The 72089-nt window shown below is 43.5% G+C and overlaps 2 protein-coding genes and 1 pseudogene across 3 annotated transcripts in view; 1 reads left to right on the top strand and 2 right to left on the bottom strand.

The window, feature by feature from the left end:
- LOC120023627 (mitogen-activated protein kinase kinase kinase 7-like) overlaps positions 1 to 4581 on the bottom strand; it is a 17658-nt gene extending 13077 nt beyond the window's left edge. Inside the window, exons 1-8 of one of the 2 annotated variants that reach the window (XM_038967672.1) lie at positions 4331 to 4581; positions 4136 to 4227; positions 3621 to 3731; positions 3276 to 3341; positions 2997 to 3042; positions 2313 to 2451; positions 1916 to 2040; positions 1625 to 1753 (exon numbers count right to left, since the gene is read on the bottom strand). In XM_038967672.1, coding sequence (XP_038823600.1) covers positions 1625 to 1753; positions 1916 to 2040; positions 2313 to 2451; positions 2997 to 3042; positions 3276 to 3341; positions 3621 to 3731; positions 4136 to 4198 — 679 coding nt within the window. In that variant the 5' untranslated portion in view covers positions 4199 to 4227; positions 4331 to 4581. The other variant, XM_038967673.1, reaches the window with a different exon arrangement.
- Positions 4582 to 13467: 8886 nt separating this feature from the next.
- Positions 13468 to 38730, top strand: LOC120023145 (rab3 GTPase-activating protein non-catalytic subunit-like). The gene is made up of 34 exons (XM_038967140.1): positions 13468 to 13842; positions 14703 to 14785; positions 20112 to 20232; positions 20364 to 20445; positions 20680 to 20727; positions 20843 to 20918; positions 21010 to 21111; positions 21215 to 21314; positions 22635 to 22733; positions 22998 to 23146; positions 23305 to 23384; positions 23650 to 23739; positions 23936 to 24075; positions 24244 to 24433; positions 24592 to 24735; positions 24869 to 24951; positions 25057 to 25121; positions 25225 to 25315; positions 25417 to 25544; positions 29096 to 29309; positions 29793 to 29890; positions 30154 to 30259; positions 30570 to 30730; positions 30802 to 30976; positions 33365 to 33532; positions 33622 to 33728; positions 34044 to 34110; positions 34208 to 34278; positions 34648 to 34683; positions 34810 to 34884; positions 37203 to 37418; positions 37505 to 37807; positions 37946 to 38110; positions 38279 to 38730. Exons 1-34 carry the CDS (start codon positions 13734 to 13736, stop codon positions 38429 to 38431), a joined length of 4095 nt encoding a protein of 1364 aa, XP_038823068.1. The 5' UTR covers positions 13468 to 13733; the 3' UTR covers positions 38432 to 38730.
- Positions 38731 to 40890: 2160 nt separating this feature from the next.
- LOC120023329 lies at positions 40891 to 51688 on the bottom strand (annotated as a pseudogene).
- Positions 51689 to 72089: the final 20401 nt, after the last annotated feature.

Below are 72089 nucleotides of genomic sequence, written 5' to 3'. Positions count from 1 at the left end.
CAAGTTACAACGCTGCGTTTTGGTCGAATCCCTGCTCCTCCTCTTCGGATGAAGAGGAGGAGGAAGCCCGTTACAGTTAACGTTGAGACTGGTGTTTTGCGGGTACTATTTAATGAAGCTACCAGTTGAGGACTTGTGAGGCGTCTGCTTCTCAAACTAGACACTCTAATGTACTTGTCCTCTTGCTCAGTTGTGCACTGGGGCCTCCCACTCCTTTTTCTTTTTTGGTTAGAGCCAGCTAACCAGCTTTTCTGGTTAGAGCCAGCTACTCCCTTCTGTGAAGGTTTCTCCTGAAACTCGTTCTCCTGAAGCTCGTTTCTCCTGAAGCTCGTCAGTCTATTTTTGTTTTCAGAAATGAAGGCTATTCCATGCGAGAAATTGCCAAGAAACTGAAGATCTCGTACAACGCTGTGTACGAGCGTTGTACGAGATCTTCAGTTTCTTGGCAATTTCTCTCATGGAATAGCCTTCATTTCTGAAAACAAAAATAGACTGACGAGTTTCAGGAGAAAGTTATTTGTTTCTGGCCATTTTTTGCCTGTAATCTAACCCACAAATGCTGATGCTCCAGATACTCAACTAGTCTAAAGAAGGACAGTTTTGTTGCTTCTTTAAATCAGAACAGTTTTCAGCTGTGCTAACATAATTGCAAAAGGGTTTTCTAATCATCAATTAGCCTTTTAAAATGATACACTTGGATTAGCTAATGTGCCATTGGAACACAGGAGTGATGTTTGCTGATAATGGGCCTCTGTACACCTATGTAGATATTCCATTAAAAAAAATCTGCCGTTTCCAGCTACAATAGTCATTTACAACATTAACAATTTGATGTTACTTTAATGGACAACAAATTTGTGACCTCAAACTTTTCAACAGTAGTGTATATTCCACCTCACTACACAGAGTACCAGTCAAAAGTTTGGACACACCTACTCATTCAAGGGTTTTTCCTTTATTTTTACTATTTTCTACATTGTAGAATAGTAGTGAAGACATCAAATCTATGAAATAACACATATAGAATCATGTAGGAACCAAAAAAGTTCCCTTTAAAAAAAAAGTGATTTAAATTTTCCGGATTGACTGACCTTCATGTCTTAAAGTAATGACTGTCGATTCTATTTGCTTATTTGAGCTGTTCTTGCCATAATATGGACAAGGTCTTTTACCAAATAGGGCTATCTTCTGTATATCACCCCTACCTTGTCACAACACAACTGATTGGCTCAAACGCCTTAAGGAAAGAAATTCCACACCTGTTAATTGAAATGCATTCCAGGTGACTACCTCATGAAGCTGGTTGAGAGAATCCCAAGAGTGTGCAAAGCTGTCATCAAGGCAAAGGGTGGCTACTTTGATGAATCTCAAATATAAAATATATTTTGATTTAACACTTTATTTTTTATTTTTTTTGGTTACTACATGATTCCATATGTGTTATTTCATAGTTTTGATGTCTTTACTATTATTTTACAATGTAGAAAATTGTTAAAAAAAATAAAGGTGTAGGTGTGTCCAAACTTTTGACTGGTACTGTACATTTTTCTCTTTCGGATTTATTCCTCTGTGTGTATGTATGTATGTAACTTCACTAAGAGTCTATGGCTCTGTGACCTCTCACCTCTGTGCACGGCCCACATGATGCAGAAGGCCGATCCTCCGATCTCATCAAAGGGCTTCCTGCGAGTGATCACCTCCCACAGGATGATACCCCAGCTGAACACATCACACTTTTCACTGTAGTTACTGCCTGGACAACAGAGTCACAAAGATAAATATAGGTGAGTGAAGGAATACAGGTTAGACTGAGACCCTAGATTGTTCTATTGGTGACAGAGAATTGGTGCTCAGACCATTTTCGTCTTTCGCTTTTGAATGAAAGGAGGAAAGCTCCTTGCTATAGGATACATGCCTTCAAACACTTCTGGTGCCATCCAGGCTGCACTTCCTTTGTTGTTGGTCATGTGTGTCTGAATGTCACAGGCTGTCCCAAAGTCACAGATCTTCAACACTGTGCCCCCCTGTACAAGTAGCAGACTGAAACAAATGTCTATGGTTTAGGTTCAGAGTGCAACAACTTCATTAAATATGTAAGTACTGTAAACAGACTTGTGTTTATGAAATTCTGGTAACTTTCCCACAATTCCCCCATTTTCCAGAAATCCTGGTTGGAGGATTCCCAAAGTTCCTGCTTATTCCCCCGTACTTCCAGGAATATTTAGGAAAACTGTGAACATTTGGGAATGTTTCCAGAATTTTGCAACCCTAAAACAGACAGTTTAGGAACAGCACACACAAAAGGGTCATACTTGGGTGGTTTGAGGTCTCTGTGAATGAGGGCCTTGGGTTTCATGCCATGGAGATAGGAGACCCCCTGAGCACACTGCAGACACCAGCTCATAGCATGGGATGCACTGTACTGGGGCAGGGGCTCAGCTCCATGCAGCACTGGGAATGGACAGACACAACACAGTCAATTGTTTGATTTATTTATGACACTTTTTTGGGGCCAATTTTGGTCTTCAATAAAGGGCAAAAAAAAAGTTCCCTACCTTCTCCCCCTTCCACTTGCCTCCTCCATTTTTGTAGTACTGCTTTTATCAGTTGGTTGTAATTTTGGACAGAGTAAACATTTCCATATATGTTTGTGAGCTGCACATGTGGCATAACTACACCGTATATTTGAATTTAACCATATTATTTATTGGAATATTTGTTCTGTCTTTTCTGGAGGATAAAACTGAAATTGCAACCAGCTTTGTATGGCTTGTTTTGGAAAGGGCGATATTTTCAAAGAGCGTCCATTTTCATTTAACTGAAAGTGAGAGGTTGTAATCTGGATAAATGGAAAAAGGCCATTTTTGAACAAGGGATGAGCCATTCTTACTGACACCCCTATGTATTATTGTTGGATCTGATTTTAATAGCTAACATTTCGATGGCCATAATAAATAGATATGCCGACAGTGGAGAGTTAAAGAGTAATTTCTTACCATTGTATAAAGAGCCACCTTCAGCGTATTCCATAACAAGACAGACCTGTATGTGAATGTTACAATCATTGTGATCAAAAGGGGGAAAACACTTACAGTAGGCATACTGTATGGGATTGCAAATCTGGTGTCAAATTAATATAGATGAAAAAGTGTAGAACTAATAAATGAATAATAACTAATAATAATAACAACTAATAAAGGAATAATGACACTACAGTATATTGTTGAACACCAGGCAAATCATACTAAGAAGACAACTTTCCTGAATGTACTTACTGGATTATGACATGAACCATAGAGCTTGACAATATTTGGGTGATTTACTCTGGAAAGCTGGCGGAGCTGGATGAAGAAGAGACATGGATAAGTGAAATGGATCTCACCATCTAAACATATATATATATACATATACATATACATATACATACATATATAGTTTCATTTCCATTGGATATCATTTGACTGCTGCTACCTAATATAAAATGTGTCAATAAATGTTAGTGTTTTTTTTAAAGGATGGACATTATTGTGATAACAAGAAACTCATTTCAACAATACACTATACCCAAAACCAGGCTTACACACAAAAAAAGGTATTTTCAGGCAAGGATGTTCCTGTACCTCTACTACAAAAGCTTTCCTCTCAGATTCACTCTCTATGGTCTTGATGGCCACATCTTTGCCTTTCCATTTGGCCTTGAAGACAACTCCAAATGTTCCTCTGCCAACAACCTGGAGAAACAAATGTCACACATCCATAAAACACTGCAACTCTAGTCCAGTAGCATGTTTTCAAGGAAGACCTTGCGTTTTCATTTATGTCCCTTCTGAGAGTCTTGGACAGACAGGCTCCCCTCTAGGCTATAATTTGACATGTTTCTGAGTGGTGGTCTGTCTCGTTCTTTTCTGTATAATCTACAAATCATTCTAGATACTGTAGCTGGTGTTTTGAAATATGTATCTTGGCTCCATAGTTGAAATGGGCATTCACAAGTTACATGGATGAACACAAAACTCTACTTCTCTACTATTCAACTAGGCTAGCTAGTGTGATTTCTCTCACCCCTGCCTGTCTTAATTTTCTCACTCATTGAAGGCTGATGGTTTGGTATGTATAGCTATCATACGACACTTACCTCTTCAACTTCTATATCCTCATATTCTATCTCTTCAAATGGATATCCAGGTGTCTCAAGCATCTTGACGGCTTTAGACTCCTTAGAATAAGCTAGAAAACAACATATTGTATTAGCGTACTGTCTATCGTTAAAACCTTGTTATTTCATGTCACAACCCCTCCGTAATCGTTTCCATTCGCTGTTGAAACATACATCAGAACAGGAAGTATGAGTTGGTTGTCCGTTCCTAGACGAGCCGCTGTTTCGAACACTCAGGACGAAGAGTTACATTTTATTAAAAACGATAAACTATGAACAGCTGTTTATCAGCGTTATGTCTGAGTAAGTTTGTTACATCCTACGTGGAAAACCCAATGGAGTGAAGAGCAAATTAGTACGAGTTTTATAGGTTTAATGTCAGAGAAGAGTCCAAACAAATGCCGTTTGTTCCATGGTTTGCGCAGTGAAATGTTCGCAGCCTTGGGGTGCATTCAAGAACAGTAAACTCTTACATATTAACAACAGTCGGTGCGGGACTCTCAAAATCCATTCCAGGCTCAACCCCAGATTGAAAAGAGGAGAACCTGCAACAAAGGTCTGATAGATATCACAGATTATTATTGTAGGAGTGAGCGTATTTGTTGGGTTGTCAACCTTTGCTGATCTTAAACAAAGCTCACTTTTATTGTTGCATCTGCCTTCCTGGGCGATAGAGGGCGACATACACGAGAGCGCCTCTGTATACGTGCCTGTTTTTTTAATGGTTAGTGATGTGTCAAAGTACATGTCATACCGCTGAGAAGTGACCAAGAATAAGCAAGACCTAGCAATAAATAACGACGTGACCTCGGCGATTTCGATTCAAAATAAAAGTTCCGGGAAATTACGATATAAAATTATACAAATGGTCGGAATTCGTAACATTTTATTAGGAAATGTTAGCATACTTCAAATTGATCAAAAAAGGTCAATAGTTAATGGCTTTCAAAGTACATATAATATTATAACATTGACAATATACTTAACAGCATTAAAATGAATAATTACTAGATAGTTATTATGGTAACAAAAGTAATACAAATCATTAATTAAAATTGTATTTGACCCTTATTTTATCAGAACACATTCTCATTTACAGCAATGGCCTGGGGAATAGTTACAGGGTGAGAGGAGGGTGGGTGGGGGTGAATGAACCAATTGGAAACTGGGGAGGATTAGGTGGCCATGATGTTATGAGGGCCAAATAAACAAAAATTATGTATAATGCTACTGTTAATAATAATAGCAATAACAATATTAATATAAAAATAATTATATATATTATTAGTTATTATATTATATTTAAATCACATTGTTAATTAACCCATTTGTATTGCACAATGTTATGTACGCTTTTCATATTGGACATAGTGCATTTGGAAAGTATTCAAACCCCTTCCCTTTTTCCAAATTTTGTTGCGTTACAGCCTTATTCTAAAAATGGATTTCATTTTTTTCTCATCAATCTACACACAATACCCCATAATGACAAAGCAAAAACAGGGTTTTAGACATTTTTGCAAATGTATTAAAAATAAAACACAGAAATACCTTATTTACATAAGTATTCAGACCCTTTGCTATGTGACTCGAAATTGAGCTCAGGTGCATCCTGTTTCCATTGATCATCCTTAAAGTGTTTCTACAAGTTGATTGGAGTCCACCTGTGGTAAATTCAATTGATTGGGCATGATTAGGAAAGGCACACACCTGTCTATATAAGGTCCATCCGCCCCAATTCAGATGATATAATTTTCATAGTCATGGCATGCTTGTGTAAGAGCTATTGAAGATTGAAAGCACAAAATACTTTAAAACGACAAAATATTTTTTTAAACGAATTCTGTGGATTTTTGTCCATCCTCCCCTGATTCAGAAAACATAATTTTCATAGTCATGGCATGCTTTATGTAAGAGCTACTAAAGATGAAATAAAAACAAGAAATATATTACGATATTGTAACGGCAGTCTAAGTCGTCCTCCTCATCGGACGAGGAGAGGCGAGAAGGATCGGAGGACCAATGTACAGCGTGGTAAGTTTCCATGATTTAATAACAAGAAAACTAGACAAAATACAAAACAACAAACGTACTAACCGTCACAGTCCCGTGTGGCACAAACACTGACACAGGAAACAACCACCCACAAATCCCCAACACAAAACAAGCCACCTATATATGATTCTCAGTCAGGGACAACGATTGACAGCTGCCTCTGATTGAGAACCATATTAGGCCGAACACAGAAACAGACAAACTAGACACACAACATAGAATGCCCACCCAGCTCACGTCCTGACCAACACTAAAACAAGCAAAACACATAAGAACTATGGTCAGGACGTGACAGATATTTCACACAAAAATAAGCCATGGACTTGAAGATTGAGTCATTGAAGATTGAAAGCAAAACAAATACAAAATACAGTCAAATAACTAAAAGCTGTGGGTTTTCGCTACATCGAAAATCTCTTCACAGCTATTTTTCTATCTGTATAGCACAGCGGTCAATTTTTTGGTCCTTAAATGAAACTAGTATACATTCTTATTTATCACAATTTTCTTTAACCAATTTTGGTCTTTAATGCAGGGCCGACAGACAAGTTCCTTACTTTCTCCCCCTTCCCCTTGCCTCTTCCATTTTTGTGGTAATGCTGCAATTCCCATATATTAGCTACATGTGTGACATAACTCCAACACTAATTTTTATAATATAATTTACAAAGATTATACCAATATAAAACATTTTTTTGATCAATTATTATATTTGAGTTTAACCATAATATTTGTTGTAATATTTGTTCTGTCTTTTCTGGTGGATTACACTGAAATTGCAACCAACTTTCTATGGCTTGTTTAAAAAATAGTGATATTTTGGAGATTATTTCATTTTCAAATAACCGAAAGATAGAGGTTGTAATCTGAATAAAGGGAAAAGGCCATTCTTGAACATGCGATGAGCCATTCTTACTAATCTGCTATAGAACCAATTCGGATTTAAGTATAGCTTTTCTTGACTGAAGCCTTTAGTGAGAGGTCTAATGCTTTAATATTTAATCATATCTGTCCTCCAAATTCATAATCATTATATAAATAGGCTTGATTAATTTTGTCTGGCTTGCCATTCCAAATATAATTGAATATATTTTGCTCATATCATTTAAAAAACAAGTCGTTAGGTGTAGGCAGGGCCTTAAGCAAAACAAAAGGTTAGTAAAGTGATCTAGATCCTCTATGAGGCTATGGAGGGATCCAAATGGTGGATTTAGACGAAACTGGAATCATCAACGTACAATGACACCTTTGTTTTTAAGCCCTGGATTTCTAGCTCCTTGATTTTAATAGCAAACATTTCGATGGCCTTAATAATGAATAGATGTGCCGATAGTTGACAACCTTGTTTTACTCCTCTTCACAGTTAAATACTTTCTGAGAAGTAGACATAATTTAATATTTTACACCTAGGGTTACTATACATGACTTTAACCCATTGTATAAAAGATTCTCCAATATTGACATATTTCAGGCATTTCCCAGATTTTTCATAAGGTTCTGTTGTTTCCAGTACTTGTCTTATATTATCTCCAATGTATCGTCGATGTAAAAAACCTGTCTGATTACGATTAAAAATATCCAACAATACCTTTTTTAATTCTATGCGCTATGCATTTTGCTAGAATTTTTGTGTCACAACACTGAAGTGTAAGGGACCTCTGTTTTTTTTTAAAAATGGACTGGATCTTGATATTTAGCACTGTCACGCCCTGACCGTAGAGAGCTTTTTATGTCTCTATTTTGGTTTGGTCAGGGTGTGATTTGGGTGGGCATTCTATGTTCCTTTTTCTAGGATTTGTATTTCTGTGTGTTTGGCCGGGTGTGGTTCTCAATCAGAGGCAGCTGTCTATCGTTGTCTCTGATTTGAGAACCATACTTAGGTTGCCTTTTCCCACCTGTATTTGTAGGAAGTTGTCTATGTGTAATTGCCTGTCAGCACTCATTTTTGTATAGCTTCACGGTTCGTTTGTTTAGTGTTCGTTTTTTGTAATAAAGAAGTATGTACGCATCCCACGCTGCGCCTTGGTCTCCTCCCTTTGACGGCCGTGACAGAACTACCCACCACCAAAGGACCAAGCAGCGTGGCAGAGAGGACTGGACATGGGAGGACATCCTGGACGGCAAGGGATCCTACACATGGGAGGAGATCCTGGCTGGAAGGGATCGCCTCCCATGGGAACAGGTGGAGGCAGCCAGGAGAGCGGAGGCAGCAGGAAAAGGGAACCAGCATAATGAGGGAACACGGCTGGCAAGGAAGCCCGAGAGGCAGCCCCCCCCCCCCAAAAAAATTGGGGGGCACACGGGGAGTGTGGCTGAGTCAGGTTGGAGACCTGAGCCAACTCCCCGTGCTTACCGTGGCGAGCATGTGACTGGTCAGGCCCCGTGCTATGGGGTGATACGCACTGTGTCTCGGCTGAGCATTCACAGGCCGGTGTGCTCGGTTCCAGCGTCCCGCATTTGCCGGGTGGAAGTGGGCATCCAGCCAGAACGGGTGGTGCCAGCTCTGCGCTCGAGACCGCCAGTGCGCCTCCACGGCCCAGTGTATCCGGTGCCTCGGCCAAGGAAGAGGCCTCCTGTATGTCTCCCCAGCCTGGTGAGTCCTGTGCCTGCTCCTAGAGCCAGGTCTCCTGTGTGTCTCCCCAGCCAGGTGAGTCCTGTGCCTGCGCCCAGCCCGGAGCCTCCTGTGCCTGCGCCCAACCCGGCGCCTCCTGTGCCTCCAGCCCGGTGCCTCCAGAGACGGCCTCCAGCCCGGTGCCTCCAGAGACGGCCTCCAGCCCGGTGCCTCCAGAGACGGCCTCCAGCCCGGTGCCTCCAGAGACGGCCTCCAGCCCGGTGCCTCCAGAGACGGCCTCCAGCCCGGTGCCTCCAGAGACGCCCTACAGCCCGGAGCCTCCAGCGACGCCCTCCAGTCCGGGGACCGCTGCGAGGGTCCCCAGTCCGGGGTCGGCGGCGAGGGTCCCCGCTCTAGAGGCGCCACCTAAGTGGGCCAAGCCAGAGGTGGAGCGGGGTCTACGTCCCGCACCAGAGCCGCCACCGCGGATAAATGCCCACCCAGACCCTCCCCTATAGGTTCAGGTTTTGCGGCCGGAGTCCGCACCTTTGGGGGGGGGGGGGGGTACTGTCACGCCCTGACCGTAGAGAGCTTTTTATGTCTCTATTTTGGTTTGGTTTGGGTGGGCATTCTATGTTCCTTTTTCTAGGATTTGTATTTCTGTGTTTTTGGCCGGGTGTGGTTCTCAATCAGAGGCAGCTGTCTATCGTTGTCTCTGATTGAGAACCATACTTAGGTTGCCTTTTCCCACCTGTATTTGTGGGTAGTTGTCTATGTGTAGTTGCCTGTCAGCACTCATTTATGTATAGCTTCACGGTTCGTTTGTTATTTTGTTAGTTTGTTTAGTGTTCGTTTTTTGTAATAAAGAAGTATGTACGCATGCCACGCTGCGCCTTGGTCTCCTCCCTTTGACGGCCGTGACAAGCACCTGGGTTTTGTTTCAGTAATAGTAAAATCAGACCTTCTTCTTGCTTATCTGATAATCTACAATTTTTATAGGAGTGGTTAAAACATGCTACAGTAATAATGCTCCTCTGAGTACATCAAAAAAGGTTTGATATACCTCAACTGGTATGTCATCCAGCCCTCGCGTTTTCCCGGAATATTCAGACCCCTTTACTTTTTTCACATTTTGCTACGTTACAGCCTTATTAAAAAATGTATTACAATGTTTTTTCCCTCATCAATCTACACACAATACCCTATAATGACAAAGACAAAACAGGTTTTTAGAAAGTGTTGCTTATTAAAAAAACTTAAATATCACATTTACATAAGTATTCAGAACCTTTACTCAGTACTTTGTTGAAGCATCTTTGGCAGTGATTACAGCCTTGAGTGGGGAGAAACTCCCCACTCTTCTTCTCTGCAGATCCTCTCAAGCTCTGTCAGGTTGGATGGGGAGCATCGCCGCACAGCTATTTTCAGGTCTCTCCAGAGATGTTTGATGGGTTCAAGTCCGGGCTCTGGCTCGGCCACTCGAGGACATGAAGAGACCTGTCCCGAAGCCACTCATGCGTTGTCTTGGCTGTGTGCTTAGGGTTGTTGTCCTGTTGGAAGGTGAACCTTCGCCCTAGTCTGAGGTCCTGTGTGCTCTGGAGCAGGTTTACATCAAGGATCTCTCTGTACTTTGCTCTGTTCATCTTTCCCTCAATCCTGACTAGTCTCCCAGTCCCTGCTGCTGAAAAACATCCCCACAGCATGATGATGCCAACACCATGCTTCATCTTAAGGATGGTGCAGGGTTTCCTCCAGATGTGACTCTTGGCATTCAGGCCAAAGAGTTCAGTCTTGGTTTCATCATATCAGAGAATCTTTTTTCTCATGGTCTTTGAGTCCTTTAGGTGCCTTTTTTGCAAACTCCAAGTGGGCTGTCATGTGCCTTTTACTGAGGAGTGGCTTCCATCTGGTCACTCTACCATAAACGCCTGATTTGTAGAGTGCTGCAAAGATGGTTGTCCTTCTGGAAGGTTCTCCCATCTCCACAGAGGAACTCTAGAGCTCTGTCATAGTGACCATCGGGTACTTGGTCATCTCCCTGACCAAGGCCCTTCTCTCCGATTGCTCAGTTTGGCCGGATGGCCAGCTCTAGGAAGAGTCTTGGTGGTTCCAAACTTATTCCATGTAAGAATGGAGGCCCCTGCGTTCTTGGGGACCTTCAATGCTGCAGAAATGTTTTGGTACCCTTCCCTAGATCTGTTTCTCGACACAATCCTGTCTCAGAGCTCTATGGACAATTGCTTTGACCTCATCGCTTGGTTTTTGCTCTGAAATGCACTGTCAACTGTATATAGACCTTATATAGACAGGTGTGTGCCTTTCCAAATCATGTCCATTCAATATAATTTACCACAGGTGGACTCCAATCAATTTATAGAAACATCTCAAGGATGATCAATGGAAACAGGATGCACCTAAGCTCAATTTCAGCATCTCTACTCCAAAATTATATCTAGAATCAGCTTCCTATTTCGCAACAAAGCCTCCTTCACTCATGCCGCCAAACATACCCTCGTAAAACTGACTATCCTACCGATCCTTGACTTCGGCGATGTAATTTACAAAATAGCGCCCAACACTCTACTCAGCAAACTGGATGTAGTCTATCACAGTGCCACCCGTTTTATCACCAAAGCCCCATATAATACCCACCACTGCGACCTGTATGCTCTCGTTGGCTGGCCCTCACTACATATCCGTCGCCAAACCCACTGGCTCCAGGTCATCTATAAGTCTTTGCTAGGTAAAGCCCCGCCTTATCTCAGCTCACTGGTCACCATAGCAACACCCACCCATAGCACGCGCTCCAGCAGGTATATTTCACTGGTCATCCCCAAAGCCAACATCTCCTTCGGCCGCCTTTCCTTCCAGTTCTCTGCTGCCAATGACTGGAACGAATTGCAAAAATCTCTGAAGCTGGAGTCTTATATCTCCCTCTCTAACTTTAAGCATCAGCTGTCAAAGCACCTTACTGATCACTGTACCTGTACACAGCCAATCTATAAATAGCACACCCAACTACCTCATCCCCATATTATTACTTACACTCTTGCTCTTTTGCACCCCAGTATCTCTACCTGCACATAATCATCTGCACATCTATCACTCCAGTATTAATACTATATTGTAATTATTTTCACCTCTATGGCCTATTTCTTGCCTACCTCCCTACTCTTCTACATTTGCACAAACTGTATATAGATTTTTCTATTTTTCTATTTTTTTTGTGTTATTGACTGTACGTTTGTTTGTGTAACTCTGTATTGTTGTTTTTGTCTCACTGCTTCGCTTTATCTTGGCCAGGTCGCAGTTGTAAATGATAACTTGTTTTCAACTGGCCTACCTGGTTAAATAAAGGTGAAATAAAGAAATAGAGTCTCATAACGAAGGGTCTGAGTACTTATTTCTGTTTTTTATTTTTAATAAATTTGCAAACATTTCTAAAAAGCTGTTTTCGCGTTGTCATTATATGGTATTGTCTGTAGATGGCTGAGGATTTGTTTTTTAAATCAATTTTAGAATAAGGCTGTAACATAACAAAATGTGGAAAAAGTCAAGGGGTCTGAATACATCTGAAGGCACTATCAATAGGCTATAATACAGAGACCTACATATATCACACACATCCAACTCTCTTATACCTTCCCAGTCATTGCAGGTATCTAACTGTATGTTACAACACAATACAATGCAACAGAGCAACACACAATATATCCAGAGTTAAATATGCAAAATGTACTGCATTTCAACTGATTTGCCACTCTTTAATGGCCACAAAATGATCAGCGATAAGTGAATTGTTGTGCTTAACGTTTGCTTAAAGTTTTGAAAAATGAGCCATTTTGATGATCTGTTTAGGTTTCTGTGCTTAGACTTGTGAAAATGTACCACATACTTGAGGAAATTGCTCCAAATTCATAAAACAAAACGGTAAAATGTATATCTTTTAATCATGTTTATTTCCTTCCTTATTTCCTTTCCTTCCTATCTTATGAAAACTGCACTTCAATTGAAAAGTTCTCCATTGTGGCACATGTATTTGTGTAAATATAACGTATCGGTCTTATATGAAAAAAACGATTCTGATTGGGCTCCTGAGTAGAATGGATCACCCTTTTTAATTTAACGCAATGTACAGGAAATTGTGTACGGTGCCAAAGGCCTATGTATGTCCAATATGAAAAACATACTGCTTTAAAGCGGATCCCGCAGTATGCTGCAAATACTGCGTCCAAAAAACACTGTTTTTTTACTACAGTAATTTTGCAGTGTAACTGCAGTTAGAGTGCAGTATAACTGCAGTAAACTGCAAATATTCTGCAATTACTGCTTCCAAAATACCACAGTTGACTGCAGTTACTACACTTCTACTGCAGTTTCAAAACTTCTATCTTTTTTTGTAAAATAATAAATTATAGGAGAAGGCATACACACACAACAAAACATTGTTGACCATTTAGGCTTCAAAAGAAGAAGAAAAAATCACAAAATATCTTATAGAAATACTTTAAATTATTATTTGTATGATAACGTGTACAAAATGTATTATGATAATTGTGCACATTTTCCATCATTTTTTACCTAATTATCAATTTACAAAGCATACAGGACGGGACTCTTATTCTGAAGTAGCCTATTCCAAAAATCCGTGACCCGAAAGTGTTAAGTTATTCTTGCTTGTTTCACAACGGTATGTGTAGTCACCAAAACACTTCAAGTAAAGAGTGGAAACGGTGCAAATAGTAACGAAAACCAATGACGGCAACAGCCTGTACACTTCATTTTCTACCGATATTCCTGGGAACGTTACAGATATCAACACAACATATCGCCGAGGACGTCTTGTTTATTGTATAGATTAGCAAAAACTTAATCGTACTGCAACGTTGTTTCCCCCCCTGTTGGACTGTAGCTGCTAGCTAGCCTAGCTGGCTAAATCCCTGTATCCGTTCTGGTCGGGACTGCATCGAAATGTCCTGCTGCCTGTTCGAGTACTGTCGGGTCCAAGAACTCAAAGCAGTCCGGGAGTTCTTGTTCCAGAGCCAGCAAAACAACAATTCCTCGGCGGACAAGAAAGGAGGTAGCTGACGTTTAGCTCTGGGAGAGAGAAGTTACTGTTTATGACCATCTTGTGTGCTTGCTTTTCAAAAAGAGACAGCAAACGTTAATGTTTTAGCTATGGGCGAAGTCACCTATCATCTCGTGTCTGCAGAGTTTGCCAGCTCTCGAAGTCGCACTTTTTGTTCGTGTTCTAGATGTTAGAAATGCCAGGGGCACGGAATGTAAACAATGCATCTCTTTAAATCCTTGGCCTGTCACATAATGAATAATATAATTAGAGATTATAGCAGTTGAAATGCGCAAGGTGTAGTGAAGGTGAGCCGGATAGTTGCTTCGCTCTGCAGTGACAGCGGGAGGCAGACAGGGATGGAAAGAAAGAGGGGGGAGGAGGGGAGTTTTGCCCTTTGCCGTATGCTATGAGTCATCCTAGGAGGGCATCTGAACAGATTACCGCATGATACTGGACAAAAGAAGACACACACACACACACACAATCCACATGCATGCTCTTAACCCTGAGCCATTGTGCATGCATGTTTCAGTCAGACCATAGCAACAGGCGTCTCCTTGGCTGTCATTAGGAGTTCTGTCAATAGCTCTCCTCCCACTCACTGATATTTATAGCATCTCCAACTTCATCCATTTTCTCTCTTGGGTCAAGGGAATTCTCTTGTCCTTCATGCTCTTCTCTCTCTCCGCTTTCTCTGTTAGTGTAACCCAGCCAGTTCGAAATATGTTTTACAAGTGTGTGTGTGTGTGTGTGTATCATCACCTGGTCTGAATAAATGTTCAACTTTATAGCCTTTATAGCCTTTAAAACTGACAATTGATTATGGATTGCACCTTCAAATAATTTGTGATTGCCTTTCTCCCCCCCAGAGAATGAGCTGGCCTGGGACAACTCCAACTGGGGGTCATGGGATAACCCTGAGGCCAAAGAAGTTGGAAGTGGGGACACCACGGTCAGTTTGTCTGTCTCTTACACTCTTGTTCTCTGTAGTGGCGATTCCCTATGAAAAGCCACTGGCACAGGAGAGAGCTGTCCATAACATGTCCTCAAATCAGGTTTCCAAACGTTAATCTTTTTGGGTGAAGTTCCAATTTATTGTGCATATAAAATATACATAGCTTAAACACATTCCTATACTAAAGGTGCAGAGATGCATTTTATAAGCTGTATCTGTGATACGGTAAGAACTGTACGTGCTCTCCTCTCACCTGTGCTAACCCTTCCTGGTCACCTGTGCTAACCCTTCCTGGTCACCTGTGCTAACCCTTCCTGGTCACCTGTGCTAACCCTTCCTGGTCACCTGTGTTAACCCTTCCAGGTCACCTGTGCTAACCCTTCCTGGTCACCTGTGCTAACCCTTCCTGGTCACCTGTGCTAACCCTTCCTGGTCACCTGTGCTAACCCTTCCTGGTCACCTGTGCTAACCCTTCCTGGTCACCTGTGCTAACCCTTCCTGGTCACCTGTGCTAACCCTTCCTGGTCACCTGTGCTAACCCTTCCAGGTCACCCGTGCTAACCCTTCCAGGTCACCCGTGCTAACCCTTCCAGGTCACCCGTGCTAACCCTTCCAGGTCACCTGTGCTACCTACAGTCCAATCAGAAAGTATTCAGACCCCTTGACTTTTTCCACATTGTTACGTTACAGCCTTATTCTAAAATTGATGAAATCGTTTCCCCCCCATTAATCTACACACAATACCCCATAATGACAAAGTAAAAACATAGATATCACATTTACTAAAGTATTCAGACCCTTTACTCAGTACTTTGTTGAAGCACCTTTGGCAGTGACCATAGGGTTCTTGGTCACCTCTCTGACCAAGGCCCTTCTCCCCCAATTTCTCAGTTTGGCCAGGCGGCCAGCTCTAGGAAGAGTCTTGGTGGTTCCAAACTTCTTCCATGTAAGAATGATGGAGGCCACTGCATTCTTGGGGACCTTCAATGCTGCAGAACTGTTTTGGTACCCTTCCCCAGATTTTTTGCCTCGACACTAACCTGTCTCGAGCTCTACGGACAATTCCTTCGACCTTATGGCTTGGTTTTTGCTCTGACAAGCACTGTCAACTGTATATAGACCTTATATAGACAGGTGTGTGCCTTTCCAAATCATGTCCAATCAATTGAATTTACCACAGGTAGACTCCAATGAAGTTGTAAAAACATCTCAAGGATGATCAATGGAAACAGGTTGCACCTGAGCTCAATTTTGAGTCTCATAACAAATGGTATGAATACTTATGTAAATATGTTTTTTATAAAAACATTATATACATTTGCAAACATTTCTAAAAACCTGTTTTCGCTTTGTCATTGTGGGGTATTGTGTGTACATTGATGAGGAACATTTTGTATTTAATTCATTTTAGAATAAAGCTGTAATGTAACAAAATGTGGAAAAAGTCAAAGGGTCTGAGTACTTTCTGAATGTACTGTATATACACACACACACAGCTACCTGACCCATGGCCCCAACATATAGTGCCCTCTAGTGTACAAAACAAGTAAAAATAACCGTTGTCAGACAACATACAGTTGAAGTCGGGAGTTTACACACACTTAGGTTGGAGTCATTAAAACTCGTTTTTCAACCACTCCACAAATGTGTTGTTAACAAACTATAGTTTTGTACATGACACAAGTAATTTTTCCAAGAATTGTTTACAGACAGATTGTTTTACTTATAATTCATTGTATCACAATTCCAGTGGGTCAGAAGTTTACATACACTAAGTTGACTGTGCCTTTAAACAGCTTGGAAGATTCCAGAAAATGATGTCATGGCTTTAGAAGCTTTTGATAGGCTAATTGACATCATTTGAGTCAATTGGAGGTTTACCTTTTGATGTATTTCAAAGCCTACCTTCAAACTCAGTGCCTCTTTTCTTGACATCATGGGAAAATCAAAAGAAGTCAGGTCTGGTTCATCCTTGGAAGCAATTTCCAGACGCCTGAAGGTACCACGTTCATCTGTACAAACAATAGTACGCAAGTATAAACACCATGGGACCACGCAGCCGTCATACCGCTCAGGAAGGAGGCGCGTTCTGTCTCCTAGAGATGAATGTACTTTGGTGTGAAAGTGCAAATCAATCCCAGAACAATAGCAAAGGACCTTGTGAAGATGCTGGAGGAAACAGGTACAAAAGTATCTATATCCACAGTAAAATGAGTCCTATATCGACATAACCTGAAAGGCTGCTCAGCAAGGAAGAAGCCACTGCTCCAAAACTGCTTAAAAAAGCCAGACTATGGTTTGCAACTGCACATGGAGAAAAGTCCTCTAGTCAGATTAAACAAAAATGGAACTGTTTGGCCATAATGACCATTGTTATGTTTGGAGGATAAAGGGGGAGGCTTGCAAGCAGAAGAACACCATCCCAACCGTGAAGCGCTGGGGTGGCAGCATCATGTTGTGGGGGTGCTTTGCTGCAGGAGGGACTGGTGCACTTCACAAAATAGATGGCATCATGAGGAAGGAAAATTATGTGGATATATTGAAGCAACATCTCAAGACATCAGTCAGGAAGTTATATCTTGGTCGCAAATGGGTCTTCCAAATGGACAATGACCCCAAGCATACTTCCAAAGTTGTGGCAAAATGGCCTAAGGACAACAAAGTTAAGGTATTGGAGTGGCCGTCACAAAGCCATGACCTCAATCCTATAGAATTTTTTTGGCCAGAACTGAAAAAGTGTGTGCGAGCAAGGAGGCCTACAAACCTGACACAGTTACACCAGCTCTGTCAGGAGGAATGGGCCAAAATTCACCCAACTTATTATGAGAAGCTTGTGGAAGGCTACCCAAAACGTTTGACCCAATTTAAACAATTTAAAGGCAATGCTACTAAATACTAATTGAGTGTATGTAAACTTCTGACCCACTGGGAATGTGATTAAAGAAATAAAAGCTGAAATAAATCATTCTCTCTACTATTATTCTGACATTTCACTTTCTTAAAATAAAGTGGTGATTCTAACTGACCTAAGACAGGGAATTTTTACTAGGTTAAAATGTCAGGAATTGTGAAAATTGTGAGTTTAAATGTATGTTGCTAAGGTGTATGTAAACTTCCGACTTCAACTGTATACGCAACACAAACAGGCCACAACGTCTCCAACACTCTCCTTCTGTCCAGCTCTCTCCCAGTAGTCTTTCTTATAAAATAACGTCAGGGTTGTTCTGGATCAAAAAGGGCAATGGCCTTGGTCTGCCAGGCGGCGCAGCTAAATTGTAGGGAAGATTTTATAAGCCCCCATCTTGGCAGTGTAGAGACAGTTTAGCAGTTTTAAAGCAAATTTCCTGCAATTCTACACACTGCCATGGAACTGAGAGAAAATGTTGCAGTTTTAAAGCCAATTTCCTGCAATTCTATGCATTTTGCAACGGATAAGGCTGTGTTCATTTACTCAAACATAATAACAAAAGCAATACTACTAAATGTATTGTTTTGGGCATTTTATATTTTCCCTGCCTGTCTAGATTTTATTTTGGTGATTGTTAGTTCTCGAAGATTATACACTGCTCAAAAAAATAAAGGGAACACTTAAACAACACAATGTAACTCCTTCCTATGCTTCCTGGCTGATGTTTTGGTCACTTTTGAATGCTGGCGGTGCTTTCACTCTAGTGGTAGCATGAGACGGAGTCTACAACCCACACAAGTGGCTCAGGTAGTGCAGCTCATCCAGGATGGCACATCAATGCGAGCTGTGGCAAGAAGGTTTGCTGTGTCTGTCAGCGTAGTGTCCAGAGCATGGAGGCGCTACCAGGAGACAGGCCAGTACATCAGGAGACGTGGAGGAGGCCGTAGGAGGGCAACAACCCAGCAGCAGGACCGCTACCTCCGCCTTTGAGCAGGAGGGGCACTGCCTGAGCCCTGCAAAATGACCTCCAGCAGGCCACAAATGTGCATGTGTCTGCTCAAACGGTCAGAAACAGACTCCATGAGGGTGGTATGAGGGCCCGACGTCCACAGGTGGGGGTTGTGCTTACAGCCCAACACCGTGCAGGACGTTTGGCATTTGCCAGAGAACACCAAGATTGGCAAATTCGCCACTGGCGCCCTGTGCTCTTCACAGATGAAAGCAGGTTCACACTGAGCACATGTGACAGACGTGACAGAGTCTGGAGACGCCGTGGATAACGTTCTGCTGCCTGCAACATCCTCCAGCATGACCGGTTTGGCGGTGGGTCAGTCATGGTGTGGGGTGGCATTTCTTTGGGGGGCCGCACAGCCCTCCATGTGCTCGCCAGAGGTAGCCTGACTGCCATTAGGTACCGAGATGAGATCCTCAGACCCCTTGTGAGACCATATGCTGGTGCGGTTGGCCCTGGGTTCCTCCTAATGCAAGACAATGCTAGACCTCATGTGGCTGGAGTGTGTCAGCAGTTCTTGCAAGAGGAAGGCATTGATGCTATGGACTGGCCCGCCCGTTCCCCAGACCTGAATCCAATTGAGCACATCTGGGACATCATGTCTCGCTCCATCCACCAACGCCACGTTGCACCACAGACTGTCCAGGAGTTGGCGGATGCTTTAGTCCAGGTCTGGGAGGAGATGCCTCAGGAGACCATCCGCCACCTCATCAGGAGCATGCCCAGGCGGTGTAGGGAGGTCATACAGGCACGTGGAGGCCACACACACTACTGAGCCTCATTTTGACTTGTTTTAAGGACATTACATCAAAGTTGGATCAGCCTGTAGTGTGGTTTTCCACTTTAATTTTGAGTGTGACTCCAAATCCAGACCTCCATGGGTTGATAAATTTGATTTCCATTGATAATTTTTGTGTGATTTTGTTGTCAGCACATTCAACTATGTAAAGAAAAAAGTATTTAATAAGAATATTTCATTCATTCAGATCTAGGATGTGTTATTTTAGTGTTCCCTTTATTTTTTTGAGCAGTGTATATATATTTTTAAATACACTCCTTTTGCGGTTTATTAGGTACACCACCCTGTTCACGAAAATGTTTCACTCCTACAGACAGTGAGTCACGTGGCTTATAGTTTATATCTGGTTTTAGTTGTTTAAGTTTACACTGAAAGCTTTTTTCCATCCCAAATGTTTATTATTTCACTGTTTGGACTTAGGCGACCCGAGGGGGGGGAAAAAAACAACAAAAAAAACGCTTAGGCGGCCCGCCCAAGGATCACAATGGCAGAAAAATCCCTGAACGTCCATTATGCCTTTGTCCTGTGCACAAAAATCAGATAGCACTCTTCCATAGCCGTCAGTGATCTCTGAGGATTGGGCCTGTTGTGGTGTGTTCCTCAGGGGGTGGAGGAGGACACTGCAGCAGTCAGCGCCCCCTGGCTGCAGGACTGTGTGGTGTCTCTGTCTCCCTGTTCAGACCTGATGGTCGTCGCCAAAGGCAGCAAGGCTGTGTTTCTCTCAGGTATGTCTCCCAAAACATAGACGCTCAGATTTAATGTACACACACTCACACACACGTGCACAGACATGACACAGATACACTGCTGTTGATTGGGGGTGGTGTGTGTTGCCGTTTTCTCTCCTCTCCGACAGCGAAGTGGCGAACAGATGACGGCGGCAGAGAGGGGATGACGCTGGCTGTGTCCTGGAGTGGAACTCTCAGCAACGACGAGGGGTGAGAACAGGGCGAGGAGGGGTGGTAGAACCCGGGGGACGAGAGGGAGGAGGGGAAGAAACATGGGGGTGGATGGATGAGGCGGGGGGAGAGAACAGGGGGAGGAGGGGTGGGAGAACAGAGGGATGAGGGAGGTGGGGAAGAAACATAGGGGCGGATGAGAGAGGAATGTGAGGAGAGGAAAGGACACAGAAAGAAGACGAGATTCCAGATTCACTGTGTGTGTCTCTACAGGGAGAGTGTGAGCAACGTCATCTGTATACCTTTGGCCAGCCAGAAGAGGTAAGCCACCTAATGTGTCCATCCATGTGTGTCCACTTCTGTGCACATATCAATGTGTGTGTATCTTAAGTTTGTTCTATTGATGAGTATTAACCTTCTCTCTATCTGCGTTCAGGAGTTCCACGGGTCGACCAGACTGGACATGTATTGTAGTGGGCTTCTCATCTGGCTATGTACGCTTCTACACCGAGGTATAGCAGCATTTACTTCTGTGACCTGGAAGGCAGAATATCATCAGGAGTCTGGCTGGTGTTAATCTAACGGTGGTGTGTGTTTTGTCAGAGTGGGGTCCTACTCCTAGCCCAGCTGCTGAATGAGGACCCTGTCCTGAGGCTCAAGTGTCGCACTTATGAGATCCCCCGCCACCCCGGTGTCACCGAGCAGGTACAACTATAGCACGCATCGAAACACTGACTGCTGTCTGGGCCTGGAGACCAAGGTTCTCTTGGTGACACTTTGTATTTATGAGTCTTTGTCTCTGTGTCAGCATGAGGAGCTGAGTATCCTTTACCCAGCAGCCCTGGTCACCATCGACGGCTTCAGTCTCTTCCAGTCTCTACGGGCCTGCAGAAACCAGGTGGCTCGAGGTACTGCTGCATGTGTGTGTGTTTTTGTGTCTGTTTGTTAAAGTACTATAGTAGCAGTACAGGTATAGTAGCAGTAGTTGTAAAACTAGTTTTAGTAATGCATTAATGGTGCTGTGGATAAGAGCGTCTGCTAAATGACTAAAATGTAAAATGTACATTTTTTACAATTAGTGCATTGTCATTTCAGAAAATATCCATAATATATCTGTCGCTAGTATCTGTCGCTAGTAATCGCCTATTGATTTCTGCCGCCGGAAAGGCATCTGTTGTCAAATTGGGAAAGCTGTTCTGACTTTGAGACTGTGTTATCTAGTGGAAATCGCTAAGTCATTTCCTGGTTGCAAAAATTCTACACTGTTCGCTCAATTTCAGTTTATCATTGTGCCATGTAAATCTCTGTGAAATATATTTTCAATAAAAAAATATATAATTTTTACAGCTTTTTTAAGCTCATGGTAAGTTACTTTCGGTTTTGGTACACTAGCTTCAAACAGCTGTACAGAGGGTAGTGCGTATGGCCCAGTACATCACTGGGGCCAAGCTTCCTGCCATCCAGGACCTCTATACCAGGCGGTGTCAGAGGAAGGCCCTAAAAATTGCCTAAAGCTCCAGCCACCCTAGTCATAGACTGTTCTCTCTGCTACCGCACGGCAAGCGGTACCGGAATGCCAAATCTAGGTCCAAAAGGCTTCTTAACAGCTTCTACCCCCAAGTCATAAGACTCCTGTATAACTAATCAAATGGCTACCCGGACTATTTGAATTGACCACCCCCACCCCCACGCTGATGCTACTCTCTGTTTATTATCTATGCATAGTCACTTTACCTCTACCTACATGTACATATTACGTCAACTAACCTGTGCCTCTGCACATTGACTCTGTACCGGTACCCCTTGTATATAGCCTCGTTACTGTTATTTTATTGTTGCTCTTTAATTATTTGTTATTTTGCTATTTACTTTTTCTTAAAAAAAAAAATTCTTCTGAAATTTCAATGCAAAATTCAAAGAAATCCTATGTTTTAATAGAACCATCTTCTCTATTTGCTGGCTGGGTTCGCCAGAAAGGATGCAGGTACTGACACGCACACACAAGCTAGTCTTTGACACTTAGCATAGTACCTGTAGTGTGTTTTGTATATTTTGTATATTTTGTGTATTGTAGCTTGAGGTGATATACAGTATACTGGAATTCCATACCATTTACTCAACTCTTTTCCTCATCTCCTCTTTCTCTCTGTCTACCCTCTCTTCCTCCAAAACCCTTCTCTTTGTCATTATTCTTAACTTTCTGTGTGTGTCTTCTCTCTCCTCCCCAGCGGCAGCAGCAGGCAGTGAGGTGGTCCAGCCTCCTCCTCTGGCCTATAAGAAGTGGGGTCTACAGGACATGGATGCTATCGTAGACCACAGCAGCGTGGGTGAGAGACAGGAGGAGGGAGGGTTCGATGGATGGGCACAGGGAGTGGGAGGGCTGGACGGGGAAGGAGGATGGGGGGGACGGACAGGGAGTGGGGGGGCTGAAGGAGGACGGAGTGGGGGAGGGGGAAGGAGGACAGGGAGTGGAGAAGAAAGGGGGAGAAGATCATGAAGAATCGATTGGATGGATACTGGTTGAATGAAAGTGAAAGTGTAGCTATGTTCTCCATTCTAACTGTGCTCTCTCTCCGTACCTCCCTACACAGGTATAATGACCCTGTGTGTGTTTGACCAGATGAGGAATGCGTCTGTCCTGGGGGGTTTCCATGCCTCTGTGAAGGGCAGCCTCCCCGCCATGAGTCAGTACATAACTGTGGGGGGAGGACCCTACACAGGCTTTTACTATGCCAAAGAGGTTTGTGTCTGGCTGCTGTCCATCTTTTTCTCACCTCACACATGTCTATTTATCTCTGAGAGAAAGTCGTAGTTACTATTAGATAAGAAAACAGTCAGCATTAGTTCAGACCAGTAGCAGGGATTCCTGACTCTCCTATTCTCTCTCCCTCCCTCTAGGGCAGCTCCCAGCCTCTCCTTTCCCACGTTGCTCTGGCTGTGGCCAGCAAACTCACATCGGCCTTATTCACCGCCGCCAGGTATGTGTGTATTTCTCAGTGAATGTTAGGCTCGGGCTGTATACCATGTACCATGATTGTCCCTCACGGGGGGGTGGGTGCTATGATTCTGCTTATAACCATGAGTTAAATATCTACAATTCTCTCCAGCTCAGGGCTCCGTCTATGCATTTGGTTTGCCGTGTATTTTTCCTCTCCTTTCCCTTCTGTCTCTTCTCACTCTCTTTCTTCTTCATTGCCTCTGTACCCTTTCTCTTCCATCTAATTTTCTCTCTCTCTCTCTCAGTGGGTGGCTGGGCTGGAAGAAACAGAATGAGGAGGAGCCAAATCAGAAACAGAAGCCCAAGGTGGAACCGGCCACGCCCCTGGCAGTCAGGTGACTAACACGTCCCTCTTATTAGAAGAACTAGGAAATTGATTCTTCTGCACATGCACTCTGACACACAGTCAACTTGCCTAGTTACCTTACCACTTTCACTTACAAATGAATCAATTGGCCTGTTTTCCATTTCTAAGTGAACTGATTACCTAGCCCATCCTCACCCTGTTCTTCCTCTCTGTCCCGGCCCCAGGTTTGGTCTCCCAGACTCACGGCGTCATGGGGAGTCCATCTGTCTGTCCCCCTGTAACACTCTGGCTGGGGTCACGGACGACTTTGGCAGGGTCATGCTGCTCGATGTGGGGAGAGGCATCGCCATCCGCATGTGGAAGGGTGAGAGGGAGAAAAATAGAGTTTCCCTTTGACACTCAACAGTAACTGAGTTTTTTGGTTTATTATAAAGACAGAAAACATTGTGTAGGGTTTAGTTTTTGTTGAATTTGAAAAAGGCCCTGGTTATACATCTAGTTCTAATCTAATTCTGAGTGTCCCCTGCCCCAGGCTACCGGGACGCCCAGCTGGGTTGGGTGCAGGTGTCTGAGGGGAGGGGCGAGTCCTCCCCGTCCACGCCCCTCCCACGGCGCCACGCTCAGTTCCTGGTCATCTACGCCCCTAGGAGAGGCATCCTGGAGGTGTGGGGCACACAGCAGGGCCCCCGAGTAGGAGCCTTCACTGTCGGGAAACACTGCAGGTACACACACACACACACACACACACACACACACACACACACACACACACACACACACACACACACACACACACACACACACACACAGTTCTGATTAAAGCAGTTCTGATTAAAGCAGTTGTAACCATTCCCTTCTCTTGTGTGTGTGTGTGTGTCAGGTTGTTGTATGCAGGCTACCGGCTGATGGGGGTGAACAGTGTGACCAGTCAAGGCTGGCAGCTCCACACACAGCAGGTGTGTCTGTTCGACCCTGCTACTGGAGCACTACGCACTGTCACTGTCCCCTTCCATCTGGCCCTCAGGTGAGTACATACACACACTTTGTATCAGGGGTACAATTATTTGAACGTGAAAAGCTATTTCGAACACTGTGGTCTCTCGATTGTCATACATGGCAAAGATACACACGCAAAACAGCGTTGACTCCTGTTTCAGTGATAAGAAGAGTGAGAGAGCAAAGGATCTGCACCTGCTGAAGAGACTGACCACACTACTGAAGAGCAGAGAGTTGGAACCAGGTGAGATGGAGGGGGAACATGAAGAGGTTGAAGGAAGCCCTTTACAGAAATATTTAGACAGGGCAAACGACGAGCTCTTTCTTACCTTTGACCTTCTCTCCTCAGATTACCTGGAGAGCGAGGCCCAGCGTATACTGCTGGACATCAAATACCCTGCCATTAAGAAACAGGTCAACGAGCACACACACACACACACTCAGACACAGAGGGGGGGTCAGCACACCCAGGGAATGTCGTTTCTTATTACTTGCTGCTCTCTGTCCTGCCCTTTAGGCCCTGGAGTCTCTGCTAGCCAATAAAAATGCTCCAGTCTCCTGTCTGACCAACATCACCCGACTCTTACTGGCCAGTCTCAGGGGGAAAGGTACTGTGCGTTTCTGGACATTCATTGAGAATTAATATCAAAACCATGTTTTTGTACAAATGTGTCTTAAGGGTGATTGTGTGTGTGTGTTGTCCCTGCAGACCCTGAGGCGGTAGATGACGCATTGCTCCAGTTGTGTTCCTCCCAGCTGAAACTGCTCCAGCTCTACACCGACATCCAACAGCTGCACTCTACTGTGGAGGCTAGCACAGATGCACACACTAAACCTGTGAGTGCAGAGCCACTACGCGTTCACACGCATTTTGTTCTTCTATCCTCGTTGGGATCAAAAATTCATTTCCATTCAAAATCAAATTTACCCTTACCATAACCCTAACCCGGCAGGTAGCTTATTGGTTAGAGCGTTGGGCCAGTAACAGAAATGCTGGATCGAATCCCCGAGCTGGCAAGGTACAAATCTGTCGTTCTGCCCCTGAACAAGGCAGTTAACCCACTGTTCCCCGGTAGACCTTCATTGTAAATAACAATTTGTTCTTAACTGACTTGCCAAGTTAAACAAAGGTTAAATAAAATAAACTAAATCTAATTAACTTCTTATGGCTGCAGGGGCAGTATTGAGTAGCTTGGATGAAAGGTGCACAGAGGTGCCCATAGTAAACTGCCTGTTCCTCAGTCCCAGTTGCTAATATATGCATATTATTATTCATATTGGATAGAAAACACTCTGAAGTTTCTAAAACTGTTTGAATGATGTCTGTGAGTATGACAGAACTCATATGGCAGGCAAAAACCTGAGAAAAAATCCAAACAGGAACTGACCATGCTCTAACCATGCGCGTTCACATGAGAGGGAGCTCTGTTCCATCGCTCATCTGAAGTCAATGTAATTCTCCGGTTGGAACGTTATTCAAGATTTATGTTAAAAACATTCTAAAGATTGATTCAATACATCGTTTGACATGTTTCTACTGACTTACGGAACTTTTGGACATTTCGTCAGCTTTTAGTGAACGCGCTTCCTGACGTTGGATTTGTTTACCAAACACGCTAACAAAAATTGCTATTTGGACATAAATGATGGACATTACCGAACAAAACAAACATTTCTTGTGGAAGTGGGAGTCCTGGGAGTGCATTCCGACGAAGATCAGCAAAGGTAAGTGAAGATTTATAATGCTTTTTATGAGTTTTGTTGACTGCACAATTTGGCGGGTAACTGTATGGCTTCCTTTTGTAGCTGAACGCTGTTCTCAGATTATTGAATATTGTGTTTTGCCGTAAAGCTTTTTGAAATCTGACACAGCGGTTGCATTAAGAACAAGTGTATCTTTAATTCTATGTAAAACATGTATCTTTCATCAAAGTTTATGATGAGTATTTATGTTATTTGACGTGGCTCTCTGCAATTTCTCTGGATATTTTGAAGGCATTTCTGAACATGGCGCCAATGTAAACTGAGATTTTTGGATATAAATATGAACTTAATCGAACAAAACATATATGTATTGTGAAACATGAAGTCCTATGAATGTCATCTGATGAAGATCAACAAAGGTTAATGATACATTTTATCTCTATTTCTGCTTTTTGTGACTCCTGTCTTTGGCTGGGAAAATGAATGTGTTTGTCTGTGATTTTGCGGTGACCTAACATTATCATTTGTGGTGCTTTCGCTGAAAAGCCTATTTGAAATCGGACAATTTGGTGGAATTAACAACAAGATTACCTTTAAAATGGTATAAGATACATGTATGTTTGAGGAATTTTAATTATGGGATTTCTGTTGTTTGAATTTGGCGCCCTGCACTTTCACTGGCTGTTGTCATATCGATCCTGTTAACGGGATTGCAGCCATAAGAAGTTTAAGAACCCCTTAGCCTTAACTTAATTCTAAACTTAACCCTAACCCCTAAGTTTAAAATAGCCTTTGTCCTCGTGGGGATGTGGAAAATGTCCCCACGAGGGAGAATTTTCCTTGTTTTACTATCCTTGTGGGGACATTTGGGGATTTTGTATTTATTATGGATCCCCATAAAGGCAGCAGCTCCTCTTCCTGGGGTCTGGTAAAATGAAGGCAGTTATACCATTTTAAAAACATTACAATGCATTCATAACAGATTTCACAACACGCTATATCTACAACACAAAATCCATGTGTACGTGGGTGTATAGTGCCTATGTTATCATGTGTTTGTGCTTATGTTTGTGTTGCTTCAAAGTCCCCGCTGTTCCATAAGGTGTATTTTTTCCATCTGTTTTTTAAATCTGATTCTACTGCTTGCGTGAGTTACCTGATGTGGAATAGAGTTCCATGTAGTCATGGCTCTATGTAGTACAGTGCTCCTCCCATAGTTTGTTCTGGACTTGGGGACTGTGAAGAGACCTCTGGTGGTATGTCTTGTGGGGTATGCATGGGTGTCTGAGCTTTGTGCTAGTCATTTAAACAGACAGCTCAGTGCTTTCAACATGTCAATACCTCTCACAAATACAAGTAGTGATGAAGTTAAGCTCTACTCCACTTTGAGCCAGGAGAGATTGACATGCATATTATTAATGTTTCCTCTCTGTGTACATCCAAGGGCCAGCCGTTGACAGTCCCTCTTTGTGGCACCTGTCTACACGACTGAACAGTAGTCCTGGTGCGACAAAACTAGAGCCTGTAGGACCTGCCTTGTTGATAGTGCTGTAAAGAAGATAGAGCAGCGCTTTATTATGGACAGACTTCTCCCCATCTTAGCTACTGTTGTATCAATATGTTTTTACCATCACAGTTTACAATCCAGGGTTACTCCGAGCAGTTTAGTCACATCACCTTGCTCAATTTCCACTTTATTTATTACAAGATTTAGTTGAGGTTTAGGGTTGAGTGAATGATTTGTCCCAAATACAATGCTTTTAGTTTTAAATATTTAGGACTAACTTATTTCAGTCACTGTAGTAGCTGATGTGTATAGTGTTGAGTCATCCACATACATAGACACACTGGCTTTACTCAAAGCCAGAGGTATGTCGTTAGTAAAGATTTGAAAAAAGTAATGGGCCTAGACAGCAGCCTTGGGTAATTCCTGATTTCTACCTGGATTATGTTGGAGAGGCTTCCATTAAAGAACACCCTCTATGTCCTGTTAGACAGGTAACTCTTTATCCACAATATAGCAGCCATAACACATACGTTTTTCCAGCAGCAGACTATGATCAATAATATCAAAACCCGCACTGAAGTCTAACTTAACAGTCCCCCAAATCTTTTTATTATACATTTCTCTCAGCCAATCATCAGTGCTGGGTGCTGAAAGTCTGTTGTCAATTTGTTTACTGTAAAATAGCATTGTATCTGGTCAAAAAAAAAAAAAATTGAGGCAGTAAAGGGGGCTTTACTATTCTTAGGTAGCGGAATTACTTTCACTTCCTTCCAGGCCTGAGGGCACACACTTTCTAGTAGGCTTAAATGGAAGATGTGGCGATATCGTCTGCTATTATCGTCGGTAATTTTCCATCCAAGTTATCTGACCCCGGTGGCTTGTCTTGTCAATCATTTTTTCACCTCTTCCACACTCACTTCACGAAATGTAATATTACAATTCTTGTCTTTCATAATTTGGTCAGATATACTAGGATGTGTAGTGTCAGCATTTGTTGCTAATCTTGTCAATGAAAGAAATGTGGGTCCCCACAAGGATAGAAGAACCAACCCATACACACACATATGCAGTACACACACATACACACACACACACACACACACATTAAACCCGTGAGTACAGCATTCTGAACTACTCTTCTTTTCTCTCTTTTCTTTCTCCTCCTCTTCCTATCCAGACGGAGGTTGCCGGTGTAGAGGAGGAGCTAGCCCGTGTCTCCCTCATCCTGCAGCGCTACACAGAGCTCACCTCCGGCTCCCGCCCCTCCGTCTCATTTGCCCAGGACTCCCCTGACGCATCACTTCCTGTACGCGGCTTCCTGTCACAGATGGAGTGTGAAGGAGAGGAGATCAGGGTGGTCCCAGGGCCCGACGCAGACTGGACACAACTGGGTAGGATGAACACACACACACACACACACACACACACACACACACACACACACACACACACACACACACACACACACACACACACACACACACAGTCACATTACCCCTATACAAATCTACCTCTATCACTCCAGTATCTCTTGCACACTGTAAATATGATATTGGAACTGACTGACCCTATATATAGTATTCTTGCTTTCTCGTGTTTTTATTTTTATATCTGGTGTGTTTTTGTTATACCTTATTATTTGTAGTATTACATTGTTATTGATTACTGCATTGTTGGGTTTAGAGCGTGCAAGAAAGGCATTTCACTGTACTTGTGCACGTGACATTGAAAATGTGTAAAATTGCAGGAAATTGGCTTTAAAACTGCTACATTTTCCCTTCGCTCCATGGCAAAATGTGTACTTGTGCACGTGACATTGAAACTTGAAACCTAAGAGTATTAAAGGTAAGACTGTGTTGTTGTTTACCCTGTAGGGAGCTTTCTGTTCTGGGGCTGTCTGATAGGAGAGAGCCCTCTACAGAAAGTCTGTGACACACTACAGGAGACCGGCATCAGCCCACAGCATTTACTGGTGAGGAGAGGAAGGAGGGTGGTACGGCAAAAGGATGGGAGTGTGACGTGCACTAATATCCATTTTGCATGCAGCACATGCTTTTTACCTGTGCTTCAGCGCAGGGACATTTTTTCATCTGCCCAACTATGTATTCATCCATCTTTTTTGATCCGTACCTCAGATTCAAGGAAGGGGAGATTTGGGTATGGGAGGAAGAATAGACTCAAATAGAAGGAAATGTAACTCATCCATGTTGTCTATGTGTGTGTTCTTTCCCTCAGTCTCTGCTGCTGAGTGTATGGCTGCACAGAGAGAAGGAAGTATTGAAGAAACCAAAGGCCGTCAGACACCTACACACACTCCTCACTGCCCTCAGCTCCATGAAAGGTGTGCGATCACATCGGATTTTGTAAGGTGGTCTGTGCTGTGATACAATTGAGTTAGCAGTTGGGTTGTGGTTAGATAATAGGTAGTGGAGTCCGCAGGAGGCTAGTGGCACCTTCATTGGGGAGGACAGGTTTGTGGTAATGGCTGGAGCAGAATTGTGGAATGGGATCACACGTATTGTTTCGAAGTGTTTGATGCCATTCCATTTGTTCCGTTCCGGTCATTATTATGAGCCATGCTCCCCTCAGCAGCATCCTGTGGTGGACTTCCATTGACTTTCAGAGACGTCTGTATTTCCTCCTCTCCTTAGGTGCGGTGGAGTCGTCGTGGGACATGCAGTGTGTCTCCCCCTGGTGGCAGCAGGTGCGGTCTGCGTGTGTCCAGTCACACAGTGCTGCTGCTGCCCTGCTGGCTGCAATAGTGGCTCACCGCGCTGCCAAGGATAACATCACCAGCCTGGCCGAGACCAAGGTAACATACACACACACACACACTGATGTGTGTGTGCTTTGTCACTGACTCTCTGTGTGTGTGTGTGTCAGTTTCAGTCAGAGTGGGAGGCTGTGTCGTTGGAGCTGGAGCAGTGGGCGGTGTGTGTGAGACAGCTGGAGGACGTGCTGGCCCTGCAGACGCTGCTGTGTGTGGCGCCTCTTAAAGGAACACCAGGGGGCGCCACACCACACTGCTCAGTCAAAGCCCTGCTGGAGGGGGGCCGAGGTACTGAACGAATACTTAAGAAATAAAAAGGCTGTGGCTGCGAATCCGTAGTTAACCGCCCCTTTCCGCCCCGGAACCCAATGGAAAGATCCGGATCACGTTCTGCGCATGTGTTACTTGGCGCACAAATTTGTGTGTTCACCCTCCCTTCACTTTTCTCACTGTCAATCGTGAATGATAATTATTTTTTGGAGCGAACTTTTGAGCAGATGGTGTTAACAAACTGCAGCATACAAGTGTTTTGATTTAATCCAAGCACATACATTACGTGACCAAAAGTATGTGGACACCTGGTTCTCAAACATTTCATTCCAAAATCATGGGCATTAATATGGAGTTGGTCCCCCCTTTGCTGCTATAGCAGCCTCCACTCTTCTGGGAAGGCTTTCCACTAGATGTTGGAACATTGCTGTGGGGACTTGCTTCCATTCAGCCACAAGAGCATTAGTGAGGTCGGGCACTGATGTTGGGCGATTAGGCCTGGCTCGCAGTCTACGTTCCAATTAATCTCAAAGGTGTTCGATGGGGTTGAGATCAGGGGTCTGTGCAGGCCAGTCAAGTTCTTCCACACCGATCTTGACAAATCATTTCTGTTTGGACCTCCCTTTGTGCACAGGGGCATTGTCATGCTGAAAAAGGAGAAGGCCTTCCCCAAACTTTTGCCACAAAGTTGGAAGCACAGAATCGTCTAGAATGTCATCGTATGCTGTAGCGATAAGATTTCCCTTCACTGGAACTAAGGGGCCTAGCCTGAACCATGAAAAATAGCCCTAGGCCATTATTCCTCCTCCACCAAACTTTACAGTTGGCACTATGCACTGGGGCAGGTAGCGTTCTCCTGGCATCCGCCAAACCAAGGTTCGTCTTTTGTACTGCCAAATGGTGAAGGGTGAGTCATCACTCCAGGAACACGTTTCCACTGCTCCAGAGTCCAATAGCGGCGAGCTTTACACCACTCCAGCCGACGCTTGGCATTGCGCATGGTGATCTTAGGCTTGTGTGCGACTGCTCGGCCATGGAAACCCATGTCATGAAACTCCCGACGAACAGTTCTTGTGCTTACGTTGCTTCCAGAGACAGTTTGGAACTCGATAGTGAGTGTTCCAGCCAAGGACAGACGATTTTTACTCGCTACGCGTTCAGCACTTGGCGGTCCCATTCTGTGAGCTTGTGTGGCCTACCACTTCGTGGCTTAGCTGTTGTTGCTCCTAGACATTTCCACTTCACAATAACAGCACTTACAGTTGACCGGGGCAGCTCTAGCAGGGAAGACATTTGACGAACTAAGGTGGCATCCTATGAGAGTGCCACGTTGAAAGTCACTGAGCTCTTCAGTAAGGCCATTCTACTGTCAGTGTTTGTCCATGGAGATTGCATGGCTGTGTGTTCGATTTTATACACCCGTAAGCACCCGTCGGTTGTCCAATTAAAAAAAAAATATATATATATATAGCATATTTTTGCCCAGTGGCACGCGCTGTGGAGTTATGGCCGCATGAGAGAGAAATGCCACCATTCACACCATCCTCCTGAGATCTCATAAGAAATGGCCGGAGAAAGAATGTCCATAGGGGGAGTAGCAGGTAAGTGAGAGTTGAGGGTGGGGGTGGTCTGACGGTAGAAACTATTGGCCAGTCTTTCAGTTTTTTGCCATGTACTGCCCGCTTCTGAGTGATTGAATCGGGGAAAACAGGGCGTGGCTGGGGGTCCCTGATGATCCTCTTGGCCTTCCCCTGTAGGGTAGGCAGTGTGCGCCCAATGGTGCGTTCGGCTGCACGTATCACCCTCTGAAAAGCTGTGCAGTCCACGGCGGTGGAGTTGCCGTACCAGGCTGTGACGCAGCACGACAGTATGCTCTCAATGGTGCTCCTATAGAACACTGAGAGGGCCCACGGGGACAGGCCAAATTTCTTTAGCATCCTGAGGTTGAAGAGTCGCTGTCGTGCCTTCTTCACTACGGTGTCCTTGTGGTTAGACCGTTTCAGCTTCATTCCAATAACGGTATACTATGCTATTATATATTGTCATTGTGATCTTGCAGACACTGATTCAGCTTTAATCTACCGGTAACTAATAAACAAGCACCATTTGCCAGAGTAGCCTGTTCTCTACGAGTAGAGCAGAGACTGTGTGTAAAGTACAGAATCCCACACATGCGCAGAAGCTTCTAGACCTTTAACCCCCAGGAAGAAAGATCTAGAAAAGTCAGATCCGCAGCCACTTCGAATAAAAAGACCATAATCCTTACCTTAAACCTTGAAGGAACCTCAGATCTGAGAGGCTTGGGATTGGTGAGAGTGGTAAAGTGAAACTTTGCTTTCACCAATCCAATCACATGAACAGTAGATCCCTTTTTCTCTCTCTCTCCCCCCCCTTTTTTTCTCTCAGGTGGTATAGCAGACAGTGTGGCTAAGTGGGTGTTCAGGCAGGACTTGGCCCCTGAGCAGCTGAAGGACATGCTGCAGAGGAGGGGGGAGGCCCAGGGAACAGAACAGCCCTCCCAGACAGTGCTGAGGGAGAAAAGCCAGGAGGATGCAGACTTCAATAGGGCAGCAGGTGAGTGGGTACTCTATGGTCACTAAACTGATTCCTCTATAGGAAGTGTGGTTGTTGTATTAAAGAGTGTGTTTTCTGTGTTCCTCCAGAGCTGCTGGTGTCTGTGTGTCAGCGTTTCCCAGACTCCCTCTCTCCTGACCTGCTTTTTGCCCACTGCTGCTGGGAGTACGTGGTGCAGTGGAACAAATACCCAGAGGTTTGGCTCTAAACACTACCAGCACACAGACACTCACATCCATACACATCTATACACATTTCAGTTGAATGCATTCAGTTGTACAACTGACTAGGTTATCCCCCTTTCCCTTACACACACAGACACTCACATCACTCACATCTACACACACACACACACATCTACACACACACACACACACACACACACACACACACACACACACACACACACACACACACACACACATATCTATACACACTCACATCCATACACATCTATGCACACACAGTTTAAGGTGTAAAATCTAATGTTTTGTTATCTCTCTCTCTGAAGGAGGGGCGGTATCTGTGTTGTGCAGTGGAACACCTGAAGCTAGTCTCTAGTCCTCACATCCAGCTGGGTCAGACAATACAGAATCGTATTTAATATTCACGCGGTGTTTCCTCAGTGTGTCCCTTGGTTTGTACTATAATACTCTCTCTCTCTTTCTCCTGCAGGCATCTCCTCAATGATGTGGAACACGTTCATCGTTAAACGTTTCTCAGCTGCTGCTTTCCTTATGGAGAAGGTGAGCAGCAATTATTTTTTTTGTGTGTGTTTGTATGTGAGAGAGTTCTGATGCATGAAACGTCACGATCATAATTATTTTTATAATGCTCTTCACTTGTGACTACCTTGCCAACTAAAGGCGATAACTAACATTTCACTTGTGTAGAAATATGATTTACATTTAGTTTGGTCGAAGTTGTAGGGTTTTCTGCAGACATCAGCTGAAATGTACCAATATATTTGCATAGCTGAACATCCTCACGCTATTACAACTGTTACAAGATTAGTGTTTCATAGTGTGGGACTCAAATGGGTTCTGTTTTCAACAGAACAGAAAACTGGTGTCCTATATTTTTGTTTCATGAAAGATTGTGTTTCCTCTCCACAGGTGGGGAAGGCCCCTAAAGACCGCCTGTGTCGACGGGTGAGCAGAGCACTGCTCTATTCAGCTACACGTCTACCTCTCTGATTGAGACTTGTTGAGCTTGGGCTGTGAATAGACGTGCACATAACAGTATATAACATTTGTGGTGTTTCTGTGTGTATTCAGGATGTGGGAATGGGAGACAGTGCCATGACATCATTCCTGGGCTCCTGTGTTGAGCTGCTACAGATTCTGATGGAGGTACACATAAATAGATGGATGGATGCATACAGTTAGGCAGATTAACTGCAGCACAGGTAAAAAGCATGTGCTGCATGCAAAGTGGATGTAAGTACAAGAGGATTTGTCACAGCAATGATGTACCATTCAGGGCTCGAAATTAAGGGTGTCCCGTCTTCCCGGGCACAATATTTTTTGTTGTTGTCTGGGATAGTTCAAAACAGACGTTGGGACGGTTCTAAATAGAAGTTGGGGGACGATAGGCCAGAAAAATATAAAATGCATACAACAGTGGTTCCATACTAAAATGTTTAAACACAAAGACGAGGCTGCTGAAACAGATCACAACATTTAGCTTAAAAGTTGCTAAACTATGAATAATTCACATTACACGAGCAGCAATGTGTTCACTCCTCTCAGCCATATGCGTGAATGTTCCAAAATGTTATTACGGGAGAACAGCATTCCCAAACGTGCACCTGATGCGAGCGGTTTTTAAAATGTGATGGAGATGGATAATTTATTTATTTAACCATTTTATTTAATTAGGCAAGTCAGTTAAGAACAAATTCTTATTTACAATGACGGCCTACACCGGCCAAACCCGGACGATGCTGGGCCAATTGTGCGGCGCCCTGTGGCACTCCCAATCACGGCCGGTTGTGATACAGACGGGATATACTGCCTAATGGTAGAAACTTGGAAAGAGGGAATATCTAAAGATGCAACAATAGGATTGTGCCTTACTGCCTTTGGTTTCAATGGTCTATGGTCTAATTTTAGCTGTAGGCTATTAAAAGCAAGGTAAAATAGGCTATGTAAAACGTCCAGGTTTCAAACAATGATATGACTGTCTAGGCTTTGTATATGTCATTATTTTGGTTATGGAAATGTTTAATATTAAAATATCATTACAATGTTGGGCAAATAGGCCTATTGAAATGTACATGCTACTCTCTCCCAGCCTGTCTGCTGGCCTGGAGTTTAGGTTGCGTGTGTCGGGAGTTGCTGTGGAATTTGCATTGTCTTTACGCTATGGCTAGCTACTATGGTATTCCAGAGAATATGGTTGTATCTCCGTGGCCTGTATCGAATGCACACTGTAAAATTTGCAAAGTATTTCTTCCTCGCGCTGCAATACTGCCTGGCTGGTGGCTGTGTGTGCGCACGTGGAGAGCTGAGTGACAGATTTTAAAAAATGAAGCGCTGCGCACAGGCATAACAGTTTGTTTAATTTACTTTAAACGAAAGTCTACTGAAGTAACATTTTGTCCTTGGGCTTTTTACATTGTTTTGTTCACAAGCTAGGTTGTTTTTTAATGTTTGAGTTTCAACAGCTAGGGAAGAGAAGCAACGCGGATACTAGTCACTCTTAGTCTCTGTCACGAACATGACTCAAATCGCGTTACCAAGGTAACCTCCTTTAAAGCGGCAGGTGAACATTTAGTCTCGTCTGTGATATTTTGTGTTCAAAGAAAACATGTTCATTAAACAATATACCACATTACTACTTACTAGTTATGCATGTATTATTTTAGAAACATTACAAAGCATGCTCATCTCTTTTTTGTCTGTTTTGTTTGTTTAATTTGAGAGATTTTTATTTTATTTTGGTTGGTAAGAAATATGAGTGGCTGGTAGATTTTTAAATCTACCTGCCACAGTGGCTGTTATGTACAAAAAGTACATTTTAGGCCCTGGCTGTTATGTAAGTGGTGGTGCTCAAAAAGGTCAAGGCCACCATTCTTCAGTGACTGAAGAGGGAGGGTGAAGCAGAGAAAGTGAAGGCTGGGGAACACACATTCTTTATTGTATAGGCTATTGTGTTATGTTGTTTAATGGGGCAGCTGGTTGTGGAATGTAATGTCGCTAACTTAAGTTTATTCAGTAACCAGTTCACAATAGCATAGTTCTCTTTCAGATATGTTGTATACATGTGGTTAACGTGTTCAATTAATTTATTATTATTATTAATGTAATGCATGTTTGTCTGTTTGAATTAAGATGCTCAAATTTTTTTCTTAAATAAATAATATAGACTGTATCTGTCTCAGAAATACACACACACACAACAAAAGCACTGCAAATGACCTAGACCCATGTTGGCATATCAAAACCATTAAAGAATATATATATATATTTTAATTTTGGGATAGTTCAACTTCAGTTTGGGACAGTTGAAATTGCACTTCGGGACGGTGAGGGAAAAAGTTAGTCGCGAGCCCTGGTACCATTGCTGCAGCATTGAAAAATGACCTTTGTACTAAAGCATTTGTAGATTGATAGTGGCAAGTGAGGCTTTTCCTTGGTAACTCTGAACCCCTTCCCCCCTCCTCCAGGCAGACTCAGGGATAGAAGAGGTGACCCCTCCAGAGCTCTGTGTGGAGGAGGTGTGGGGCGGAGCGGAGGGTCCTGCCTCCATAGTAGAGTTAGCCCTGGAGCAGAGGGGAATCCACTACCCCCTTGTACAACACCACTGTCTCCTGGCCACTCTACTACACACTGCTATGACCTTCAACCTCCGGGTCAAACCGCTCAGCCTGTTCGACAGCAAGGTGAGACAAACACGTGGCGTAAACCAAAGAGTACACACATGCATAACACCTACAGTATACTCACTGCAAGTCTTTCCTTCTTCCAGGGTAAGAGTGCCTTCTTCAGAGAGCTGGTGTCCATCCAGCTGATGCCCAGCGGAGATATGGACCCTGGACTGGTCTCTCTTAGACAGGAGTTCCTGCTCAGGGTGTTGACAGGCTGGGTGAAGACCCAGAGTGAGGCAGGGACTGCTCCTGCATCCACCCGGCTGGACCTTGACTCAGGGGACGAGACGTGGCCCTCTCTGTGTCTGGACCTGGGGACCCTGCTGCAAGTCAACCCAGACATCCTGCGCAGACACCTGGTGTGTGAGCTGTACAACCAGGGCCTGGACCCCCGGGCAGAGCAGGTAGGTAGTCATAAACACCAACAACTCCCTCACTACAAAATACAAGTAACATTATACACACATTAATCAAATGAATATGATCACTCATAAAGTATATTAAAAAAGCGGAAGCTAGCCGGTGTGTGTGTTATCTGTCAGGTGATGTTGGAGGTGGAGGATAAGGACGTGTTGGGTTCTCAGCTGTTGGTTCTAACAGGCCAGAGGCTGAGCTACTCCCTGCTTCACACCCAGACCCAGACCAAGCCCGCCATGGAGCTGCTGGCACGCCTCCCCCCCACACTCTGCACCTGGCTCAAGGCTATGGTGAGACCAACCTCTGTTACCTTACAACATGCTAGAACAACTGTCTCAAGGTGATTCAAAGCATCTCTCTTAGCCTAATTCAACCCGCTAGTGTTGCCTGGTTTACTGATGGTGTTTGTATTTATCTCTGTGTGTGTGTGTGTGTTTATCTGTGTGTGTTATCCCCAGGATCCCAGTGAGCTAGGGTGCCCGTCGGTGCCCCTGAGCCAGACCAGCAGGCTGGTGAGCCGCCTCATGGAGATCCTACCTGAGAACCACGGCCAGTACAGCCTGGCACTACACCTACTGGAGGCTGTGGAGGTCCTGCAGGGAGAGGACTGAGTGAGAGGGGGGAGGAGAGCAAGAGGCTCAGGAAGAGAGATGGCCTGTGTGCAATTCCGTTCCTGCTTTCATTGCTAATATCCAGGATAGGAGTGAGCGAGTGAGGTAGTAAACTGTTGAAGTAGGAAATATATAGGATTATACACCTATCATGTACAGGAAGGAGATGTCAGGGAAATGGCCACCCTGTTTGAGAGGAGGCTCATGTGTTCAGTTGAAAGAATCAAATTGTAAATGAAAGATGGAGGGATAATTGTTTTGTTTGAAGTCTGCATTTCTAAAGGGGATATGCTATATGAGCATGGTGTTATATATCCATTTGTTTTTGTCACTTCCTACTTATTTTTTACTTTGTCTGTCAGCTATACCTAGCAGCCCCTGTACTGCCCATTCTAACAGACTTAACGATCCAATCAAAGGGGGTTGCAGAGTGTGTTTGTGTGCCATATCATTGTTTAGTAAGCATCCCTTTCTCTTCACCTGTCCCTCAGATTAGTAATGATGATGTATGATAGACAGAATGGATGATCTGGTTATTTATACATGCTGCAGTACTGTACTAGCTGTGCCTGTACCCTCTGTACTGTTCTGTAGTTCTACACCCTGGCTGAGGAACCCCACTGGGGGCAGACAGAACAGACTAAATAGGTTTAATGCTCAGCATGGTCTATCTTTGGTCTCTTTCTCTCTGGGTCTGGGGTAAGAGCAGTCAACGCTGGTCATGGTGGTACTTTCCAATCAGTATTCTCTCCAGACCATTCAGGTAGACAGACTGTTTATAACGTTTCGTAAACATTTTTTATTTTTTTTATTTCACCTTTATTTAACCAGGTAGGCTAGTTGAGAACAAGTTCTCATTTGCAACTGTGACCTAGCCAAGATAAAGCATAGCAGTGTGAACAGACAACAACAGAGTTACACATGGAGTAAACAATAAACAAGTCAATAACATAGTAGAAGAAAAAAAAAGAGAATCTATATACAATGTGTGCAAAAGGCATGAGGAGGTAGGCAATAAATAGGCCATAGGAGCGAATAATTACAATTTAGCAGATTAACACTGGGGTGATAAATCATCAGATGATCATGTGCAAATAGAGATACTGGTGTGCAAAAGAGCAGAAAAGTAAATAAATAAAAACAGTATGGGGATGAGGTAGGTAAATTGGGTGGGCTATATACCGATGGACTATGTACAGCTGCAGCGATCGGTTAGCTGCTCAGATAGCAGATGTTTAAAGTTGTTGAGGGAGATAAAAGTCTCCAACTTCAGAGATTTTTGCAATTCGTTCCAGTCGCAGGCAGCAGAGAACTGGAAGGAAAGGCGGCCAAATGAGGTTTTGGCTTTAGGGATGATCAGTGAGATACACCTGCTGGAGCGCGTGCTACGGGTGGGTGTTGCCATCGTGACCAGTGAACTGAGATAAGGCGGCGCTTTACCTAGCATAGCCTTGTAGATGACCTGGAGCCAGTGGGTCTGACGACGAACATGCAGCGAGGGCCAGCCGACTAGAGCATACAGGTCGCAGTGGTGGGTGGTACCCTAATGAGTGACAGTTGTTTTTTCTTGGATTTGTACAGTAGCTCACTGACCTCATCCAGAGGGTGATGGGAATCACCGACTATTTAATGATTACTGTACGATAGCGCAATTCCCAACATACCATATCTGGCTTCCATGTGTATTGTGTTCGTCAATATTCAAACTAAAATAAATAATAATTCATTATTTAATGAGTTTGGTATAGGCGTATAATACAGAGGTTTGCATTTACAAGTAAAAATATGGAAGAACAATTACCCAAAACCATAATCATCATAGTTTGTTAATGAACTCAAACATCTCTTCCCCATTCTTTTTTTACTTGTCACATTATAACATGAGTTACATTATGACTTCCATTTCAACATTAAACTTGAATAAAAATAAAAACCAATCTACTCAGAATTGTACCATCCCCTATATATCCTCTCAACGCACATACACAAACTTTAATCTGACTTCATGTCTGCTCTTTGACTTGATTCTCTCAGTAGGTATCTTACTGTACTCTGTGCCTCATAGGAGTGATTCAGAAGTAAATATGTTTCCCTTTCCAGAGAACATCACTGACATGTGCCCTTTTTTGGGAGAGGTGTCGTGTCAATCCAAAAGGACTGCATAGCTCTTACAGCAGATGATAATTCTCTCCTTTCTTAAAAAACACAAAATGAGTGCTGAACCATTCATCCTCAGTCTGCATGCAGCAACAACATGCCAGAGTCAATGTCACTTAAAGTATTGTGGGTAATGTCGTTTTGGCACTGCTAGACAGTGGCTGTCGCTCTGTTACCCCTCTCAGTACTGTTGCTAACCAGGGTGTGTTTCTTTGTTGACCCCTGGTTGTCTGGGCTAAGTTCAAGCAGACCGACCGGATCAGAGGGTCATTTGCAGGTTGTAATGATGACGGGTGAGGGTGTCACTGCGCCCTGGTTAGGATGGTCTGGCAGGGGCAGTCCGGGGAGAATGAGGTGTAACGGCGGCACCTCGGGCACCGGACCATAGAGGTGGGCACTGCCGCTACTTGGGAAGCACTGTCCTCACGGATAACCCCATCTGATTGGACAGAGGGAAGGAAGGTTACTAGGGGCTATGATTAGGAAGCTTACCAAGGTCGTATTAATTAGTGCACACCGTAGTAAAAGATTTTGTAGCAGAAACACTTCTTATTTGAAAAGATCAGGTAGTTACTCTCTGTTTTGGTCCATTTTCTTCCATTTAGTGTCTCCAGTAGTGAATATGACCCAGGCTACTGTATAACCTCTAAAATACTTGGGTCTTTTGAACTCACTATGTTTCATTATGGAGACAGCTGCCACAGTACTGTCAATTTGTTAGTGTTAGCGGCTTGTCTGGGACTCACCCTCCAGGTTGATGAGAAAGTTGACCTTGCTGATGAGGGCATCGGCAAGGGCATGTCTCCGAGCAGGGCGCTGTTCAGGGTGGTCCATGATGACACCATCAGCTCCGTTAGCTGGGTGTAAGAGGAAGTAGGCTCGTCCTGGAGAGGCTGGAAGAAAGAGAGAGAGTAGATAGGTACAGTTAGTGGCAGGACTGTCATTTTCATACAACTACAGCTCAGCTGTTTGTGGTATAGTGATTATGAGGACATCAGAGTGCATTCTGCCCCCTTACCTGAATGAGTTCGAACAGTAGACCAGGCTCAATCTCTATGGTCAGCTCATACTCGGCTGCGCTGCGTCCTGGGATAGAGGACAGGAAGGAATCCCTGATAGCACATGCTTCCGCCACACAGGACTGCTCTTAATCCAGCCACTCCTGAACAGGGTCTCCCCCTCTGGAGATACAGAGATTTACTTTGAGTCACTAAGACGTACACACAGGGCCATACCGTCATGTCCTGGGGTGTGTAGGTAGACTTCCTCGTCCAGGTGAGGCAGGATGGGAGCGTCCAGAATCGCCTCTAAAACCATCTGACAGGACCGCCGACCCAACGAGTCCTCAGGTTCACAGTACAGCCTGGGAGGGGGAAGAGTAGATGTATCAGACTATTCATTAATGACAGTGCATTAGTAGTAGTGTTCTAGTAACAGTGTAATCGAGTCAGGGCCGGTCCTTGCCGTTCTGCCACCCTAGGTGAGACCAAACAAAATGCCTCCCCCGCCAAACTAGAATAGTCCCAGTAAGCAAAATGACATTGAAAAGCTGTTTAAAAATACATTTTCCGGATGTTGAAATCAGGCTCATTTTTGATTTGAATGAAAGATGAAAAGACGTAATTTATAGATGTCTATGTTTGGGCAAAATCAAGGCTGGTCCAGACCTGACAAAATCTGAAACCAAATAGACGTCTATGATTGGTTCAGATTTGGATGTGGAAATCAACGCTGGTCCAGACAGCACCAAAAAAAGAAGTCCAAAAGGCATCTGCCCGTGCTTACTGAGGTGTAGCCTACAGTGCTGCCTGAAATTGAATTTTATGAATGCCCATCTGTGGTAAGCCTGCCATTTGTAAAACAACAAAAAAAAGACGTCTGGACAGGACCCCCCAAAAAGACGTCGGCTCGTGCTTACTGGGGTGGTAGCCTACCATGTCGGCACCCAATGGAATTTTACGAATGTGGTAGGGCCACCATTTGTAAAACAGGCCGTTGCATTGGCATTAGTCCTGATTCTTGTGACTAATCAATTTGGCTATTTAAGCTCTGAATATCAGCTACCCAACTTTATCAGGAGTTATAGTGAGTCTAGTCTGTTTACACAGCAGGAAATGCAGGAGTATTTTTCACTATGATCAGCTTGTCAAAAATTGACAGATACAAACTTGAAACCACTGATTATGACAATGGGGTGAAACTCCTGGACGACAGTTGTGATTGTCCATTCCATATTGTCCATTTGACATTGACCTGTCCTGTTTTTAGGATGTTTGTTAACATGACAAGGCATTTTTTATTTGATTGGGTGCCATTTAGGTTAGGCTATTTGATTGGAGAAATCTGCATGATTTAAAAAGTGTCTGTCTCATTACATTGTCATCCATTTTATATCCAGCCTGTAGGCTACAGAAAAGGACACACACTCTTTCTGCTACATGATTCATGTGAGATGATTTCTTTGACGGAACAGCGATGCGTCTCTCCAACAGCACCCTGGGACAAAGTGAGCACTGCTTATCACAGGGCGGCATCAAACCTCACCTAAAAAAACCCTCATGCCACTGGTTGAGAGAAATTGTAATTGTTTTGGGGCAGCATTGTGAGGTTTTGTGTTGTTGTTGGAGGTGCGTCTTGGTCAGTTTAGCTCAGTTAATTCCGCCCTCGTCAATCTTCCGCCATGGGCTGCCGCCTAATGCAGGGAGAGGCAAACTTCCACACAGACAGACATATTTTCAGACGAATTGACAGACCAACAGACACACACAGAAGACACCATGAGAGACTCACCTTATCGATGTTGTCTCTGGCTGAGTTGAGCACGATCGAGCCGATCTGGACCTCAGAGAAGACGTTGGACTTTGCCACCCACCAGAGCAAAACATCCGCCTCATAGGCAGGAGACACACTGGGGTCCTGAGAGAGAGGGAACGAGACAGAGATTGGGGCCTTACCACCCCATGAGTGTGTATCTGTTTCTCCAGTAAGTGGATCTCATCTGCTAAATTGTAATTATTTTGCCGCTATGTCCTATTTATTGCCTTACCTCCCTAACCTTACAACATTTGCACACACTGTACATAGATTTTTATATTGTGTTATTGACTGTACGTTTGTTTATCCCATGTGTTGTTTGTGTCGCACTGCTTTGCTTTATCTTGGCCAGGTCGCAGTTGTAAATGAGAACTTGTTCTCAACTGGCCTACCTGGTTAAATAAAGGTGGAAAAAAATACAAAAAATGAATAATATCCACTGCCTCTCACCTTCCGGCTGTGGATGGCTGTATCTGGGTCTACTAAGTTGCCTAAAACCTTCTCTCCTTTCTCACTGACCACAGTCATGTACCACTAGAGCCCTGAGAGAGGGAAATGACTAATGAATACACATTTTCGTCATGGAAAGAGCAGTTCTTCATGTTTTGTACAATCATCCTCACCATCAACAATAAATACTTATGTATGGTGTCACAGTTTGTGTTCCACAGGGAGACTAAGCTAGTTGTTGATGTAAGAGGACTAAGCTGCTACATATTATGTAGAGATAGAGTTTAAGTCATTGCTATTCACAATGATCAATGTGGCAAATAGAGATAGCATTGCCAGGCAGTTTGTAAGTCCTCAGTAACTGCGTAGTGCAGTAAGGAGACTTAGCATTACTGGCTGTGTGGGTATAGGTAGGCACTTACCAAATTGGGATTTAGCTAGCCCTAACTAAGAAGACGCAACCTTCAGAAACAACCTTGAATTCTAAAAGATTAAAGTAATCACTAGTGTAAGAGTAATTGGCAGCAGTAGTACGTAGCTTTGCCAGGGTAGCTAACACTGAGCTTCACCTTCAAAAACAGCAGCCCAGGAGGTTCCACTGTCAAACCAGATGTCCAACACATTTTCTCCACGCTCATAGTCTGTTACCTACTCCTGCTTTACTCTGACAAACACACAACATGTTAACCTTCACACGCGGCGCTAAAAGCATCTCCAAATTATACAACCGTATTCACTGACTTGTGAGTGAATGTAGCAGTTACAGAGCCTTCAGAAAGTATTCACAACCGTTGACTTTTTCCACATTTGTTGTGTTATACAGCCTGAATTTAAAATGCCTTAAATTAAGATTGCAATTGGCACTGATCTACATACAATACCCTATAACGTCCAAGTGGAATTATGTTTTTAGAAATGTTTACAAATTAATTAAAAATGAAATGCGGCCTCCCGGGTGGCGCAGTGGTCTAGGGCACTGCATCGCAGTGCTAGCTGCGCCACCAGAGTCTCTGGGTTCGCGCCCAGGCTCTGTCGCAGCCGGCCGCGACCGGGAGGTCCGTGGGGCGACGCACAATTGGCATAGCGTCGTCCGGGTTAGGGAGGGTTTGGCCGGTAGGGATATCCTTGTCTCATCGCGCTCCAGCGACTCCTGTGGCGGGCCGGGCGCAGTGCGCGCTAGCCAAGGGGGCCAGGTACATGGTGTTTCCTCCGACACATTGGTGCGGCTGGCTTCCGGGTTGGAGGCGCTGTGTTAAAAGAAGCAGTGTGGCTTGGTTGGGTTGTGCTTCGGAGGACGCATGGCTTTCGACCTTCGTCTCTCCCGAGCCCGTACGGGAGATGTAGCGATGAGACAAGATAGTAATTACTAGCGATTGGATACCACGAAAATTGGGGAGAAAATGGGATAAAAAAAAAAAAATGAAATGCTGAAATGCCTTGAGACAATAAGTATTCAACCTTTTTGTTAGGGCAAGCCTGAATAAGTTTGGGAGTAAAAATGTGCTTAACAGGTCACATAATAAGTTGCATGGACTCACTGTGTAGTGAGTAATAGTGTTTAACATGATTATTAAATCTACCCCAACTCTGTACCCCACAAGTCGAGCAGTGAATTTCAAGCACAGATTCAACCTCAAATACCAGGGAAGTTTTCCTATGTTTTGCAAAGGGTAGATGGGTAAAAAAAAGCAGACAATGAATACCCTTTGAGCATGGTGCAGTTATTAATTTGACACTTTGGGTGGTGTATCAATACACCCAGTCACTACAAAGACACAGGTGCCCTTCTTAAATCAGTTGCCAGAGAGCAATGAAACAGCTCAGGGATTAAACTATGAGGCCAATGGTGATTTAAAGGTCATGCACAGTCAAAATCATGTTTTTCATGAAATTGGGTGATATTTGGATGAAACCAGATCAAAGTATTAAAAATGACTGTGTCTTCTACATTGATAAAGTTTGATCATAAAGTTACTGGTCCACTCTCTCATTTCAAACATTTGGATTTAGGAGGGAGGATTTTTAAGGGGATAGGGTGACATCACGCTAACTCTCATTTTAATACACCAATGGTAACATGATATTCTCTTACCTAATCTAAATAAGTACCCCCTTGTAACCAACAGTGGAAAAGGTGTTTGGATGGGCGTGGTTTATATAGCTAGATATCTACTCTACTGGTGCCAAAATTTTACTGTAGGGTGTTAGCAAATATAATTAAGTTTACACTATTCATCTATGACAAATATACTTTTGTCTGTGTCTGGTGTTAGCTAGTTATTGGCTAGCTAGGTCTTCAGCCGGCATGGAACAAAAGAGGGGAGGGTCATTCAAAACTCTGACGCAGTTGTCATGTCAACACATCCATCAGTGCTGTTATGAACTGCATTACAAGAGACATGCCAAATGGGAGATGTATTTAAAAAAAATGCAATCAATTTTGTTTGAGTTGTTTTGTGCAACAAAAAAAAGCTATTAATTTTGTTTGAGTTGCTTTGTTCATCACCAAATTTGCTTGAGATGATATTACTGCAACACGGCTCACTGCATTCAAGTTTCTTAACATAGGCGTTTCAAAGATCTGTCAGTCAAGGCGAGCTCATGAATATAAGCTCCCCTCCCACTCAGCTTGTCTTTTCAAACTTCCTGGTAGTTAGCCATGAGAAAAAAAAGAGTACTTTTTCAAAAATGTTGAGCATTTACATCCCCCCCAAAATATTATGGGTGATATTTTAGTCATTTAAAAAGGCTGTTTTACATGGGAATCAGAATGACTGTTTGGGACCTTTAAAGACAGTTACAGAGTTTAATGGATGTGATAGGAGGTAACTGAGGATGGCTCAACAACATTGTAGTTACTCCACAATGGTAAAATAAATGACAGAGTGAAAAGAAGGAAAATATTCCAAAACATGCATCCTGTTTGCAATAAGGCACAAAAGTAATACTGTAAATAATGTGGCAAAGAAAATAACTTTTTGTCCTGAACACGATGCATTATATTTGGGGCAAATTCAACACAACACATCACTGGGTATTTTCAAGAATGGTGGTGGGTATGCTTGTAATCAGCAAGGACTAGGCAGTTTTTTTGGACAAAGTAAACAGAATAGAGCTAAGTACAGGCAAAATCCTGGAAGAAATTCTTGTTCAATCTGCTTTCCAACAGACACTGGGAGACAAATTAACCTTTCAGCAGAAAAAAAAATCTAAAATACAAGGCCAAATATACACTGCAGTTACTTACCAAGACAACATTGAATATTCCTGAGTGGCCTAGTTACAGTTTTGACTGAAATCGTCTTGAAAATCTATTGCAAGGCTTGTAAATGTCCGTCTAGCAATGATCAACAACTTGACACAGCTTGACACATTTTTTCAAGAATAATGGGCAAATATTGTACAATCCAGGTCTGCAAAGCTCTTAGACTTAACCAGAAAGACTCTCAGCTGTAATCGCTGCCAAAGGTGAATCCAACATGTATTGACTCACTGGGTTGAACACTTATATAATCAAGATATATTAGTGTTTTATTTTCCATTCATAAAAAAATACAGAACTTTTCTTCCACTTTGACAGAGTATTTTGTGTAGATCGTTGACAGAAAAATTACAAATCAATCCATTTTAATCCCACTTTTTTATTATTATTTTTATTTATTTTTTATTTTCTCCCCAATTTTCGTGGTATCCAATCGCTAGTAATTACTATCTTGTCTCATCGCTACAACTCCCGTACGGGCTCGGGAGAGACGAAGGTCGAAAGCCATGCGTCCTCCGAAGCACAACCCAACCAAGCCGCACTGCTTCTTAACACAGCGTGCCTCCAACCCGGAAGCCAGCCGCACCAATGTGTCGGAGGAAACACTGTGTACCTGGCCCCCTTGGTTAGCGCGCACTGCGCCCGGCCCGCCACAGGAGTCGCTGGAGCGCGATGAGACAAGGATATCCCTACCGGCCAAACCCTCCCTAACCCGGACGACGCTATGCCAATTGTGCGTCGCCCCACGGACCTCCCGGTCGCGGCCGGCTGCGACAGAGCCTGGGCGCGAACCCAGAGACTCTGGTGGCGCAGCTAGCACTGCGATGCAGTGCCCTAGACCACTGCGCCACCCGGGAGGCCCTTAATCCCACTTTTTAACACAACAAAATGTGGAAAAAGTCAAGGGGTGTGAATACCTTCTGAAGGCCCTGTATATCTACTGTTCCCTGCTCTGCACTGCAGTGACTCACCTTCTTGAGCACCTCAGAGGGCAGTAGGGATTCCAGGGGCAGCTCCCACCAGCAGTCACTTCCCTTCTCTGAGAACAACTGGGCCACATTGGGAGAGTGCAGGGGTCAGAGTGGGGTTGTGGTTTGTGTGTGTGCGTGTATGTAATTGCTTGTTCATGAGAGGCTCTCATGTCTCTATGTGGTAGAAAACAGGTATGGGCATACCCCAGCTTCTCTGGTGAGAGATACACCAGGACGTTCTCCTGTCCAGCTTTGCAAACAGACTGCCTCTCGCTGACTCTGGCATTACACGCATCTTTGCCAGCCCGTCCTACACACACAGTCAGAAAGAGTTTCTTAATCCTAGAGCAAGACACATTCTCAGTTTCTAAGAGTCCAACTAACTGTGTGGGACTTGTTCTAAGTTATGTGAGTTAGAGTCATCGCCTGTTTGAAATAATATTTCTTAAATTTATCCCAGTGAGAACTGAGAATCATTCGCTGTTTATAAGAGTTATTCCCAGTGTACGACTCCTACCTTCGCCTTGTCTTTGAGGCTTGCGGTGTTGATGAACCACTATTTGCTGGGTCTGATGACTACAGGTTGTTTACTCCCCCTGTCGTCCGGATAGCTGTGGACACACTCCTCCTCCTTCACTAGAGCACCGACCGCCTTCAGCATGGAAATCACTGACACACACACACACAGAAAACAAACAAAAGCGTGTACAGAGTGGCAGAAGCTGAACTAGAACTCTCTGTCGCTCACACACATACAGTTTCTTCCTACCCGTGTCGTTTCCCTCCCCCATCACAGACTGATTCTGTAGCTCAGGCCCAGATAGCTCATTGAACCTACCTTCCTCATCCACCATACACTCCTGGAACAGGAGAAACACACACAGCCGTACATATATCATTGGAAGTTCATAAAGACTTACAACCTACTGTATTAGCCTGGACGCCAGACTGTTTCAGGAGTTGGCTCATCAGATACTAACTGGCATCCAAGCTGGTGAATTCACTCAGCTCTGTCAATCCAGCTGCTATATCAGTCAACTAAAAGAACGCACCACTGTTAGTTCAAATTGTGAGGCCACACTGTAGTCCTCCATCCCATGGGCAGGAGCTGTGTGGACCAATCCTGTTCCTTTTCCCATGGTCAAAAGATTAGCTGGAAGCAATGGAACCTCCTTCCCGGAAATGGTAGGATGCTGGCAGACTGCGCCCTCAAGTTCTGCACCTAGAGGTGGGGATGGGAAGAAAAAGCTTCAGAATGACAGGTGAGTGTTTGTATAGTTTACCTGTGAAGGTGCCAACACTCTCCAGCTCTGTGCCCAGCAGAGTTGCCAGGCTCGAAACGCACTCTGTGGCCAAGTCAGTTAAGAACAAATTCTTATTTACATTGATGGCCTACCCCGGCCAAACCCTAACCAGGACAACACTGAGCCAATTGTGCGCCGCCCTATGGGACTCCCAATCACAGCCTGGAATTGAACCAGGGTCTGTGGTGATGACTCTAGCACTGAGATGCAGTGCCTTAGACTGCTGCGCCACTTGGGAGCACCAACATTTACAACAGATAGGAGATATACCTTATCATGTTAGTGATTCTAGTGAATGTGCAGTCTGGAGGTAGTCTATTGACAGTGGCAGATAGCCTGGTTGGCTGGGATGGTCCATGGTTGGGTGGTCCACACCAACACAGAAATGTTGCCCAACTCCCCTGCAGCTTCTGCCATGTTAGGAGGCAGGTTGACCAGGGCGAAGGTGGTGTAGATTGCCTTGCTCACATGCTGGGGGTTATACTCTAGTTCTGCCTCCGAAAGAGCCGTCCTGGAGAGATAGAAGGTAGAGGAAGAAATAGAGGTATGGAGGGGGAGAATGGAAGGAGGGGTGAGAGGGGGGCTAAGAATGAGGAGGGACAGAGAACGCCACCAAAGGTGTGTAGCAAAGACTTGTGATATCCAGAAGGCACTCAGTGCTGCCTACGGGTCGATCAGCCCCTGGAAATGACAACACAAGAACAAACAGTCAGATCCTGAGATGAACGGCGGCTGCAGACAGAACGGTGCCTTCGGTGGAGCTGACATTTTGACAGCAGCTGGAGTTGAAAGAGAGTGCGGGGGTGGAGTAGGGCGCCTCTCCGGGCACTCGGTCACCATCTCACTACGGTCAGGCTCACTGCTGAGATGCGGCACAGCAGCATGGAGAGGAAGCACTTTGTAATTTTCAGATCTAGCTACCAAATTTTTTAAAAAGAGACCGTTTGGTTGGTTTGTTGTTGTGATATGGTCCTCCATAAGAGAGTTATACGGACACTATGAAGGGACAAATTAATTGAATTGCATTGTGTTAATTTGTTTATTTTTAGTGCAAGAGGTGGCCATAAGAACTGTTTATGTGTAAAACATTTATTTGCCATTTAAGGCAGAATGTCTTTCATAATAGCCAACATTTTGAACACCATAGGCTACCTATAATAGTATTGTAGAAAATTCCCCCATCATGTTCAGGGAGAACAACCGTGATACATCTTAGGAGGAAGGGAGACCCTAGCCTAATATGTCAAGATCTTCAAATTATAAACCTGTGAATTAATAGGGATATTCATTGACCTTTACAGGCATATAGGCCTAAAAAAAAGACCATGATTAATAACACAAGGGCTATTATTTGTATTGCTGAAAGTCACACCCTTACATTTTGTCAAAGAAGAGGTCTTAGGATAAAGTGTTGGTTTCCATTGGAGGATAAGACAGGTGGTTTTGGGGATGCGCCTTTTTGACCTGACGTCACACGGTGGGGGTATAAAATCCCATAGATTTATCCTCCAGTCATTCACCGTGAAAAAGCCATCGACAGGACAGTCACACTAAGCGGCTGAGAAAGAAACCGACAACAAAATGGCTAAAATGGTGATGGCTTACATTGGATTCCTTCTCATTGCCTTGCCTTGTTCATCACAGGTAGGTTAAAATCTTATAGATTGACTTACTCTTTACCATGTTTGTTTCTAATGATCTGTTTTAATTATGGTGTCCATTGTGTATAATAAATGCATTTCAACAGGTGCAACATTGGCTTTTGAAACCATAAATGGATCATACTGAATCTAATTTTAGGGTTTATTGGCAATTGGTGGGTTTTCTCATTGATAACTTAATGATGGCGTGGATACTTGTCCTCGGATGAGTCTTATTATAATGCCAAAATGTATTCGAAATCTAACGTGCCTTAGGCGGCGCAATTTGAATCCAGGATTTTGACAGTTGACCTATATGTTATGAACACATTTCCCACAAGGTGAGGGCTCGACTTAATTTAATGACCATTTTATCTGAAGTGCATTTTGTTTGGGAAACATTTGCCGTGGGGTTATATTCTTAGGCACAGGACTACACCAAGTGTAGCCTAGATCTTAACTTTACGCATGCTTTTTTTGCAGCTTGAAATTAGTCTGACGAAAGTATGATGTATTGGGAATTTTACTGATTTGTCAAATGTTTCATTTACTTTTTAAATAGTTTCACATGTGAACTTTGTGGCCAATGCTCAGTCAGTGACGCTCCCATGCTTCTTTTAGGTCCACGCGCAAAACAGTACCACAAAATCCCCAGCCATCACTGCTATGACCGAAGCTGGCGACGCGAGTTCCAACATGACCAAGATGCCCGATGTTGTCGCTACCAAAAACATCACCATACCCAAAGGAGCCAGTGTGTCCTTGCTGTCCAGCTCGGTCACGCTCTTTCCCATAGTGTTGGCTGGCGCTCTCCTACACGGCCGCTTCTAGAAGGCTCCTTCCTGTACACTGCAAAGACTAACATCCGCGGCCTAGATGGGGAAAACTGTTTTAGAAAAAGCACACTTTTATAACTTAAAGGCAGTAATGTGTACACCTAACCATAGATTCAGTGTAATTGGGGTGCTGCAAGAACATATTTCTAATTTGCTGATGGGATTTCTTATTTGGGCTCCCACCTCCCTGGCCACTTCAAACCAGTAGGCCTATACACCTTGTGCACAGGGCCTATGGTGTGGACCCCCTCCATGGTGGCAGGCCATGATGAGGATGTGTGAAACTGGACTCTTTGACTTGTTTGTTACCACTGTTCCTGTGTAGATGGCAGGGTTGTTTTTTTTAACTTATGAAGTGTAAATTTGCACAGTGATTGGGTAGTCTACTAATATAAAAGTTGGTTGAGGTGCATTGTGGAACATAATGTTGTCTGATCTTTGGCATACATGGCTTTAGCGGTAGTGTTTCTAATCCTGCAACTGCAATGGACACGTAAGCGTATGTGATTATTTGAAGAATATCATTTTTGTTTAAATTGTCATGTGTTAACTAATTCTTTGAAATGTACTTGTGACAAAATGTATTTGTTCTTGTAGGCTACAATCAAATTAAATGGGCCTAACTGATTTGTGTCTCTGTAGTCTAAAGCTTGACGTGCCAACTAAATGTCTCTGTTCCATTTGTCTCCAGACCTGGCTAGGTTTTCTAGGCCTAGTAGGAACGGCGCATACTGAACACCTTGCTTGATACTTTATGCAACGATCTCTTGGTTTCACCAATTTGACTGAATTTCTCAATGTCTGACACCCTGGGTTGACTCCTGCGCAGTACTCAGTTTCTCTGTCACCTTTAGAAGTTAAGGTTTTGGATGGGGTTGAAACATTACGTTTAGCTATTCTTTTTGAATGTTAAACGGATAAGGTTTGATGGTGTTAGAACAAATAGGTACCGCTAGGCTTGAACACACCCTTAAGATTGGAATTATTTTAGCTAGCAAATATTAGCATTGCTAGCTATTTTTGACAAATTGCTAGTAATTGTAACATTGCCATATCTGAAGTAAATTTCACATGGCAGTTTCCTAATTTGCCTTTAATGTCATTGTACGGTGTTATCATGCCACCAAGTGTAATTTGACAACTGTTACATTAGCCTGGGGTGCAGTCTAGGGAACAAAATGAATGCAGTTATGGTGGTACTCGTCTGACAAGTGTACTGCGCAGCAGAACTAAAACAACCCAGGGCCATAGCAAACATGTCAGTTGGTGTCACTGGCCTGAATCTAATCCATTCAGGACCCAGTCTACATCTAAAGTGTCACATTAGCGTCCAAGTATTTCTCGAGCTATTTTTATAATTGAGGGATGACAATCATTGACTCTGTGTCTGTTAGTGCACAGTTGGATACCAGACTGATCTCCTAGTTCTGAACGGACGCTGGGACCTACCAGATTGCCTGCTGCAGTTATTTGAAATGTCCAGTTTGCAGCCTAGAGAAGACCAGCATGGGGGGGGGGGGGGTTCAATTATCGGGCCGACTTTTCTCTGTATATATCAATGTCGCTCTTGCTGCGGGTGATTCCCTGAGCCACCTCTACGCAGACGACACCATTCTGTATACTTCTGGCCCTTCCTTGGACACTGTGCTAACTAACCTCCAAATGAGCTTCAATGCCATACAACACTCCTTCCGTGGCCTCCAACTGCTCTTAAACACTAGTAAAACCAAATGCATGCTTTTCAACCGTTCGCCTGCCCGCCTGACTAGCATCACCACCATGGACGGTTCCGACCTAGAATATGTGGACAACTATAAATACCTAGGTGTCTGGCTAGACTGAACTCTCCTTCCAGACTCATTAAACATCTCCAATCCAAAATCTAGAATCGGCTTTCTATTTCGCAACAAAGCCTCCTTCACTCATGCTGCCAAACTTACCCCTGTAAAACTGACTATCCTACCGATCCTCGACTTCGGCGATGTCATTTACAAAATAGCTTCCAACACTCTACTCAGCAAACTGGATGCAGTCTATCACAGTGCCATCTGTTTTGTTACCAAATCACCTTATACCACCCACCACTGGGACCTGACAATGCTCTAGTCGGCTGGCCCTCGCTACATATTCGTCGCCAGACCCACTGGCTCCAGGTCATCTATAAGTCTATGCTAGGTAAAGCTCCGCCTTATCACTGGTCACCATAACACCCACCCGTAGTACTCGCTCCAGCAGGTATATCTCACTGGTCATCCCCAAAGCCAACACCTCCTTTGGCTGCCTTTCTTTCCAGTTCTCTGCTGCCTGCGACTGGAACGAATTGCAAAAATCTCTGAAGTTGGAGACTTATCTCCCTCAACAACTTTAAACATCTGCTATCTGAGCAGCTAACCGATCGCTGCAGCTGTACATAGTCCATCTGTAAATAGCCCACCCAATCTACCTACCTCATCCCCATACTGTTTTTATTTATTTACTTTTCTGCTCTTTTGCACACCAGTATCTCTACTTGCACATCATCATTTGCTCATTTATCACTCCAGTGTTAATCTGCTAAATTGTAATTATTCGCTCCTATGGCCTATTTATTGCCTACCTCATGCCTTTTGCACACACTGTATATAGACTTTCTTTTTTCTACTGTGTCATTGACTTGTTTATTGTGTTATTGGCTTGTTTATTGTTTACTCCATGTGTAACTCTGTGTTGTCTGTGTCACACTGCTTTGCTTTATCTTGGCCAGGTCGAAGTTGCAAATGAGAACTTGTTCTCAACTAGCCTACCTGGTTAAATAAAAGGGGGCCCTCATCAGCATCATGCAGACATGCCCTCGCTGTGAGCATTCCTGTGAATGGAACAGTTGGCCACGTTGGCCAGCAACCTTTACCTGTCAGTGGCAACGGCTTTCACAGGCTCATTTGTACAAATACAAACGGTAACCCACTTCATTACTTTACATTTTACATAAATGTTTCACAATTGGGTTAAGACATTTTATTATTTTCTACTTAGATGCCTATACTGCCCTACCAAGCAAAAAGGCAGTAACTGCTCATTTGGTCAAAAATTAGTTATTTTTGCTACATTAAATACATGCTTAATCATGTGGACAAGTATCCTGTATTGTTTTGGAGAAAATGGGGGTCATATTAGCAGTAACTGTAAAGAGTTACTGAAACCAAGGTAAATGGCAGTAACTGAACTTACTGCCTTTTGGCTTGGTTTTAACCTGCCCTTGGCTGCAGTTACTGCCAATTACCTTGGTATCAAAACATTTTATTGTGATACAATCATCAAATGTATTTATATAGCCCTTAGATCAGCTGATATCTCAAAGTGCTGTACAGAAACCCAGCCTAAAACCCCAAACAGCAAGCAATGCAGGTGTAGAAGCACGGTGGCTAGGAAAAACTCTCAAGAAAGGCCAAAACCTAGGAAGAAACCTAGAGGAACCAGGCTATGAGGGGTGGCCAGTCCTCTTCTGGCTGTACCGGGTGGAGATTATAACAGAACATGGCCAAGATGTTCAAATGTTCATAGATGACCAGCAGGGTCAAATAATAATCACAGTTGTTGTCGAGGGTGAAACAGGTCAGCACCTCTACCGCTCCTGCTGTCTCTAGAGAGTTGAAAACAGCCGGTCTGGGACAGGTAGCACGTCCGGTGAACAGGTCAGGGTTCCATAGCCGCAGGCAGAACAGTTGAAACTGGAGCAGCAGCACGGCCAGGTGGACTGGGGACAGCAAGGAGTCATCATGCCAGGTAGTCCTGAGGCATGGTCCTAGGGCTCAGGTCCTCCGAGAGAGAGCATACTTAAATTCACACAGGACACTGGATAAGACAGGAGAAATATTCCACATATAACAGACTGACCCTCGCCCCCCGACACATAAACTACTGCAGCATAAATACTGGAGTCTGAGACAGGAGGGGTCAGGAGACACTGTGGCCCCATCCGATGATACCCCCGGACAAGGCCAAACAAGCAGGATATAACCCCAACCACTTTGCCAAAGCACAGCCCCCACACCACTAGAGGGATAACTTCAACCACCAACTTACCATCCTGAGACAAGGCTGAGTATAGCCCACAAAGATCTCCGCCACGGCACAACCCAAGGTGGGGCGCCAACCCAGACAGGAAGACCACGTCAGTGACTCAACCCACTCAAGTGACGCACCCCTCCTAGGGACGGCATGGAAGAGCACCAGTAAGCCAGTAACTCAGCCCCTGTAATAGGGTTAGAGGCAGAGAATCCCAGTGGAGAGAGGGGAACCGGCCAGGCAGAGACAGCAAGGGCGGTTCGTTGCTCCAGTGCCTTTCCGTTCATCTTCACACTCCTGGGCCAGACTACACTTAATCATAGGACCTACTGAAGAGATGAGTCTTCAATAAAAACTTAAAGGTTGAGACAGAGTCTGTGTCTCTCACATGGGTAGGCAGACCATTCCATAAAAATGGAGCTCTATGGGAGAAAGCCCTGCCTCCAGCTGTTTGCTTAGAAATTCTAGGGACAATTAGGAGGCCTGCGTCTTGTGACCGTAGCGTACGTGTAGGTATGTACGGCAGGACCAAATCGGAAAGATGGGTAGGAGCAAGCCCATGTAATGCTTTGTAGGTTAGCAGTAAAACCTTGAAATCAGCCCTTGCCTTAACAGAAAGCCAGTGTAGGGAGGCTAGCACTGGAGTAATATGATCAAATGTTTTGGTTCTAGTCAGAATTCTAGCAGCCGTATTTAGCACTAACTAATGGTCCTTCACAGTTTTATTTGAGATGACTGTACAGCCATCATGATTAATTGTCAGATTCAACAGAATATCTCTTTGTTTCTTGGGACCTAGAACAAGCATCTCTGTTTTGTCCGAGTTTAAAAGTAGAAAGTTTGCAGCCATCTTCTTCCTTATGTCTGAAACACAGGCTTCCAGCGAGGGAAATTTTGGGTTCTTCACCATGTTTCATTGAAATGTACAGCTGTGTCATCCGCATAGCAGTGAAAGTTAACATTATGTTTTCGAATGACATCCCCAAGAGGTAAAATATATAGTGAAAACAATAGTGGTCCCAAAACGGAACCTTGAGGAACACCGAAATTTACAGTTGATTTGTCAGAGGACAAACCATCCACAGAGACAAACTGATTGCTTTCTTCAGAGCTCGGGTATTTTCTGTATACCAGGGAGCTAGTTTCTTATGACAAATGTTTTTAGTTTTTAGGGGTGCGACTGCATCTAGGGTATTGCGCAAGGTTAAATTGAGTTCCTCAGTTAGGTGGTTAACGGATTTTTGTCCTCTGACGTCCTTGGGTAGGCAGAGGGAGTCTGGAAGGGCATCAAGGAATCTTTGGGTTGTCTGAGAATTTACAGCACGACTTTTGATGATCCTTGGTTGGGGTCTGAGCAGATTATTTGTTGCGATTGCAAACGTAATAAAATGGTGGTCTGATAGTCCAGGATTATGAGGAAAAACATTAAGATCCACAACATTTATTCCATGGGACAAAACTAGGTCCAGAGTATGACTGTGGCAGTGAGTAGGTCCAGAGACATGTTGGACAAAACCCACTGAGTCGATGATGGCTCCGAAAGCCTTTTGGAGTGGGTCTGTGGACTTCTCCATATGAATATTAAAATCACCAAAAATTAGAATATGATCTGCTATGACTACAAGGTCCGATAGGAATTCAGGGAACTCAGAGAGGAACGCTGTATATGGCCCAGGAGGCCTGTAAACAGTAGCTATAAAAAGTGATTGAGTAGGCTGCATAGATTTCATGACTAGAAGCTCAAAAGACGGAAATGTCTTTTTTTTTTTGTAAATTGAAATTTGCTATCGTAAATGTTAGCAACACCTCCGCCTTTGCGGGATGCGCGGGGGATATGGTCACTAGTGTAACCAGGAGGTGAGGCTTCATTTAACACAGTAAATTCATCCATTAAGCCATGTTTCAGTCAGGCCAATCACATCAAGATTATGATCAGTGATTAGTTCATTGACTATAACTGCCTTGGAAGTGAGGGATCTAACATTAAGTAGCCCTATTTTGAGATGTGAGGTATCACAATCTCTTTCAATAATGGCAGGAATGGAGGTCTTTATTCTAGTGAGATTGCTAAGGCTAACACCGCCATGTTTAGTTTTGCCCAACCTAGGTCGAGGCACAGACACGGTTTCAAATGGGATAGCTGAGCTGACTACACTGACTGTGCTAGTGGCAGACTCCACTAAGCTGGCAGGCTGGCTAACAGCCTGCTGCCTAGCCTGCACCCTATTTCATTGTGGAGCTAGGGGAGTTAGAGTCCTGTCTATGTTCGTAGATCATTTTCCGGTTGAGCACACGCACAGCATTTCTACCTCATTAATAATATATTTACTCACATTTCCAGGGTTTCTAGTTCTTTTATATTCCAGTATTGAGTGACTGTCCCAGTCAGGAAAGTTAAAATCCCAAATTGTATCAATCACCTTTGTTGTAATTAGCACACCAAGCTTTGGCATGCCAAATGTGTGCTCAACGTGTCTGCTTCGGTGCCATCATTACATGAATGCGGGAAAAAACTGTTTTGCCAAAATGACTTCCACCAATCCCTGTGGCCGAGATGAAAATAGTATCTATGCGGATCAAAGTTGCCATGTGAGGGCGCGTTAGGACTGTACAACCACGTCAGTACTAAGTTGTATTCCTGTCAGTGTCCGTCCATGCAATCTAAATAAGCATTAGGGCTATAAGAGTCCAAAAAGATGGACATCATCACCAAGCTGTGCCCTCTGATGCCTGCAAATCGAAGGCAGTTCTTCGATTTGCCTTGGCTGTGAACATAATTGCTGAGGATGAGGAGTGATATGGAAGAGCACTGAAGAAGTTTTACTTAAAAAAAAAGTTATATAAAAACTATTCAGCATTTTATCAATTGTAGCTAAATGTCATTTGTGTCCTCTTATGAATATCTAAATATGTTTAAAATTAATTCTTAAAGCTGTTATTTATTCAAAATTGTCTATGTAAGTGTCATTCAAAAAAAAATCTATACAAATAATTTAATTTGCAGTATCATGGGCATTTTTTATAATTAGTATTACCCTACATCATACCTCTATCATGTTCCAATACATCATTGTATATTACAAGATAGTTCATCATTTAATGTACCTCAAACAACTGCAGTGCTGCTTTTCACATTCTTATAACAAGACATGGGCTACTTGTCAAACACAGTATGTAATGGGACTGACCAGAACCTACATCTCTATGGAAATGAAACTGGTGTCTTAGTGGAAGATACACAAAGGATGCAGCTTCAACTCTGCTACACTGTCAGTAATTACACTGCTTTTTATTAATAGCATAAATGAGAAGTATAGTAAACTAACACATTTAAAATGGTAGATACTGCTCTTTGCTTTGGTATTACACTGCAATTTGTATCATATCATGCCAAGGAAGAAGGCAGTAACTGCTGTTTAAGGGTCAAAGGTCATGTCAGGGTCAACATGAATAAAACATTAACTCATAGTAAGACAACAGATCACTACATCTCCGATGATCTCCCTAGAATTCACTTGGCTGGACAATTTAAAAAAAGTTTGAAGCCATTTTTTTCAGTTCCACCCTTTGAGCAGTTACTGCCTTTTTGCTTGGTAGGGCAGTATAGTGTCCAAGGCATAACCTAGCCTGGTGGAACCAGCCTGATCACTGAGTTCACCATTCTATTTCACTTCACATGTTATGATGTCTGAAGTGAAATAGAAAGGGGAATGCAGCGATCAGGTTGGTTCCACCAGGCTAATCATAATGTAATGTAATCAGTGAGAGAGACAGTATCTTTGAGGGGTCAGAAGCTGAACTATGCCGGAAGCTTGGCCCCAGTGATGTACTGGGCAGTTACCATACCAGGCAGTGATGTAACCACTCTCGATGGTGCAGCTGTAGAACTTTTGGAGGATCTAAGGATCCATGCCAAATCTTTTCAGTCTCCTGAGGGGGAACATAGTAGCTGTTTTGTGTGTCAGATATTACCTATCCTAACTGCCACTGGTAGAACAGTGACTATGTGTGTACAGTATGTGTTCACAAAAACAAGTATGGAGCCAGCACATACTTGATACTGATGTCTATGAATGAAGAGAGACTTGGCACTCTGCATACAAATGTTACTAGACATAACTTATACTTGTGTTGTCTTTTTTTTTATTGAGTTGAATGGTGTCAGTCAATTGGGGAGTGAGAAACCCTGTGTATTCTGCACCAGGATCAGGGAACTCCAATTGTATACTGGACACCACACGGGAAGTTATGACCACTGACAGGTTTTCCATGGTTGCCCCATTACCACCAGACAAAATGCTGATAGGCACAGTATCTGTATCAGCTGGGAATGACAATGAAAGATGAAAGGTGCACATTGTTATATTAGCAGACCACTGCTTCTATGGTATTATGTAAAGGGTTGTTTATTTTACATGGACCTGTTAAGGCATTTGAAAGTTATCAAAACACTTAGTTTAGAATATCTACATAAATGTAGCAATTGCATTCTTCTCATATTACTCTGTAAGCTACTGACCTATTCAAAGCTTCCTCTGGCATCTCACCATACATCTCTGCCTGTAGTTATTGAACTCAACCTGCAGGAGGTTTGTTTGTTGTGATTTACCTATTAGGAACACTTTCCTAATATTGAGTTGCACCCCATTTTTCCCTCAGAACGGCCTCAATTCATCAGGGCACGGACTCTACAAGGTGTAGAAAGTTTTCCACAGGGATGCTGGCCCGTGTTGACACCAATGCTTCCCACACTTGTGTCAAGTTGGCTGGATGTCCTTTGGGTGGTTCACCATTCTTGATACACACGGGAAACTGCGTTGCAGTTCTTAACACACTCAAAACAGTGCACCTGTCATCTACTACCATACCTTGTTCAAAGGCACTTAAATATTTTGTCTTGCCCATTCACCCTCTGAATGTCATTGGATTCACCTGGTCAGTCTATGTCATGGAAAGAGCATGTTTTGTACACTCAGTGTATATATTTATTTTACGGACTTTGACATTGCTCGTTCTAATATTTCTATATTTCTTAATTCCTTTATTTTTATTTGTTGGATTTGTGTGTATTGTTTTGTATCGTTAGGTATTACTGCACTGTTGGAGCTAGGAACATAAGCATTTCACTACATCCATGGAAACATCTGCAAAATATGTGTACTCGACCAATAATATTTGTTTATTGCAAACCAGAATGCATGTTTTGGAATAATTTTATTCTGAGTCCTGCTCCCCGGCTTAGACAGGGCTTAGACTGGTTAGTACCAAAAATAAGGGGTTAAATACATGTAAAAAGAAATAACAAATGTTTCCTGATCTTATATCTCTCAGGCATAGCACAGATATTTCATAACAAATTTCCTTTAGATTTTTTGGGGGGACAGCAAAATTACCTTGGTATGACCTTAAAACAATTCCATATAGTTTAGTAGAGCCCCCTCCCCCGGCTTAGACTGTAATAGGTTAAGGACATTTGTACTCCGGAATTTATTTAGGCTTGCCATTACAAAATGGTTGAATAGTGATTGACTCAAAACATTTTAGCTTTACATTTTTTATTAATGAGTAAATATTTCTAAATACATAATTCCACTTTGACATTATGGGGTATTCTATTGTGTGTAGATCAGTGACACAAAATCTACATTTAATCCATTTTAAATTCAAGCTGTAACACAACAAAATGTGGAAAAAGTTAAGGGGTGTGAATACTTTCTGAAGGCACTGTAAACTGTCATCTTGGTCGACATTTTGTGTGCTTGCTGAAAGCAAGACTAGTCTAGTAGGCTACTCTTACTTACTTTTATTATTATTCTGTTTTTCCTCGAGCACTAAAACGCTTTAAACTATAAACACAATCAACTTTAAAATGCACAGATGGCCCCAACTTAGACTGCTTGATACTATTTATACTTTTTGTAATACCATATTTGTATGAAACTCAATGCATGTCAATGGCCATCTACTTTAATGGTCAAACGTTCACAATTCTAGACGCTACTTCTTGAACCGCTTAAGCTATCAAATCAATCAATGTTGAAATGAGCACACTGACGCAACTTTACGTGTATACAGCTTTTTGATACCATTTATTCATTTTAAACTATAAACAATTAATTGGCATAAATATGCAACTTCATGGATTCAATGGGAGAATCTCAGTTGGTTTTCTTCGCCTCCTGCCTCGTCCTCTCCTCACCTCATTTTGAAAAAGGTAATCAAGGAGAGGCAGCGAGGAGAGGGAACGTGGAAACAAATTATATTATGAAGACAGCGCTGCAACCGATAGCTGCCGTCTTACAGGCTCCTGACCGATTCTGCTATTTTGTGTTTTACGCTGTACATAATATTTCTTCCATTTCCTATGACCGAAAGCAACTTCTGGACATCAGAACAGCGATCCCTAACCTCGATTTGGATGAAGATTTCTATTTCAACGAGTCGGCAGCTGTGGACGTACTGCACATTTCGGACCCTAATCCCCGGGACTCAAAAGGGGAAGTGACGGTGCAAGAGCGGGCTCCCTGACGAGAATACGCAGGTGAGAAAATAAACCTAATTCTCCTGTCTTATCCAGTATCCTGTGTGAATTTAAGTATGCTCCCTCTAATTCTCTCTCCCTCTCCCTCCCCTCCAGGAGGACCTGAGCCTGGGACCATGCCTCAAGACTACCTGGACTGATGACTCCTTGCTGTCCCCAGTCCACCAGGTCGTGCTGCTGCTCCAGTTTCAACTGTTCTGCCTGCGGCTATGGAACCCTGACCTGTTCACTGGACGTGCTACCTTGTCCCGGACCTGCTGTTTTCGACTCTCTCTCTCTACTGCACCTGCTGTCTCGAACTCTGAATGCTCGGTTATGAAAAGCCAACTGACATTTACTCCTGAGGTGCTGGCCTGTTGCACCCTCTACAACCACTGTGATTATTATTATTTGACCCTGCTGGTCATCTATGAACGATTGAACATATTGGCCATGTACTGTTATAATCTCCACCCGGCACAGCCAGAAGAGGACTGGCCACCCCTCAGAGCCTGGTTTTTCTCTAGGTTTCTTCCTATGTTCCTGCCTTTCTAGGGAGTTTTTCCTTGCCACCATGCTTCTACATCTGCATTGCTTGTTGTTTGGGGTTTTAGGCTGGGTTTCTGTATAGCACTTTGTGACATCGGCTGATGTAAAAAGGGCTTTATAAATACTTTTGATTAATTGATTATGCTAACAAGCTAGCAAGAAGTTGCTGGCATGAAGACCGCACTCAATGAGCTGTATTCCGCCATAAGCAAAGAGGAAAAAGCTCATCCAGAGGCGGCGCTCCTAGTGGCCGGGGACTTTAATGCAGGGAAACTTAAATCCCCATTTTACCAAATTTCTATCAACATGTTAAATGTGCAACCAGAGGGGAAAAAAACTCTATACCACGTGTATTCCACACACAGAGACGTGTACAAAGCTCTCCCTCGCCCTCCATTTGGCAAATCTGACCATAATTCTATCCTCCTGATTCCTGCTTACCAGCAAAAATGAAAGCAGGAAGCACCAGTGACTTGGTCAATAAAAAAGTGATCAGATGAAGCAGATTCTAAGCTACAGGACTGTTTTTTCTTAGCACAGACTGGAATATGTTCCAGTATTCTTCCGATGGCATTGACGAGTACACCACATCAGTCATTGGCTTAATCAATAAGTGCATCGATGACGTCGTCCCCACAGTGACCGTTATTACATACCCCAACCAGAAGCCATGGATTACAGGCAACATCCGCACTGAGCTAAAGGCTAGCTGCCGCTTTCAAGGAGCGGGACTCTAACCCGGAAGCTTATAAGAAATCCTGCTATGCCCTCCAACGAACCATCCTACAGGCAAAGCTTCAATACAGGACTAAGATCGAATCGTACTACACCGGCTCCGATGCTCATCGGATGAGCAGGGCTTGCAAACCATTATAGACTACAAAGGGAAGCACAGCCGAGAGCTGCCCAGTGACACGAGTCTACCGGATGAGATAAACTACTTCTATGCTCGTTTCGAGGCAAATAACACTGAAACATGCATGAGAGCACCAGCTGTTCCGGACGACTGTGTGATCACGCTCTCCGCAGCCGATGCGAGTAAGACCTTTAAACAGGTTAACATTCACAAGGCCGCAGGGCCAGACGGATTACCAGGACGTGTACTGCGAGCCTGCGCTGACCAACAAGCAAGTGTCTTCACTGACATTTTCAATCTCTCCCTGTCCGAGTCTGTAATACCAACATGTTTTAAGCAGACCACCATATTCCCTGTGCCCAAGAACACTAAGGTAACCTGCCTAAATGACTACCGACCCGTAGCACTCACATCTGTAGCCGTGAAGTGCTTTGAAAGGCTGGTCATGGCACACATCAACACCATCATCCCAGAAATCCTAGACCCACTCCAATTTGCATACCGCCCTAAAAGATCCACAGATCATGCAATCTCTATTGCATCCACACTGCCCTTTCCCACCTGGACAAAAGGAACACACCTATGTGAGAATGCTATTCATTGATGACAGCTCAGCATTCAACACCATAGTGCCCTCAAAGCTCATCCCTAAGCTAAGGACCCTGGGACTAAACACCTCCCTCTGCAACTGGATCCTGGACTTCCAGATGGGCTGCCCCCGGTGGTAAGGGTAGGTAACAACACATACGCCACACTGATCCTCAACACAGGGGCCCCTCAGGGGTGCGTGCTCAGTGCCCTCCTGTGCTCCCTGTTCACTCATGACAGCACAGCCAGGCATGACTCCAACACCATCATTAAGTTTGCCGATGACACAACAGTGGTAGGCCACAGCGTTCAATTCTCGGGCCGACTCTTTTCTCTGTATACATCAATGATCTTGCTGCGGGTGATTCTCTGATCCACCTCTAAGCAGACGACACCATTCTGTATACTTCTGGCCCTTTGGACACTGTGTTAACTAACCTCCAGACGAGCTTCAATGCCATACAACTCTCCTTCCGTGGCCTCCAACTGCTCTTAAATGCAAGTAAAACTAAATGCATGCTCTTCAACTGATCGCTGCCCGCACCCGCCCGCCCGTCCAGCATCACTACTCTGAACGGTTCTGACTTAGAATATGTGGACAACTACAAATACCTAGGTATCTGGTTAGACTGTAAACTCTCCTTCCAGACTCACATTAAGCATCTCCAATCCAAAATTAAATCTATAATCGGCTTCCTATTTCACAACAAAGCCTCCTTCACTCATGCTGCCAAACATACCCTCGTAAAACTGCCTATCCTACCGATCCTTGACTTCGGCGATGTCATTTACAAAATAGCCTCCAACACTCTACTCAGCAAATTGGATGTAGTATATCACAGTGCCATCCGTTTTGTCACCAAAGCCCCATATACTACCCACCACTGCGACCTGTATGCTCTCGTTGGCTGGCCCTCGCTTCATATTCATCGCCAAATCCACTGCCTCCAGGTCACCGTAGTCTTTGCTAGGTAAAGCCCCGCCTTATCTCAGCTCAATGGTCACCGTAGCAGCACCCACCAGTAGCACGCGCTCCAGCAGGTATATTTCACTGGTCACCCCCAAAGCCAATTCCTCTTTTGGCCGCCTTTCCTTCCAGTTCTCTGCTGCCAATGACTGGAACGAATTGCAAAAATCACTGAAGCTATAGACTCATATCTCCCTCACTAACTTTAAGCATCAGCTGTCAGAGCAGCTCACAGATCATTGCACCTGTACATAGCCATCTGTAAATAGCCCATCCAACTACCTCATCCCCATATTGTTATTTTTTTGTTGTTGCTCCTTTGTACTCCAGTATCTCTACTTGCACATTCAACTTCTGCACATCTATCACTCCAGTGTTTAATTGCTCAATTGTAATTACTTTGCCACTATGGCCTATTTATTGCCTTACCTCCCTAATGTTACCTAATTTGCACACACTGTATATAGATTTTTTCTATTGTGTTATTGACTGTACGTTTGTTTATTCCATGTGTAACTCTGTGTTGTTGTTTGTGTCGCACTGCTTTGCTTTATCTTTGCCATGTTGCAGTTGTAAATGAGAACTTGTTCTCAACTGGCCTACCTGGTTAAAAAAAGGTGAAATATATATATATGTTTTTTAAATCTATGGCTACATATATTGATATGGGCTATTCTCAGCCCTTTCCTGGGTAGCTTATCAGAGATAGACATAATAACTGGGACCTTTGCCACAATCTGTAACAATTATGAGGAGCTCGGTGCTCTACACACTTAGGTTGGAGTCATTAAAACTCGTTTTTCAACCACTCAACTAATTTCTTGTTAACAAACTATAGTTTTGGTAAGTCGGTTATGGCATCTACTTTGTGCATGACACAAGTAATTTTTCCAACAATTGTTTACAGACAGATTATTTCACTTGTAATTCACTGTAATCACAATTACAGTGGGTCAGAAGTTTACATACACTAAATTGACTGTGCCTTTAAACAGCTTGGAAAATTCCAGAAAATGATGTCATGGCTTTATAAGCTTCTGGTAGGCTAATTTACATAATTTGAGTCAGTTGGAGGTGTACCTGTGGATGTATTTCAAGGCCTACCTTCAAACTCAGTGCCTCTTTGCTTGATATCATGGGAAAATCAAAAGAAATCAGCCAAGACCTCCGACAAAAAAATGGTAGACCTCCACAAGTCTGGTTCATCCTTGGGAGCAATTTCCAAACGTCTGAAGGTACCACGTTCATCTGTACAAACAATAGTACGCAAGTACAAACACCATGGGACCACACAGCCATCATACCGTTCAGGAAGACGCGTTCTGTCTCCTAGAGATTAACGTACTTTGGTGTGAAAAGTGCAAATCAATCCCAGAACAACAGCAAAGAACCTTGTGAAGATGCTGGAGGGAACGGGTACAAAAGTATCTATATCCAGAGTAAAATGAGTCCTATATCGACATAACCTGAAAGGCCACTAGCAAGGAAGAAGCCACTGCTTCAAAACCGCCATAAAAAAGCCAGACTACAGTTTACAACTGCCCATGGGGACAAAGATCGTACTTTTTGTAGAAATGTCCTCTGGTCTAATGAAAAAAAATAGAACTGTTTGGCCATAATGACCATTGTTATGTTTGAAGGAAAAAGGAGGAGGCTTGCAAGCCGAAAAACACAATATAAGCACGGGGGTGGCAGCACCATGTTGTGGGGGTGCTTTGCTGCAGGAGAGACTGGTGCACTTCAAAAATAGATGGCATCATGAGGTAGGAAAAGTATGTGAATATATTGAAGCAACATCTCAAGACATCAGTCAGGAAGTTAAAGCTTGGTCGCAAATGGGTCTTCCACATGGACAATGACCCCAAGCACATTTCCAAAGTTGTGGCAAAATGGCTTAAGGACAACAAAGTCAAGGTATTGGAGTGGCCATCAGAAAGCCCTGACCTCAATCCTATAGACACTTTGTGTGCAGAACTGAAAAATCATGTGCGAGCAAGGATCCTACAAACCTAAATCAGTTACACCAGCTCTGTCAGGAGGAATGGGCCAAAATTCACCCAATTTATTGTGGGACGCTTGTGGAAGGCTACCCGAAACGTTTGACCCAAGTTAAAGAATTTAAAGGCAATGCTACCAAATACTAATTGCGTGTATGTAAACTTCTGACCCACTGGGAATGTGATGAAAGAAATAAAAGCTGAAATAAATCATTCTCTCTACTATTATTCTGACATTTCACGTTCTTAAAATAAAGTGGTGATCTTAACTGATCTAAGACAGGGAATTTTTACAAGGATTAAATGTCAGGAATTGCGAAAAACTGAGTTTAAATGTGTTTGGCTAACGTGTATGTAAACTTCCGACTTCAACTGTATATGACCACCCAGTCAAACACGTGATTAACGCCCTTTTCAAGACAACCCAGAACTCAGAAACTCTGAAATTTTCTACTTGGAAAATATCAGAATCGACCAATAGGAAGCACTACGCAAAAAACGTATGTACATTTTAACTCAGAGTTCCAGAGTTTCAAGACAACTCCCTACTAGTTGGCGTGATTATCAGAACATGACTTCTGCTCTCATGGAAAAGTGTTCGAACACGTCCATCCAGATACTGAATAGGAAGCGAGACATCCCAGTCCCTCCTTTTTGTGGTTCATATACAGTCAATGAACTAAGCAGACCATCCACGCCTTTAGGCGGCGAAAGGTGGAGAACGTCCTCTCCGAGGACACGACAGAGATCGGAAGACAGAGGCAAAGTATGATTAGGGTTTCTACTTCTCTGAAGAGAACTCTTGTTTGTGGGTGAAGTTGGGCGAGTTGAAGTAACCCATGGGACAGTGCTGCAAGGGATATTTTTAGTAATTTCTCCCAACAGTTGGAGTTGGAGAAGCAGGCAGTCTATGTCTAGCTGCATGGGGAGGTGAAGGGAGTCAAGGGATTGTGCATCCAGTTGAGTTGTGCTTCCTTTTGCTGCGGCAATTATGGTTTTCTGATATATTTTGCGTATATCCCAAGCTTTTCCTGTTCGAATCTTCCCTACACTTCTGATTGCACCACAGCCACTGCATCAAAGAACTCCCATGTTTTTCTCTCTCCCCTACTCCAATCACATTATTATTTATATCAAATATGCAACAGAAAAATAGTTGCAATGTTTTTTTAATGCAACAACACAAATTCTTACCTCTTCTGCAGGGGGTGCTGCCGTTTTGCCATTTCACCACAGAGGGTATTGGAGCTCCCTTATGGAGGATGGACTTTAACCCAATTGAGCATCTCCCAATGCCAATTATAAGAACACAGTGATATACATTTTAAATGCTACTGCTCTTTAACATTTCAGCTACAATCATTAAAACAACATAAAAAATGGATACACTTTTATAAATTAGAACTATTTAAATGTGCATGAATTAGCATAAAATAACATAAATAACCCACCAACAGTAATATTATAGGTCTAACTCTAGAACCGTTCAAGCTAGAGACACCCAACCAACTTTCACCTGTTCCAGCTATCCTATTCTATCAACCATATTACTTCAAGACAAGCTAGCAAGCACACACATTTTCTTTAGGAAATGTACTTTGAGTTTTTACTTGACCTTAGTTACCACCAGTGAAGTGTTGCTTCCATGCAGTGGCAGATTTAGGTATAGGCGACATGTGCAGCTGCCCAGGGCGTCATCTTGCTCGGGGCGGCACAGGGCGCCCGCACAAAAAAAATGTGGAATTGTGACATTTGCGCGATCGGTTTTCTATCTCTCATTTGCACATTACGTCAATGATATCATGTGACCGTGTGGGGCTGTAGGTCAATTAACCTTATCGGCGTGGGCGCCCTGATTCTAGTTTGTGAGCTAGGTAGGCTACTGCCTGGGAAGGTCTCGCACTCAAAGTACGAGATGGGGAGGGGGTGCGGGGGTAGGTTGACCTCAGGTCTCCCCACTGGAAGCCCGAGGTAGGGGGAGCAGGGGAATCTATCAAATAGCGCACCTCTAACTTTGTACAGTACTAATGCTACCAAATTAAACCACAATTCATTCATAATACTGTGAATATATAGTTTCACAGACATATTGTTGCATTTTTGAAGGGGGGGTTCGCCCAGAGAGCGATACAAGCTAGAACCGCCATTGCTTCCATGTGAGACCACTATTACGGATGGGGAAGGGACATAATGTATGAATCGAATTGTATTGTGGTAAGTAGTTGATATTGGTTTTATTTCTTTACTTACCTATTGTTCACTTAATACCTTTTTTGCACTATTGGTTAGAGCCTGTAAGTAAGCATTTCACTGTTGTTTTCGGTGCACATGACAAATAAACTTTGATTTGATTTGATTTACAGCAAGAGGTTGCTATAAGACCTGTTTATGTGTAAAACTTTTCTTTGCCATTTGCCAGGCAAAATATCTTACATAAATATATTTTCAGCACCATAAACTAAACTACCTATAGGAGTAGTATTGTAGATGTCCCCATCATGCTCATTGAGGTCCACCTTCTCCGAGGAAGGTTTAGAGAATAATAGTCTCGAACTTCAAATTATTAGACTGTGAATTTGCCTAATATTCACTGACATTATATAAAGAAAGACAGTAATTAAAATCACAAAGGTTATTTGTATTGCTGACAGTCACCCCTAAGATGATATATATATATAGGAAGAGGTCTCAGCCCTTTGGTTTATGGGAGGTTTCTGATCAACTGTCGGTTTCTATTTGAGGGGTAGGCCAGACAGTTGGTTTTGGGGATGTGCCCTTTTGACCTGACGTCCCACTCTGTGGGGGTATAAAATGCCCTGGATTTGTCCTCTTGTCATTCACGGTGAGAAAAGACAGGACAGTCACACTACACGTAATTGAGGTTGAGAAAGAAACCGATAACAAAATGACGAAAATTGTGATGGCTTATATTGGATTCCTTCTCCTTGCCATCCAGTTTTCATCACACGTAAGAACTTTTCTAAGATGACTTACTCTTTAACATGTTTGTTTCGGGTGAACAAAGTGTATTTAATTAGGCTATCCATTCTGTAGAGTAAAGGCATTTCAACAGTATAGCTGCAACATTCAATATGGATTATTGTTGATGAACCATAGAAAATGAATCAATGTAGGCTTTATTTAGACTATCGACGGGTGTTCTCATTGACAAGCTAATGATGGCGCATATAATTGGTATCCGATGTTTTTTGTCTGATTGACTGGCGAAATCTAGCGTGCGAGCGCGATGTGAAACGGTGACGCCTCCCATCAAATACTGAATCCTTGCTATAAAGTTACTCCAAGATGCATAGGCTAATGTAACTTGAGAGCGACGTTCTTTCTCCTCCACTGCGCAATTCAAATGCAGGGTATTGGCAGTTACCCTATAGGCTGTGGATAACATTCCCCTAAGGTGATGGCACTTACGACATGTCTTAAGTTTTGTAAAGCGCATGGCAATATGTTCTACGAACATAATGCACATGTTTATTGCCGTTTGGAATTAATCGGAAGGTATGTAGGCATATTGAGAATTGTCCCGAATCGTCAATTGCTTAAGCTTGACTTGTTTTTAACATGTGAAGTGTGTCGCCAATCCTCAGTCAATGACGCGACCCTCTGCTCTCCTGTTTTAGGTCCACGCGCAAAACGCTACCACACAGTCCCCTGCCATGAATGCTACGACCAAAGCTGGCGGCGCGAGTTCCAACACGACCAAGATGCCCGATGTCACTACCAAGAACATCACCATTCCCAAAGGAGCCAGTGCGTCCTTGCAGTCCAGCGCGGTCACGCTCCTCATCCACATTGCGGTGGCGGTTTCGCTCATACAGGGCCGCTTCTAGAGGACTCATGTGCACTGAACACAGCCACGATTAACATCGGCGGCCTAGCTGGGCAAACTATGTTTCACAAATCAATTTTTACAATTTCGTTGAGGGCGGTCATGTGCGCAAATTAAGAGGTTCAAGTACCGGACGAGAACACCTTTCTACTTCACGGATGGGAATTCATATTTGCGCTTCAAACCAGTAGGCCTCAAACCAGTAGGCCTACCCATTCCGTGGACACTGGCCCCAAGCACATATGGCCTAACGTGTGGTCCACTCTATGGAGGCAGGCCATGAGGCTGTACGAAACTCCTTGTTTGGTTCCTGTGTACAGAGGACAGGGGTCGTTAATGATTGTTTTGCAGTGTACATTTTTGCTGTACTAGGGGAAAATGTTGGTTGATGCTTAAGCATCCATTCGTCTGACCTGTTGCATGTGTCCATAGTGGTATTTCTATTCCTGCAACTGCAAAGTATACTTTGTCAGAGGGTTGATGTACACTTGTGATTTTAGTTGCGTATCACATTTATATTGTAAATTCATCATGATATATATATATATAACTGTTGCAGCCTAATATGCGCATAGATTGTTCAATAAAGTTGACATGTACTTGTGACAATGTATGTTTCCACTTTCTCATAGGCTACAATAACATTTGAAATGAACATAGTCCTTAGTATTTTAAAGCTTGAAATGCCAACTAATTGGCTGTCATTTTTTAGTCTCCAGACCCTACATATCTAGGGTTTTCAAAGTTAACTGTCTTGACTTCCCACAATTAGTCCTGCAGCATGGGCTCTAGTGTCATGTCTGCCTTTTGGGCAGGTTTTCAGCCATTAACTACATGTGACTAGCTTAATTGGGTT

Source organism: Salvelinus namaycush, chromosome 28, assembly GCF_016432855.1.
Source record: "Salvelinus namaycush isolate Seneca chromosome 28, SaNama_1.0, whole genome shotgun sequence".
NCBI lineage: Eukaryota > Metazoa > Chordata > Actinopteri > Salmoniformes > Salmonidae > Salvelinus > Salvelinus namaycush.
Note: the sequence above shows the minus strand (reverse complement) of the source record. Positions and strands in the feature narration are given on the sequence as shown.

Bases quoted from the DNA above. Each gene is read 5' to 3' on its own strand.
- LOC120023145 (XM_038967140.1), top strand. From the start codon at position 13,734: ATGTCCTGCTGCCTGTTCGAGTACTGTCGGGTCCAAGAACTCAAAGCA. The intron at 24,076-24,243 runs GTGAGAGGGAGA...CCCCTGCCCCAG, and splicing joins CGCCATCCGCATGTGGAAGG to GCTACCGGGACGCCCAGCTG. The intron at 29,891-30,153 runs GTGAGGAGAGGA...TCTTTCCCTCAG, and splicing joins TCAGCCCACAGCATTTACTG to TCTCTGCTGCTGAGTGTATG.